Source organism: Osmia lignaria, chromosome 5, assembly GCF_051020975.1.
Source record: "Osmia lignaria lignaria isolate PbOS001 chromosome 5, iyOsmLign1, whole genome shotgun sequence".
NCBI lineage: Eukaryota > Metazoa > Arthropoda > Insecta > Hymenoptera > Megachilidae > Osmia > Osmia lignaria.
The window spans coordinates 3,053,131-3,121,526 of NC_135036.1; the positions used below are offsets into that span (position 1 = coordinate 3,053,131).

At 37.6% G+C, this 68,396-nt stretch overlaps 10 protein-coding genes and 3 long non-coding RNA genes across 17 annotated transcripts; 4 read left to right on the top strand and 9 right to left on the bottom strand.

Moving 5' to 3' along the window:
• Window positions 1-5,302: 5,302 nt before the first annotated feature.
• On the bottom strand, window positions 5,303-6,811 carry Sod1 (superoxide dismutase 1). Of its 3 annotated transcripts, none has more exons than XM_034336644.2 (5): window positions 6,732-6,811; window positions 6,501-6,636; window positions 6,318-6,414; window positions 5,680-5,867; window positions 5,303-5,591 (listed from the first exon to the last, which is right to left on the bottom strand). In XM_034336644.2, exons 2-5 carry the CDS (start codon window positions 6,561-6,563, stop codon window positions 5,481-5,483), a joined length of 459 nt encoding a protein of 152 aa, XP_034192535.1. In that variant the 5' UTR covers window positions 6,564-6,636; window positions 6,732-6,811; the 3' UTR covers window positions 5,303-5,480. The 3 variants fall into 3 exon arrangements, with proteins under 3 accessions (XP_034192535.1, XP_034192533.1, XP_034192532.1); XM_034336642.2 differs by having other exon boundaries at window positions 6,501-6,642; XM_034336641.2 differs by lacking the exon at window positions 6,732-6,811 and having other exon boundaries at window positions 6,501-6,716.
• A 236-nt stretch (window positions 6,812-7,047) lies between these two features.
• Window positions 7,048-8,076, top strand: LOC117609891 (NADH dehydrogenase [ubiquinone] 1 alpha subcomplex subunit 7). Its single transcript, XM_034336645.2, has 3 exons — window positions 7,048-7,313; window positions 7,638-7,816; window positions 7,892-8,076. The coding sequence occupies exons 1-3, from the start codon at window positions 7,245-7,247 to the stop codon at window positions 7,953-7,955; spliced, it is 312 nt and encodes a 103-aa protein (XP_034192536.1). The 5' UTR covers window positions 7,048-7,244; the 3' UTR covers window positions 7,956-8,076.
• Window positions 8,077-8,157: 81 nt separating this feature from the next.
• Window positions 8,158-18,327, bottom strand: Pi4KIIIalpha (phosphatidylinositol 4-kinase III alpha). Of its 2 annotated transcripts, XM_034336634.2 has the most exons (23): window positions 17,627-18,327; window positions 16,491-16,884; window positions 15,906-16,420; window positions 15,515-15,830; window positions 15,316-15,378; window positions 14,698-14,922; window positions 14,439-14,625; window positions 14,125-14,335; window positions 13,773-14,021; window positions 13,341-13,693; window positions 12,840-13,272; window positions 12,671-12,778; window positions 12,394-12,600; window positions 12,045-12,321; window positions 11,302-11,794; window positions 11,096-11,231; window positions 10,680-11,012; window positions 10,325-10,612; window positions 10,025-10,252; window positions 9,589-9,935; window positions 9,250-9,526; window positions 8,762-9,168; window positions 8,158-8,649 (listed from the first exon to the last, which is right to left on the bottom strand). In XM_034336634.2, exons 1-23 carry the CDS (start codon window positions 17,714-17,716, stop codon window positions 8,424-8,426), a joined length of 6,363 nt encoding a protein of 2,120 aa, XP_034192525.1. In that variant the 5' UTR covers window positions 17,717-18,327; the 3' UTR covers window positions 8,158-8,423. The 2 variants fall into 2 exon arrangements, with proteins under 2 accessions (XP_034192525.1, XP_034192526.1); XM_034336635.2 differs by lacking the exon at window positions 15,316-15,378 and having other exon boundaries at window positions 12,840-13,260.
• A 147-nt stretch (window positions 18,328-18,474) lies between these two features.
• On the bottom strand, window positions 18,475-20,031 carry LOC117609887 (zinc finger HIT domain-containing protein 2). The gene is made up of 5 exons (XM_034336638.2): window positions 19,891-20,031; window positions 19,511-19,805; window positions 19,169-19,429; window positions 18,890-19,093; window positions 18,475-18,813 (listed from the first exon to the last, which is right to left on the bottom strand). Exons 1-5 carry the CDS (start codon window positions 19,938-19,940, stop codon window positions 18,490-18,492), a joined length of 1,134 nt encoding a protein of 377 aa, XP_034192529.2. The 5' UTR covers window positions 19,941-20,031; the 3' UTR covers window positions 18,475-18,489.
• Window positions 19,828-21,189, bottom strand: LOC117609889 (uncharacterized). Its single transcript, XM_034336640.2, has 3 exons — window positions 20,815-21,189; window positions 20,589-20,718; window positions 19,828-20,515 (listed from the first exon to the last, which is right to left on the bottom strand). Exons 1-3 carry the CDS (start codon window positions 20,993-20,995, stop codon window positions 20,209-20,211), a joined length of 618 nt encoding a protein of 205 aa, XP_034192531.2. The 5' UTR covers window positions 20,996-21,189; the 3' UTR covers window positions 19,828-20,208.
• Window positions 21,190-26,004: 4,815 nt separating this feature from the next.
• On the top strand, window positions 26,005-26,422 carry LOC117609793 (uncharacterized). Its single transcript, XR_013062213.1, has 2 exons — window positions 26,005-26,161; window positions 26,284-26,422. It is a non-coding gene; the product is annotated as an uncharacterized LOC117609793 (long non-coding RNA).
• Window positions 26,423-28,792: 2,370 nt separating this feature from the next.
• LOC117609792 (uncharacterized) lies at window positions 28,793-29,530 on the bottom strand. Its single transcript, XM_034336470.1, has one exon. It carries the CDS (start codon window positions 29,528-29,530, stop codon window positions 28,793-28,795), a length of 738 nt encoding a protein of 245 aa, XP_034192361.1.
• A 2,737-nt stretch (window positions 29,531-32,267) lies between these two features.
• LOC117609886 (uncharacterized) lies at window positions 32,268-34,075 on the bottom strand. The gene is made up of 2 exons (XM_034336637.2): window positions 33,938-34,075; window positions 32,268-33,744 (listed from the first exon to the last, which is right to left on the bottom strand). The coding sequence occupies exon 2, from the start codon at window positions 33,738-33,740 to the stop codon at window positions 32,268-32,270; it is 1,473 nt and encodes a 490-aa protein (XP_034192528.1). The 5' UTR covers window positions 33,741-33,744; window positions 33,938-34,075.
• Window positions 34,076-41,806: 7,731 nt separating this feature from the next.
• On the bottom strand, window positions 41,807-44,555 carry LOC117609805 (TNF receptor-associated factor 6). 2 transcript variants are annotated; one of them, XM_034336484.2, is made up of 6 exons: window positions 44,215-44,552; window positions 44,032-44,088; window positions 43,711-43,841; window positions 43,308-43,617; window positions 43,086-43,234; window positions 41,808-43,013 (listed from the first exon to the last, which is right to left on the bottom strand). In XM_034336484.2, exons 2-6 carry the CDS (start codon window positions 44,083-44,085, stop codon window positions 42,410-42,412), a joined length of 1,248 nt encoding a protein of 415 aa, XP_034192375.2. In that variant the 5' UTR covers window positions 44,086-44,088; window positions 44,215-44,552; the 3' UTR covers window positions 41,808-42,409. The 2 variants fall into 2 exon arrangements, with proteins under 2 accessions (XP_034192376.2, XP_034192375.2); XM_034336485.2 differs by lacking the exon at window positions 43,711-43,841 and having other exon boundaries at window positions 41,807-43,013; window positions 44,215-44,555.
• A 10,073-nt stretch (window positions 44,556-54,628) lies between these two features.
• LOC143305306 (uncharacterized) lies at window positions 54,629-55,527 on the bottom strand. Its single transcript, XR_013062177.1, has 2 exons — window positions 55,425-55,527; window positions 54,629-55,366 (listed from the first exon to the last, which is right to left on the bottom strand). It is a non-coding gene; the product is annotated as an uncharacterized LOC143305306 (long non-coding RNA).
• A 352-nt stretch (window positions 55,528-55,879) lies between these two features.
• Window positions 55,880-59,135, top strand: Cog8 (conserved oligomeric Golgi complex subunit 8). Its single transcript, XM_034336566.2, has 10 exons — window positions 55,880-56,539; window positions 56,680-56,751; window positions 56,817-56,941; window positions 57,018-57,293; window positions 57,361-57,574; window positions 57,646-57,806; window positions 57,878-58,153; window positions 58,238-58,426; window positions 58,505-58,660; window positions 58,740-59,135. The coding sequence occupies exons 1-10, from the start codon at window positions 56,485-56,487 to the stop codon at window positions 59,085-59,087; spliced, it is 1,872 nt and encodes a 623-aa protein (XP_034192457.1). The 5' UTR covers window positions 55,880-56,484; the 3' UTR covers window positions 59,088-59,135.
• Window positions 59,136-63,905: 4,770 nt separating this feature from the next.
• LOC117609884 (uncharacterized) lies at window positions 63,906-68,228 on the bottom strand. The gene is made up of 3 exons (XR_013062201.1): window positions 68,034-68,228; window positions 64,859-67,954; window positions 63,906-64,373 (listed from the first exon to the last, which is right to left on the bottom strand). It is a non-coding gene; the product is annotated as an uncharacterized LOC117609884 (long non-coding RNA).
• On the top strand, window positions 65,275-67,396 carry LOC117609867 (chymotrypsinogen A). The gene is made up of 6 exons (XM_076688336.1): window positions 65,275-65,404; window positions 65,628-65,874; window positions 66,341-66,486; window positions 66,574-66,845; window positions 67,025-67,239; window positions 67,311-67,396. The coding sequence occupies exons 1-5, from the start codon at window positions 65,314-65,316 to the stop codon at window positions 67,220-67,222; spliced, it is 954 nt and encodes a 317-aa protein (XP_076544451.1). The 5' UTR covers window positions 65,275-65,313; the 3' UTR covers window positions 67,223-67,239; window positions 67,311-67,396.
• Window positions 68,229-68,396: the final 168 nt, after the last annotated feature.

The following is a 68,396-nucleotide window of genomic DNA, read 5'->3' on the forward strand; positions in this document are numbered from 1 at the left end:
AAGTAAATACGAAGTCTAAATCTCCCAATACACGACTGAGGAATCTCTGAAATGTCTGACCAACTCACCGAGTTGAAGGCGTTCCTGACGACGAGCGTGGCTACGAGGACGACACGCCAGCTGTGCCGGTTGCCGGACTCCGCCTTATCGGCAGCATCCAGGACCACCCGTACGGCGTCGACTGTGGACCTTTCGCGTCTAAAGCCGTATTGCCGATCCGATAGATCGCCCGCCTCCCGGAAAGCTTCTAGGAGGCGGGGGCTTAATCATTTTCTCCAGCAGCTTACCGGCCGTATCCAGCATACATATAGGGCGGTATGCGGACGGACCGGTAAGCTGCCCCTTGCCCTTGCTGATCAGCGCAAGGCGCTGCACTTTCCATCGGGTCGGCCAAAGGCCGGACCCCAGACATGCGTTTAGCATTTCCAGCATCGGTCCTGGTTGAAGCTGAACTGCCAGTTTCACGACCTCTGCTGGGATGCCGTCTGGGCCCGGGGCTTTCCTGTTGCGGAAGGACTGGGCTGCATCCTGCATCTCCTGCATGGTGAAAGGGGGAAACTCCTCCACCTGCAGCCCCGTTGGCTGTCGCGCTCTTGCCGGGTGGTCCGGAAAGAGGGCGTCCACGATCGCCGATGCCTCGTCTGCGGGTAACGCCGCGGGGCCGTTTTGGGCACCAATCTTGCGACGCACAATACGGTACCCTAGACCCCACGGATCACGGTTGACCTCTTCGCGGAGGTCCTCCCAGCAGCGCCGCTGGTTCACGCGAATAGCGTGGTGGAGCTCGCGGCGCTTGGCCCTGTAGGATTCCCACAGGGCCTCTCCATCGGTGGTGCGCTTCGCGCGCTGGGATGCTCTCCGCAGACGATGGCAGTCCCTCTGGAGGTCGGCGATATGGAGCTCGTCTGGCACTGCGTGGCTTTCCGCGGCTCATCGACGCGTCGCACGCCTTATGGATGGCGTCCATGGTTGCGTCGACGAACCGCTCCAGCGATAGCCGGGTCCACGGTCCTCCGTCGGGCTGCGAAATGTTCTGCATCCCGACTTGGAGGGCCTCTTCGAAGACCTCCTTCTTGAGCGTTTGGAGGTTCCACCCTCGAACAGGGGGTGGAACCTTGCTCCGACTTCTTCTCCTGGCTATACGGAAAACCACATACTGGTGGTCACTCCCCGTGTAGTCCTCAATGACTCTCCACTCATCGACACGGGGGGCGACATCCTCAGAAGCCATCGTGATGTCGATGATGGTCTCCTGATAACCAAACCTCCGGAAGGTCGTGGACGACCCTCGGTTGAGGATCTCCAGGTTCCGGCGGGCCGCCAGTTCGACGACCAGCCTTCCCCTGGTGTCCGGTCTGGGCATTCCCCACTCGATCGCCTTCGCGTTGAAGTCCCTTCCGACAACACATCCGCCCTCCATTCCCAGGATGGTGTCTTCGAGGGCTTCAATCTTCTCGCGGAAATCCGCGATGCGGTCGTTAGGGGAGAGGTACACGCTTACCAGCGTCACCCCCTCTCCCTTTACCCAGACAAATCCGGCGCCTGCCCCGTGCGTCTGTACCCGGAATTTGGAAAGATCCGGGATCCAGATCGCAGCAGTTCCCAACGTGTCGGCGAACCACGTTGGTCCTTCTCGAGCGCGGTACGGTTCACTGAGCAGGAGAATATCGATCTCCTGTTCTCACCGCAGCTGCTCGAGAAGGGCGTCCGCGACTCGGCTCCGGTTAAGGTTGCCCTGGAGCATCTTAGCCATTACGTTTCTTGGCTTCGGCTAAAGCGTCGCGGTACGCCTTGCAGACGCCGGACCCTAAAACGTGCTGCAGGTCTGCGCCTTTGAGACCGTGGTCAGCACAGACCGCACACCTCGGGGTCTTCTGACAGCCATTAGCCGCATGCCCCTTATCCCCGCATCGGTAGCAGTTATTCTGCCGATCGGGGCCCCTACAGCCACGTGCCAGGTGCCCGTAGCCCAGGCACCTGAAGCACCTCATGACCGTGGTCCTCTTTCTGGGTCGGGATATGACCATACCGACCCTTAGACGACCGCAGTCCAGGAGTCTGGCCGCCGCCCGCTCCTCGAGCTCAATTATCGCGAGCTTTTGGCCCCGAGCGTTCTCCTTCGTTACGTGTACCCGCATGACTACGGCGGAGTCGCCCAATTCCACCAGCTGTGGTGAGGCAGTCGAGGTCCCTCAGCTCGATTGTCAACTATTACATTCTATTGTGGCGGCACTTCCTTTGATCACCCTATATGTCTAGAAGGGACGGTCGAGGCACGGCAGTTCAAAGGATGCCGCGAGTGAAAAAAGTGAACATGCAATAACGAGAATTTCACTATTAGTAATTTTCAACTTATTTTTATGAAAATTATACCATTGGATTATTGAGATCGTTCTGATTAAAATGAGTCCAAACACGACGTAAATCGGATCATATTTACGTTATCTAATAAATACATAAATCATAATGAATCATGTAGAGTAAATACAGTTCAAATTATATCGTGTTTGGACTGATTTTAATCGGAAAAATGTCAGCTATCCATTGGTGCTACAATTATAAAGGTAAGACGAAAATGACTGAAAATAAAATTTTCTTTACTGCATGTTTACTTTTTCCAGTCGCAGCATCCATTTGATGTACGTCTGTCTTCTTTCTTTTTATTGAATTCATTTTCTGCCCATCTCTACTGAGATTAGGTTTCACTGAACTGAGCTGAACTCGCTGCACTGAGGCATACTAGAAGTTAGCTCCCCACTTGTAAAATTATTAAGATTTGACAATTGTGCTGACTTGTGCTAGGTTTATGCTACATTGTGCTCGAATATTAAAATCGTAATATGAAAAATACGATGGAAAAAAGAAAAAACGATTTTTTAGGTCAGCCCTCCACTTTCCATGTATTTCAATTTTTCCAATTGTGCTAAGTTGTGCTAAAACACCGCTCTTAAAAAATGACTAAAAAAAATCTTACGATAAAAGAGACATTTCTAGTAATATGGAACATATTTAATATTATTATCCGTATGCTTTGTCTGACAAACACAATATTGTATATTTGAGTTGTACTAGATTAGCACAACTTAGCGCAACTTTCGATTCCTCCAGAACATCGATATAAATGGCACTTTACTCTTGTTCCCGATGCGTTGCGCTACAGTTTTCCATCCAAAACATACATTAGCAACCATCTGAGAGACATAATATTGTATATTTGAATTGTACTAGGTTAGCACAACTTACATTCGATTTCTCCAGAACATCGATATAAATGGCACTTCACTCTTGTTCGCGATTCGTCGCGCTACAATTATCCCAAAGCCCATATCTGTTTCCTTTTAAAATGGTATAAATGTACTTTGGCGACAGATTTTTCCCAGTTACAACCCAGTTTTCAACAACATTACTAAATTTTTCATATATACTTCTGAACTTGGTGCAATAGATTGTCCGGAAGAATCCGAAAGAATCTTATATTCCCCTACTAAAATTATATTTAACAGTTTCAACGCGTGTTGAGCCATAGTAGTGAAGCACTAAAATATATATTGAAAAACAATATATTAGAAAAAGTAAAAACTTTCGCAACTGAAACAACTATTTGCAGCGTTACGCTCGTAGGTACGTATTTACATAGAGCATTAGCTGAAAACGAAAGAACAAGGCGAAAGATTCGTGCATCGACGCATCGCGAACAAGAGTAAAGTGACGTTTATATCGATGTTCCGGAGGAATCGAAAGTTGTGCTAATGTAGCACAACTCAAACATACAATATTGTGTTTGTCAAACAAAGCATACGGATAATAATATTAAATATATTCCATATTATTATACTAGAAATATCTTTTTTATCGTAAGATTTTTTTAGTCATTTTTTGAGAGAGATGTTTTAGCACAATGTTAGCACAACTTAGCACAACTTAGCAGAATTGGAAAAATTGAAATACAGTAAAAGCTGGATATATGCAACAAAAGTTTGGCTGGATATATGCAACATCGCTATCCCCTCCACTTGGGGGGATTCCCCTAAGCCGAACCGAGCCTCTCGGCGAGGAAACCGTGTAATATGATCCGACCGTAATATCGGTGTGACTAATACTAATTGAACGATAAAACTTTTTTATTTTTAACTTTTTCTTAATGAAACATTTACTAACGCATTTGTGAGATTTTTCTGATTAAAATGGTACCAAACACGATATGATTTGAATTATATTTATTTATTAAAATAATAATAAAACTGTACATATGTATAAGGCAGGCCGTACACCAAAGATACAAAGATGCAACATGCAACATGCAACACGTCGCATGTTGTGTACGAACGTAGAATAGGTATCGCGGCACAGTACAAACGATTTGTACGAACGTAGAATAGGTATCGCAGCACGGTACAAACGATTTGTACGGACGCAGAATCGACACCAAGACTGGATATATGCAACGTCTGAGTCCCAATGTTTGTTGCATATATCCAGCTTTTACTGTACATGGAAAATGTGGGGCTGGCCTAAAAATCGTGTTTTTCCTTCCTCCATCGTATTTTTCATATTGCGATTTTAATATTCGAGCACAATGTAGCACAAATCTAGCACAAGTCAGCACAATTGCTAACTTCTAGTAGGGGGCTAACTTCTAGTAGGTTGTGCTGAGTGGTAGTGGAAGAGTGTGGCTGCGTTGTGGAAATTCAACCGAGCATTACTGTATGTATAAACAGGGTGTTCGACAACAGGTGGGTAAAATTTTAAGGGGTGATTCTAGGGATCAAAATAAGACGAAAATCAAGAATAACGGAATAGCGTTTGCGACTTTGTTTTTCAGTAATTAACTTTTAAATATTCGAGTAAACAGTGCCTGAAACCTGCAATCCGCCCAGCATCGACGACTGAACGTCAGGTCAGTAGGGGAAGGTACAGTCATAACCAAGAATACCTCGTGCTATTCTGTTTCTCGGTACTGCAGCATTCGGCTTCGATTTTTGGTTATGACTGTACCGACCCCTGCTGACCTGACATTCAGATGTCAGTGCTGGGCGGATTGCAGATTTCAGGCGCTTTTTACTCGAATGTTTAAACGTTAATTACTAGAAAACAAAGCCGCAAACGCTATTTCGTTATTCATGATTTTCGTCTTATTTTGATCCCTAGAATCACCCCTTAAAATTTTGCCCACCTGTTGTCGAACACCCTGTATATTTCTAACCATGCCTCATTAACCGTCATTTTCCTAGTCCGTTCAAATATTTATTCTCCTTACATGTTAATAGGTACTGGGTTACTTTCTGTAATTAATTTATGGGCATACTATAGTACTCAGTTTATTGAAAATTCAATATTGTACCATAGATTACATAGGTAAAATATCCGCGCTATAAGAAATTAGGAATGATATTTAAACTCATATTCTAACATTATATTAATAGTAATAACATGTATTATTCTTTATGTAGTATTAGAATATACATTTAGAATATATATATTTAAAGTTTTGCAATGCCAACAACTCCACAGGCAAGACGAGCTCCAGCATTTCCTGTGGTTTTTGATAACTCATGTCCACCTTTACCAAGATCATCTGGATCAGCATGAACCTGTTATTACATAAAATAAAAACAAGCTATGTTTATATACATGTATATATATACATGTAACATAAAATTTATTAGTTGTATAGTTTACCACAAGAGTTCTGCCAATTATGTTGTTTGGTCCTTGAAGCTGAATAATTTTATCAGTTATATTAACACTAGCAACTCCATCTGCACCTACTTCAATGTTTCCTAAATCTCCAACATGACGTACATCTGAATCAGGACCACCGTGATCTTTTCCTAACGGATTGAAGTGTGGACCAGCACTTGTACATCCTATCAAATTTAACATATATTGTATCAAATATTCAGTCAAATATACAGATAAGAATTATTTGGATTGAAAAAATCAAGCTAAGGTTTATCAATACAATACGATTGGAGTTGACACACAGGTCAACCTTTGATAAAACACAGGTATTAAAGGTCAAATATTAATGTTATATGAAGTTTCTTCTTATTTAAATGACATAAGAAAAATTGTAAACATTTATTGACTATTATTGATAATGTATACATTTTGTCTTCTCAATGAACAAAAATATTTACATATTTACTAATCGACCTCTAAAATTTATTTTTAAATATCATTAAATATCACCTTTATTAAATATCATCAATATATCTACCTAAGACTTATGAAATGTAAATTGTATTTCTGAACTATTTAAAGAAGTTTAATAGAAAATTACTTAGAATAATATACTCTAAAAATATCATACATACCATTAGTGTTATCGCCAAATTCGTGAATATGAAAACCATGCAATCCTTGCTTCAAACCGCATACCTGACCCGTGACCTTCACAGCAGGGCTATTGTCCTATTTAGTAATTAAATTACAAATAATATTAATGAAATAGTATTATAGAATATTACACGAAAACAATTATGGTAAAAGTCGGTTACCGGTTGTTCGAAGTACAGAGTGCCTTTGGCATCTCCTTGAAGAACGCACACGGCTTTAACCATTTTCGAAAACTTCGTATAGTCGAAACGACAGTCGCTACTAAAGTACAGCTCCACAGCAACAACTACCGCTAACCTACAACTTGTAATTATCGTTTTGCTGAATCACGAACGCAAATAAGCTGACGTATTGTACCTCTGGTACTTCAACCGATAAAATGATGACCTTACCGTTCAGATGAAATAATGGCGTATCACCGTATTACAAAAAATTGCGTTGAATGGGCATTGAAGATCATAAACGATGAATGGCAACCTCACCTAGGATTTTATGAAAATAAAAAGAACATTATATGTATATAAATAACTTTTTAATTTAATTTCCATGCTTCACATGTTATTACTACTTTACTTTTTATTAACTGTTTGGTACTTTTTGACAAACTTACATAGTAACATCATTTTAGGAAGTATTAATATTATTATTTTATAAATGATTTTCAATAGACTTATAATATAAAAATTCAGCAAATAATGTTACAATATGGTATATTTAATTTTAATTAAAATAAAAATCATAACTTTGAAAAAATATCCGATTCGTTCTATCGATAATCTTCAATGTATATCGAAAATTCGAGTGTAAGATGACAACTAACAGTAACAGTATTCAAGTTTAGTAGAGAAATTTGGTTATATTGTGACTTACACCGGGGGTGTTTTATTTATAATTAAATATTAAAAATGCCAGGGAAAATAGAGCATCGTTCGGTAACTCCTCTGTTAGCAGCATTTCGAAACATATTACGAGGTGTAAGTAATATTTCAACAATTTACTTAACCATTTCATATTACTTATTTTTTAGAAATTACATAATTTTTTGATTTCTGAAAAAATTGTATTCAAAACGTTTATTATACGTGCCATTAGCAATGCTCATTTAAATGAAGTTACGATTCTGTATGTTGAGTAGTGTACGAAAGCTACTGTGTTATTGATTAACTAAGTGTTAAATATTGTTATTTTAAGTTTTATACAAAACTATAATAGAATAAAGTGTATATATATACGAAAATATAAACATGAATAAAGGAACAGAATAACACATATTATCTGAGAAAAAATGCATATTGTAGAGACCTATTATAGAAGCACTAAGATTTGCGGATTGTCTTGCTGCACGTACTCAACCACCTCCGAATATACCTGGAGGGCCATATCATAAAACTTCAAAGGTGTATTATTTCACACGTGATGCTAGACGTCTTGTTCAACCACCTATAGAAGTGCTTGCACGTAAACAAATAGGAGCAGGGTAATTATATTTGATATTCTGTGTAATCTGTTACTATTATAGTCTAATGTGTAATACTTGTTATATTTATTTCAGGAAAGATGTTTCTACTGAAATGAAACACTGTACACCAGGTAAAATTTATATACCTGATAAATAAAATGTGATAAGATTATTGTGAACTTTGACTGTAGTACATAATAAATATCATAAGATAGATAAGAATTATGTGAATAATAATGTTTTTAAGATATATGTAAATTAATAAAGCGAAGGTTATTTAATTACTTTTCCTTTTAATGTTTAACCGATAACAGTACATACATAATAAATAGAGGAATGTTCTTCATGTACATGTTTTCTGCTCAATAGCAGATATACAGAACAATTTTTTAATTTATAATACATTATCATTACATACATACAAAGCATAATGCTTTCATAAAATTTATGTAAATCTAAGAATAACATTGACACTGAGGAATTTGTACAGATGGCAGATTTTACACTGCTGTATCTAACAATATAGTACACGATGTATGTACTTATTTAACAATCTTTGCAGAAATAACGAATTTCTCTGTTATGAACTAACAATTATAAACAGAAATTAATTGGAAACATTAATTTAATAAGGAATTTGATTTTGATAATACTGTATCATGTCATAAGTTTTCGTACGGAAATTGAGGTAGCTGTTACGTATTACATTGAGCATATAGGCCGCTGCTTCACGATCGGTAGCTGTCGGCACGAATCTACCGCGTAGAAGCTTTATTGTTTGTCCACGGAAACAAGGCAATCCGGTATCAAGCATAAGAGAAACCAGAGAAATAATTGCCTCTTGGTAGGGTCTATAAAACAACATTATAATTTGATTAAAACTTCTGTATAGAATATTAATATAAGAGAAATACATAAATTAGTTAATAGAATATCTCCAAAATTCTATCATGATATATTTACCTTACTGCAAGGAAAGCCTGTACACATAGTTCCATGAACCAACGAAAAGGTGCAGCCTCCATTTTACCGCCCATAACGAGCACCATCTCATCAGTCAGCTTAATATCCGGTTCAAAACCTAAATTACCTCCTGGCGAACTTTCAAACATGAATCCAAAATCGATATGTATAATGTGGCCTTCGGTATCTAACATAATGTTACCATTATGACGATCTTTTATTTGTAAAAGATACGTGATCACACTGTAAGCAGCCATGGATTTCACGAAATTTCGGCGTACGTTCTGAAATTCCTTTGTTGTTTCATCTCCGTAACGTGTTATGAAATACTGGTGCATATCAATATCAGTGGTTCGACCAAGTTGATCACGCGATGTTGCGTTTGGTACGCATTCTATAACACCACACTGAAATAACGGTTCATAGTTTAAAATTCAGTTCAGAGAAAATTGTATACTAAACTTTTTTTCAAAATTAAAATTATTTACCCCCGGTGCTGTAGCTACTACTCTATAGGGGAACAAAAATAAGTTTAAGCCAGCTTTTTCAAATATATTCTTGAAAATACTGATTACTTGTAGTGCCAACATATCTTGTCTAACATCGTCACCAACTTTAAAAATAGCAGCCTGCCACGTTTCTTTATCTGGTTCCCTTTTAATGTCAACTTTCCCATTAGCCGACACCGCTAATGCAATATTTTCTAATTCATTAATTCCATATTTTTGCACTTTAAAACGCGCCAAAAATGGAGCTTTCGCGGCACTGTAAATGATAATTATGTATTAAGTATCAAGATATCAAAACGTATAATAAATAAATAATACCTCTGCATAGGAGTTCCACTATTATAATCAATATCAACAACCATAGCTTCAGGATTAGATGGTAAATAGCAACCAGGTTGTACTTTGATTTGAGATAAAGCTTTCAAGCACGCTGCTTTACGTTCAGGACCTTTAGGAAATTGCCTTATATAACCAGAAATATTTGTAATCTTTTCGAAAAATTCGAATTCCCTTTCATAGAATTGCTTCGCTGGACCAGATAATGATCCTAAAATACTTTTCACTAACGAGTCCAATACATCATACAGAACAAGATCTTTTATTTGTTTATCTTCATCCATGTACATATTTGTATGCATATTCCAAATTAACTGATGTGCCACTACCTGTATAAAATAAATAATAACAATCATATTTTATAACAAGATACTAACTAATAGAGTAGCATTTACAAAATACTATTTTTAGTACTTACTTGAGAACGTTTAGCAATTTTTTTTATAAATTCTATCACATAACCCATAGTATCATGACGTACAGCTTGTACAAGTTGTGGTATATAGAATAGCACGGCATCTGCTGGATAACTACTTAGCACCTCTACTGCATACTGAGCAGAAATTGGATGATGAGGAAACTGACGAGAGAAATAAGCCAATGCTTGAATGGGCGATACTCTCTCCCACGTAAGCATATATACCAACTGAAATACATTGGATTAATAAATTAGGATCTTTTAATTGTACAAAACTGTTAATATTAAAACGTATCTTACTTCAGGTACGTCATTAAGTAATGTTTCTGTTGTAACAAGGTATTGTAAAGCTTCAGGAATATGCATAACCGGTACTGGTTTACTGCGAACGAGTCCACATACTTCTTTGATAATTATATCAGAATTTTTTAGTCGTACTGGTAAAAATACAGCAAAAACAGGACTAATCTCCCACGCGAGACGTGTATATTCACGCCACCGATCATTCATACCTTTAGCACGCCATTCTGCTATACTCGATTCACCTGAAAGTGCAAGCTCCTGTCTTCCACTAGGATTCCTCCATACCTGCAATTGAATCATAATTAACAAGAAATTTTACAGTAAAAATATCAAACATAGGAATTGAACGTACCAATAACATTTCTATTTCAACCGCCAACAGTTCAAGAATTAAATTTCTTTTCTTTATGTAATCTTTTACAAATACATTGGCGTTCATAACTCGTTTACTACGATTACTACGTTTACCCAATGTATTACTACTGGTCGACATTGGGACTGTATTAATCCATACACTTGAAGCTGTTTTGGAATATTCACTATTTGTTGTGTTTAAGGCTGTACTTAAGGAACCAATCGTTTCGCTAGGTCCAAAACCACCAGTCGGGCAGGACTGAGGAGTTGGCATTTCAAATTCACTTTCGTTACCAGTCATCACTAAATATTTTTTATCGCTATGCATAACCTATGATACAAAGGAGAAACTATAAGATGCCAAGGAAAAGTATTCGATTAAAGAGTATCCTTCATTGTGTTTATTCTATTCACCTGCCAGAAACGTATAAGCGTAACTAAATCCTCGCGTAATTGTTCAAGTTCTTGCGTCGGTACTTGACGATCTCTACAGAAATAATCCAAACAATTGCAATACACGCGTTCTCGTAGCACATTTTTGCTCAATGTCCTGAAAATCAAATTCATTGCCTATCCCTTTATTCATTAAGATATAGTGAGTGTTTCATCCTATACGAAACCTTGGTAAGATATCCCCTTGAAGAAGAAGTAGTCCGCAAGAGAGCAATTTAAATCGTACACCAACTGCAGCAACGTGACGACTCATTCCTGGCTCTTCACGAGAAGCACCGACAGTCATGGGTAGCGATCGATGCAGCAGGGTGACAATCATGTCGACTGTTTCTTGGCAACAATATTTAGCAGTTTCAATCAATTCCACGATAAAAGTAACCCAGATATCATGAGGTTTTACTTGTGGAGGATTTGGACCAAGCTTACAGCCCTCGTATACAGCCAATGGACTAACTTCCTCTTCGTCTGGAGCAAACAGACCCATTCTCTTATCAACGGTGTACTGCCATGCAACAAGCATTTCCTGCAAGAAACGTAGCTTGAGATCTGGCCGTACAGTGAGTATCCATTGCCAACATTCAACTGTCGTGGTCATAGCTGCTGGGGTAAATAATTCAATTTGTGAGGAAGCTACTGTGTGAAGCAAACGCCTGTGGATTCCTAAAAACACGAATTATAAATCATATAAATTATTAAAAAAATGGAGAGAATACATACAATATAATCTGCAAGATAAAATGAATCATTCGCAGGTCAAAGTGATTAACCCTATTTTTTGAATTTGTTAAAATTTTAGTACCATAGCACTCAATTGATGTTTAATTTTTTGTATTTTATCAATTTCTTTACATTTTGATTTTTTGAAGTTAATCGATTTGGCTAGTGAACGGTGCACATGATTATTAATTACCAGGCATAGAGATTAACAATGCAGTAGCACGCCAAAGAGCACTACGATGAGCAACGTCGTTTCGAGAACGACAAGCCATCCATACAGCATCGATTAATAGATCAACAACTTTGTTTCTACTTTCTTCAAAAGATATTTCAGAAGTGGAAGATTCAGTTTGCGCTAGTGACAACATTCCTGCTATTTCACCAGCGTATCGTGCTCGTGTCGACATCATCGATAGTAGCCACGAGCTGACTCCTTTTGGACCACGTGGACGTTTGTCTAATGAATTAGTCTAAAATAAATATTTCATTACGTTAATAATTAAAACACTTTAAGAGTTACATATTAGAAGAAATCATGTTACATTAGGTATAACTGAGGTGGGAACAGCTAAATCCACAAATTCAAGCACAGAGTCTGTAGACAAACATAAACCAGAATGATGCTTTAATCCAGAAGAGAGAATCTGATTTACATATTCTTGTAAATGTGATCTGGTGGCTTGGGGTGCCCACTTCATAGCTTCCTGTACTATGCCTTTACATCTTGCAGTGAAATCTTTAACTATGATCTGTATTACAAAATTGAATTTTAATTTCTGAAGGACTTACACTTTCTTTTTAAGTTACAAGTGATTATACCTCTCGTGCCTCAAGTGTGTCCATAAGTTCAATACTGTATAATGTCCCAGGTATTCGCAGAATTGGTGTTTCCTCGTTTGGATCAATTTGTAAGGAGAATGATAAAATCTATAAAAGTTGTTTCATGAAATACATTGATGTATACAGGTAGGATAAATAAAATTCGTACCTGTAATATGTCCAACATACTCCAAAGTACTTTGCAATTCCACAAAAGATGTGGAAAGGCATCTACCAACGCGCTAAGGTATTTATCTGCTATTCGTCTGATCTGCTTATGTACATGATTGAAATGCACCAGAAGAAATTGCGCATGATTTTCGAGTTCCTTCTCGCGTCTCTCATCTTTCGGCTTGCGCTGCATTACATCTTTGAATTTTACAAACACGGAATCAGCGACACAGCATATGCATTGCCACATTCCGCTCTTTTCCTTTTGCAAATCGGTATCGCATAAATATTCCATTATCGGTTGCAAACTTGGCTCAGGACTATTTGCCACTCTTAATGTCTCTAACCAATACACTGATAACAAATAGGTGCATTGGGCAAATTGTAATTTTGTCACGTACTGCGATATGTCGTTGGTCCTATGAAAAAAACTACATCGACTATTGTTCTTTAATGGGAATTTATAAAATAAAAAAGTAAAGGCAACAGTGGTATTTACCGAGTATTCAACTTTAACACTTGACTCCTTAATTCCTGTAATTCGTTTAAAGAAACGCTGTCGTTGCGCACGGCTGAAGTGTATTGCAATTCTCTCATCTCGAGTCGTGCACTGGTTTGAGATATCAGATACGGTGATTTAACAGCGATTTCTTTAACGCCTTCGTACCATTCTGCAGGCCATAATCTGGATGCTTGATCTCCAGCAAAACCCATCACGACACAATAAAGCCAAAAGTCTTTGAAAAGCTTCAAAAGTCTCTTCTGTGGATGCCTGATCGGTGGAAGTCGTCTTACTAATATAGCGATTACAGGAATGAGTACACCCAAATTTCCTGCACTGGTTGCCGCCTTCTAAAATACAATGAATCAATTTAAATCAAGTTCTATAAGATATTACATAATTATTATTCAAACTGTTCATTTTGATTACCGTAACCGTGACATTTGCTTTATCGCTGGCACGTTTACCCTCTAATCCAAGTTGAACAAAAAGTTCGAGCAAGTGAAGCAGTAAATCGTTTAATTCTGTTTCACCTTGTAAATTTGCAGCTATGTTAGCAAGAGCGTTCGTGACTGCTTTAGCTACGTGACAGTACTGTTTACGATCATCGTTCGACGCGTATGTTGCAGTACTCGAACCCAAAGACATAGAGAACATCTGCATGATGCCTTCGTAAATCTGAAAAATTTCAATAATTTCAAAACCCTATTCTTTTGTACAACATGCGAAAATCTTCGCAATTGATTCAGTAATACTGAATCTAATTAATTTTAAACTCAACCTTTGACTCGCATTTTGCGATGATCATGCATCCTAACTGATCGACGATTAGAAAATCAAGATCGCTCGGGGTACGGCAAAATAATTGCTGAAAAAATGGAAATATTGTGCGCATAGTCTTTGGGGTGTCTTTCAATGCAACGGCAACGTGTCCCAACATGATTACTATGTTTTTTGAAATTAATTCGCTATTTGATCTGTCATCAGATTCACTAAAATTATTGAAACAAATAATTCAGCCATGGTAAAAGCTAAGATATAAAATTAAAGAAACTGATTAAGACTGGTATAAATTGTGAAAACTTGTGACAATACCCGTCGCATATATCAGCAGCAAATAATCTATTCGAGACACTAGCGACCAGTGCCGGCACACAATCGGGGTTAACAGAATGGGCTGCTTCTAAAGCAATGCAAAGATTTCCAATAGCTGCATCTCGTAATTTTTCAAAGGCTGTGTGTATCGATGACGTAGTTTGTTTTGGATCATGCAGATCTTTTCCTATAAAAACAAATTTATTTCATTAATTACATGTGATGCAAGATCTTACATTAACTAATCATTTTATATTACCTTTATCAGTTCGTTGACGGTGTAATTTAAGAAGTATAGGTGAGGGTACAACAAGGAAATCTCTGAGATAATATATAGAAGTACTTGCTATGTTGGGAAACTTCTGTGCTAGTTTTCCTAATCCTTCAAGGCAAACCATTAGCAAAGGCATATGCGCCAGCACCAGTTTTGGTCCATGATTAGAGTTAATTTTTTCAACTAAACGACTGCATAAACTATCAGCACCTGCAAGAAATTTCAATTACATAAACATTGTCCACAAATATAAATTAATAATCATAGATGGGTTGAGAAACTCTTGTTAATTCTAAAAAATCCTGCCAGGTAGTGAAGAAATTCGTATGAAAATTAATGTTATACTTCGAAACGTTGTGAAAATGATTTTGCCTACATAAGTAAAAACTCATTGATTGTTCTTTTTTTTTCTTCTTGCAAACAGTTAGAACAAGGTACAAAGATTATACGTTTAGTGGAATAATATTAGACCAACAAGGTTAACGGGAGATCCGCGTTAACTCACTGTTAGGTCATAAGGCGTATTCGTTAGTTAAAACTATTGAAAGTTATCATAGATATAGGATAATCAATCGAAATGCAATATTAGCTAAATTCGAATACCATCGCCAATCAGCATGGAACCGATATCTGCAAATAGCGCAGATATATCATACTGGTTTCTCACTGTAAAAATAACGCAATGATAGATAATCCTACCAATATAGATTTTCATTTAATTTATCATTTTCCTATTCTAATATATTCTATTGCTTTTCGAAAATGTATATAGGCGTTGTTCGACAATTTTAATTTTGCTTACCGGTTTCATCGCCAATCGCCCAAACAAGGAGATCAACGCAAGCAGAATTAGCCATAACATTTACTTTAAATCTATTTACAGTTCGAAAATTAGTATCCATGTCTTCGCGCTCGCTCGCGTCATGTTGACGTGATTGTAATTCCGTCTGGCCGGATAAAAAGAGGCCCTTTACAAATTCTTGCACATCCTTTGTGAAAGGCGCTGGCAAATCCCGTTGATTTTGCAACAATTCTCTTAAAAGGGCAACCATTACTAAATTCATTGTCTCGTTAAATGTTCTATAAGGAAATATCTGCACCTGTCCAGAGTTATAAACCTAAAAAGATTGTAAATAATTAGATAAATATAGTAACAGAATAGTAAGATTTTATCATATAATAGTGAAACTGACTTGTTGAGCTTCTTCGTCAAGAAACATTAAAATCTCTTTAGTAAGTAATTTCTTTGCTAAAGCCAGTACACTTTGCAAATGAACTACACTGAAATGCATCCCAGCTCTCCTTTCAGGACTTTCGTTGCACCTCATTTGAGGGAACTGATTAAAACTTGATCCGTATCTGCTAAAAAAATATGTGACTGGATCGTAAGGTACCGATGTGTATGAATTTAACGATGGTCGTTTGTCACAGGGGTTATCGTGATCTCCGATTAATAGGCTCGGTGCGTTATCGATATTTGGATGAGGATTTAAATTGCCACTTAAAGAGCGTGGAATAATTGGACGAAAGTTTGAAAAACTATATTGTTTCTTATCTGACGTTGCACGTGTTTCTGTGTTTGGTATTGTTAGAGGTGGCGTTGGTTTTGGAAAAATACGACAAAGAAGAGGTGGGTCTGTAGAGGCAAAACGACCCATTGATCGAGCTAGACCGATTAAAACTGGAACTATACATTTGCATAATGACACTGAAAGAAGTAAAAACAAAATTAATATTGTATGGAATCAAATAAAGGAATAATAAGACAAAGTACTTACATTTTGCTTGCATTCCTCTACTCCCATTCTGATCTTTGTATCCCCTTATAAGATTTGTTAACACTGCCAATATTTCTACTTGAGTAGAAATGATTTCTTCGCGCACAGCCTCACATCTGGCTGCCACATCACTAAGCAACGTGTTCAAGCAAAAGCTAAAACGTTCAGCAACAGGGATACGCTCACTGGGTGAACATTTGACCTCGTCCAGCCAAACAGCTTTTGGAAGGCCACGCAGTAAGCGCAGAAGATAAGGCAATATCCGATCTCGATGTTGTAAACCAGATTCCAAAAAATATATTCCCAGGGCAATGGTTGCATCTTGACCTCTTTGATCCAGCCGATATATACCTTGAGCAGATTCTTGTGGGCATAACTTGAATAGTTGCATCACCTATATTAATCAAAATCATATTTAATATTTATTAAAACAAGATTATTTTGTTCTCAATAATTATACAACAATAATAATAACAGAAGTTTAAAAAAAGTTTCTAACTATTTAACTATTATGTTTAATTTAATAATAATTTTGTAGATATGTTTATATCATATTAAAAAGGTATATTAAATATTCACATAATGTATTTTGTAACAAGAATTGTTACTTTATTTAAATTAAATATACATAAAAACAATAATACAAAATAATACATTATTAAAATTAAAAATAAATTGCTATGTTAGTCAATTAATTAGAAAAATCATTTTTCCCAATTTGCATGCATATATGTATGGGTTTGAAATTAAAATCAAATACTATAAATTAAACATAAGAAGAACATTTACCCGACAATTTATTCATGTACAGAAATATAAACGTTTTATGAATTTCAAAAACAGTTCCATAAACTGAGAGTTATGTATAAGACATGTGTCAAAATGCATTTATTTACAAATGTAGTGACATTAATTATTAATTGGAAACGTCTTATTAGTGTATAAGTGAACCAGTAAATTGTCCTTCGAATTATATCATAAGATGACATATCAGGATCAGCTGATACGTCCTTACGATTAACCTAATCCTGATTAAGCAAATGTCAAACGTTGAGCAACGTGTGAATGTGATAAAAATATTCTATTAATATACAATTAGTAATCAGTCTGCTTTAAGTTAGTAAACGTCGACGTACCTTTTCCCATGGGGTAGGTTTGATTGCCGCCAGACATCTAGCTAAATGTTGAACGGCTTTCGAGAAAAACAACCTCTCGTCTGCCACCATTTTCCCCACTGACCACTGTATGTACCAAAGAGTAGATACTTAAGAGTTATTCTTTGACTGTACTTGTACATACATATCCATGTACCCTTCCCGTAAATCGGATCTCCTCTCTTTATTTGAGATATCGATTTCTCGAAGTTCAAGTTCAAATTGGTAGCGCTTTTTTTGTATAATAACCCCGTTAGCTGAACTTTACTTTAGCGGACACAAAATTATCCACTTTTTTCTCCTCAATCTAATAGTTTTCGATGCGTAGAATCCAAAAATGCCGGTTTTAACTGTCGAAATGCAGCGGTTTAAAACTTATGAGCGTGTAAAGTTTGACACTTTTAGTGCATTTGCTACGTTACTGCAACGCCATATTGGTTTCTTGTCCAATGAACGGTGTTGCTAGCTGCAGGCAGCAGGTGCCGACCATTTTAGTAGGTTTAGTCGTTTAGTCAAACCGAAAATTTGATGTTGTCCGAGTTAGTTAGGTTTATATTTATCTTAGAGAGAGAGAGTATAGCCCATACATTTGCTTATTACTTCTACTGTATCAATTTTATGAGTAATTTAAATACAGCTAGTAATGGAATCCGTACCCAACAAAATTTACTGTCCCCTAAAGTTTAACCGTGCCGTTTGGTATTGAAGAGAACTGTAAATCATTTAAATCAACGAAATCAAAAACTCGTTTTTGACACTTGACCGGTCATTTTATAATTTTCAATGAATTTTCGACATAGAATTTTTATTTATCAAAATTTATATTTATTTCAACTATAAACTATTCATGTGCACATCTTTAAATGGCAACTTTTAGTCCATGACAAGTAGTATTCTAATTTTTTACAGTATAAAAGCAAAACTTTCTTTGACAAATTTACATTATTTATATTATATCTTTGCGCAAATTTTATTGAAAATTCTTTGTTCTCATTTTTATTTGTATGTTTGGATATTGATTCTTTAGTTGCTGTAAATAATCTGTATAACTCAGAAAGGGCAACAGCAATATAGAGATATTTGTTTTTCTGATCTGGTCCTTGCATTATTAAATTCCCAGCTTCTTGAACGGCCGATAAAGTTCGTTCATCATGTGGTAACCAATCACACTAAAACAATAATGTTTTTAATGTTTTTAATCTTTAATCAATACATATCGAAAATTTTAACTACCAGATTACTTACACTGATGATATTGTGAACAATAGAAGCTATTGCTGACTCTGCTGTTTCATAAACTGTATTCAGTTTCATGTTATTACAAAGGTCAAGAAAGACAATTGTAGCTTCTATTGGACAACTTAAATAATCCCCATTATAATAATTTGCTATGTATGCATATGTATATATTACGTTCATTATGTTATAATTAATTTTTGAAGAAGCTTTCTACAATAGATGAAACATTATTTCCATTATTTATGATGAAATTATTCTATTTGAAAAACTCATTTTGTATATTACCTGTAATTCATTAAATATTGGAACATCTACTATGGAAGGACGTTGCTTTGTTTGCTCATCATCTTGCTGATCTATATCTTGAACAAGTTTCCTTTTAACATGGTATGTCCACCATGGAATCCACTGAGGCAATAATTTCTCGATTTCACCATTTTTTACTAAAGCTTCAAATTCTTGTCTCTCAGCATCAGTTAATGCAGACCATACTTCATCCGCATTATCCAAATTTACTTCATGTAATCTTTTTCCTAAATCTGGTACCTGGAAACAACCAATAGAGTATATTAAACAGAATTTAGGAAAGAAATATTTGATTAGCATAAATATAGTTTTTTTTTCTACGTCTTCATCATCTGAATCCAGCTGTTCATTTAGCTCTTCTCCTTCTTCTTCTTCTTCTTCATCACCTGCTAAGAAATTAGTGTTTCTTAAATCCTGCTCGTGTACCCTTTTAAGAATTTCAAGCATTTTCTTTCTACTTTCTGGATCGTTTTCTTGAGATTTTAATTCTTCTTGTATACACTGTTTATAAAAACTCTCTGAACATTCTAAATGAGTTTCTGATTTATAACAATCAGTACTACAATATCCTATTTCACATCTTGGACAAGTATATAAACGAGGACGAGTGTTACACCTAAAATTAGAGTAAAATACTATTTGATATTTAATTCTGGACTGTTTATTAACACAAATTTTGAGGTTAGGATCATAAAACGTACAATTTACAAACGTTATCCGGATTCGTTGCACTTGTTCCTGGCTTGTTCATTATTCTGCTATAAATGTATTTAAAATTTTAAACATAAAAACCATTAATATTTATTTATGTATCAGTATAACAGATTTCAAACAGAGTACGTTTTTTACGTCGGATTCTTCGTAACAGTACGATGTATAATAATTTTCAATCTGATTATAAATTCATATATAGAAAAAAAATATTATACTTTAAAATTTCGGGTCTTATGTACAAAATCATTTATTTTTATGCTTTACAAGTAGGTTTGAAATGAATAAATGCAAAACCTAATCTAGAACTAAGATTTTTCCACTAAAATACCACTCTTCAGTCTCTTATATTGGAATTCAGGTTCTTTTCGTTTACTTGTCCAAGCTTTAGTTTCTACTTTTGATAATATCCATTCAGGATCTACAGCAACCTCCTTGCATTTTATATAATTTTCTTCATCATCTATGGTGGTTTCGATTTTCCTTTTTTGAGATTTTTCAACTTCTTTTTCAGTTACTACACATGTAATGGAGGAATTAAGCAATTTAATACCCAAATCATTTCCTTTCTCATTTATAATATCATCTTCAACTTTGTTGTTGTCATCAACAGAGCTAAAAAAAGAGATTGTTATTATACAAATTATGAGTATTCAATATAAACATAATATTATTGAAAATAATGTACTTCTGTAGTATTTCATTCAGTTTCTTTGCAACATAATTTTGAAATGTTGGAGTCACACCAAAATTTGAAAATTCATTCTGTTTTTCCTCCACATTTTTTCTTAGGCTTTTAGCAGGATGTTTACTTTGTTCTATTTTATTTATGAATAAAAGATATTAATTAAATTATATAATAAAGAGTAAAAAGCTATACATACAGTAAGTAAAAGTAAGGTTATAACACTTACTTTGCCCATAAGTGGTTTTAGAAGTTTCAGACTTCTTTGTAGAAAAACTAGTATTTTCAAACAATTTATGATCTGTCGCTTCTTTTAATGCATTTTGTAATTCTTCATCTTCAGAACTACTAAAATCATTCCTGTTTTTTTTCACCGTCATTTTAAATAATTTGATACTGTATATATACATATATGTATGTACTGATATGTACTCTGACGAGGGGAACTACCCAAGTGTTACGCTCACTTATTAATGAAACTTTGCCACCTTGTAGAGCTCGTCGCCCTGAACACGCCTATACCCCCTTTTGGGGGCAGACGGCTAATTGTTTAAAAGATATTAACAATTAAAGTTAGTTACTACTTACATTGAGAAGCATGACAAACTAACACACATAAATGCTTAGCTCCGCGGTAAAACGCTTGACTCACAATCTAACTGTCCACGGTTCAAGTCCATGGTTCCGAACTTTTTTTTTCTTTTTCTTTTTAATGATAATTTGTCTCTTTTTGAATAACTATTACAACTGTGCTATAATCATTGCATTTATTAATAGGTAATTAATTACATGTGCTGAAATTTTTATAGAATTTAAGTTATCTTTTCTATCCAATGCGTACATTAACACCCTTACCGCATTCAAAATTTACTAGCGTTTATTTGTTATTATACACACACAATTAATTTCCATAAAATACGAATATAATTTCTGTCCTATTGTTTTGGATTCTTCACTAATGTCTTCTGCGTCTTCTTCTAATGTTGTAAATATAAATTATAAATTTGCACAGTAGTATAAATGAATGTAACTAAATAAATATAATTAAATAAATTGAACTTGTAAAAACAAATAATAACAAATAAACGCGTGTAAATTCTGAATCCGGTAAGGGTGTTAATGTACGTATTGGATAGAAAAGATAACTTAAATTCTATAAAAATTTCAGCACATGTAATTAATTACCTATTAATAAATGCAATGATTATAGCACAGTTGTAATAGTTATTCAAAAAGAGACAAATTATCATTAAAAAGAAAAAGAAAAAAATAGTTCGGAACCATGGACTTGAACCGTGGTCAGTGAGATTGTGAGTCAAGCGTTTTACCGCGGAGCTAAGCATTTATATGTGTTAGTTTGTCATGCTTCTCAATGTAAGTAGTAACTAACTTTAATTGTTAATATCTTTTAAACAATTAGCCGTCTGCCCCCAAAAGGGGGTATAGGCGTGTTCAGGGCGACGAGCTCTACAAGGTGGCAAAGTTTCATTAATAAGTGAGCGTAACACTTGGGTAGTTCCCCTCGTGAGTTGCATTGAACTTGTCGCAGTGAAGTTGGCTACAAATTTACTAACACATTCACGCCGCGTCGGTTAGTCGATCTCGTCCATCGTCTCACCAACGCAGCGTGGATGTGTTAGTGAATTTGTAGCCAACTTCATTGCGACAAGTTCAATGCAACTCAGTGTACATATGTACATGTATACTGTATAGTATGCATCATAGTGTCCATTCATCTAGTGAAAAAGCATTAAAGGGGAAAGTGCCCCTACCACCGGGTCACGCGCGAGCGTAGAGCCATTATGCCTCGTTCGTATGAGAAATACCTTTGTATTTCAGGAGAAAAGAAATTTTTTCATATAAATGCTTAGTCGGAGACGCGAGGCAGTTCATTCCTCAACGAGTAAAATATATAACCAGCACGATTAGAAACTCGGTTGTCGAAATAATTAATCGCGTCGAGCCTCAGACGCCGAAACTGGCTCCCTTCGCCCTGTAGGATGGTGCACGAAACTGCGAACGTATACTGTGATTCCGTACCGAACCGGAAGCTGCATAAGAGCCTCTCTCTCGCACTATAACTTCCGTCCTTGTTTCACCCCATTTCACTCTGACTCTACGAAATATAAGGGTACGGTCCGTTTTTATTCTGTTGTTTGCAGATGGTAACTGATATAAAAAGGTTTTTGGGACAATTATTGTTGTTCTTAATCCCATTTATCGTTTTCTTTAATCAAAAGCTCATATTTATTAATCCGATTAAATGTTATTATAAACAATTATTTTTTACATTATATTCTTTTAACATTTGTATCTAAAATAGTAATTCACGTTAATTAAGATTGATTACTATTGAATACAAATGATTTTAAAAATTATCTGTTACCTACATGTAGAAAAAGTGGAGAGGAACGAGGGGAATTGGGTATTGAATTGAAGATTTTTATTATAGAGCTGCACCCACGTTTAAGATTTTGGTGGCTCTGAAAAGAGCCGTTTGTTTGGTAGTTTCGTAACTCGCGAATCAGCAATACTTCGCGAGGGAGAGTTACGCAAGTAAACGAGCGAGCATTCATAACAACCTGTTGATCATGCCTACGCTTCGATTTCATTCGCTTTTATCAGATCGGTGTAACAACAAATTATCCGACGGTGATGGGAAACGTTTTTCATCTGTCACGAATGATTTACACTCCTTTCCTTTTTCTGCTTTTGCTTGTGTGTCTAATAAAAAATTTCCTACGTTTGAAACCTCCAATTAATATATACTGTAAGATATTAATAACTTCCAAAACACAATTAATATGCAATGGAACGATTAGAACAGGCCTGGCCAACTCAAATGGTTTCACGGGCCACTTTGATGATGCATAACGTTACAGTGGGCCGTATTTTAGGTAAACATGTTTTTAAAAAATGTAATAAAACGGAACCGAGCGTGTGCGTAGTGGTTTTTTGGTGTTCGCGCAGCAAAGAATAACGAACTGTTGTTTCCGAGAACTCCTAATTCGCTGTTCACGGAGACAAAAGAATTCATTCGTTCATAACTGCATTCAAATGACAGATGAACGTTATCGATGGTTGCCTAATGAAACAGATTCTTTCAGTAACATTTGACGTTCGTGTATATCAAATATAAAACTGGAGTTCGTAGTTGTACTTGCGCATTATAACAGTGACACATGAAAATTTTCATTTATTTAATATTTTTTGTATACATACAATGAGAAACAAAAGTTTCAATAGAAATGTAAAATCGCCCGGCGGGCTGCACAATTTAACGTGGCGGGCCGCGTGTTGGCCAGGCCTGGACTAGAACCTAGTACAACAGTGTCGAACAAACAAAACATGATAACAGAAGCAAAATCGTTCGAGATGCTTCGTGCTTGCACGTGTCGCTCTTTTGACGACCAATAAATGCATAACTACGTCGCATAAAAACAGTAAAACGCAGAAAATGCGCGCGTGCCATTGGCTCGCGAGAATTCTGTTTGTTGGGAAGAACCGTTCCCTCCAATCGCCCCCTCCATCCCCGAAAACAGAAGCTATATTAACGGGTGATTGCACATTAATCAATCAGTCGACCTGTCGAATTTGGGTGAAAGAATTTCGTATACACAACGCATAAGAATAGCAACCTTATACTCGGACACGGGATGAACTACTCAGCAAATAGCTGAGAGGGTGGGGTGTAGCTTCACAACTGTGCGTCGGTGGATTAGGAGATGGCAGCAAGGGGGAGAAGAAGGGCTTAAAAGTCGTTATGGACCACGACAGGTGTCGAAGAAGACTACCGCCGAATAGGACACGGCACTCGCCGGCCAAATTGTTGAAGATCCCTTTCTTCCGGCGACACAAGTCAGGAATCATCTTGATTTGCCGATTTCCGCGTCGACCGCTAGACGCCGCCTCTACAAAGCAGGTTTAAGGTGTTATCGGTCGGCGCGGAAGCCCGTGTGGGCTTCACGTTGCAAGAGCTGACGACGTCGCCGCAAGAATGGAATCGTACAATATCAATCATAGTGTCCGTTCGTCTAGTGAAAAAGCACTGACTTTGGAGTCCAAGTTTAACCGCAGCAAATATCATAAATCTAATTATTTAATAAAAGCGTTAAAGTAATTAACATAATCATCTGATAAAAGCTTTCGAGTATTCAATAATTTAGAATTTCAAGAATTTATTTGAAATTACAAAATACACTAGATGAACGGACACTATGATTGATATTGTATAATTTGGACCGATGAGAAGGTGTTCTCCTCGGCAACCCGATCGTCGAGTCCAGGCATGGCGACCGCCAAGACCGCGGCTTGATCCGGAGTATGTCGTCCATAGCGATCGATAGGAATGGAGAATGTTTAGAAAAGGCAAGCGGTCCGACGCCGTATTGCTAAAAATGTGGACTTTGTTCCTGAAGGATCTGGCCACGGAGTGGGGAAGGCATTGCCTTTTGGTAAGAGGACTGTGATGAACCCCACGGCACTTACCCCAGAACCGTCAATACGATAGGACACTGTGATTTTTAACATATAACAATTGTGAAAACCATAACCGGTCTCCCCTACAAGTTTTAATAAACAATGGCTAGTAAGAAACATTACACAGAAGTAGATAAGAATACATTTTTGGCGATAGTTCTACGTTAAGAAATAAAGAAGACGCATGGCAGGAGATCACAGAACAGTATAACATGTCCGCTGTGATTTATCCAAGGTTTGTAGAATAAAGAATATTATTACGTGAAACTGAGAATGCTTATCGCTATTTGGAATTTGGCACGTTACCTTCCCTGAACCCGCGCGCTACGTGCGCTCGTTTTGGTCAGCGTTTTTGCTTAACAATTTCAAAACGAAGCGACTTACACTCATTCTGGGACACCCTGTAATATAAATTTTATTTTTCAGAGGAATGTTGCCCAACTGAGAAAAATGTGGAGCAACATGAAATCTGCTCAACGAAGTGCGATTATGAAAGAAAAACAATTTCGATTGGCAACAGGGGGAGGTCCTGCAGAATCTGGAGCAGAAATAAATCCAGAAATAGCAGAGATCGTGCCATTCTTGATGAAAAATGCGCCGACTGTTTTGTCATCTAATTTCACAGAGGAAGAGTTGGCGAACAAACGTGATGCCATATTCCATGACGAATACATCTTTGACGATACGATCGAAGTGGATGATAACAATCATAATAGTATAAACACCACTGAGGAAGTTAGTTATATTAAAACCGAAATTAATGATGATGGTCATGAAGAAGATCATTGTGATATTGTTAATCGTTTCCTACAATTGAGAAATGATGAAATTGATGAAATCGTGGAGAGTACGCTGCAGCGTACACAAGACAGCCATTTCCGCCCCTCCAAAAATGGATTACGGTGAGAGGAGATTGAAATTAGAACGCATCAGAAGAACCATGAAAAATGAGGAAGAATTAGCTGATTTAAAACTACGGCACGAAAAATTTAAAAACAAATTAGAAACAGAATTTCTAAAAGCAAAATATGCGTTAGAAATCCGTACTGCATCCGCAACAGCAGAGAAAGCGGAATTAGAATTAAAACAACTGGAAGGTAATAAACATTAAGAACAATGTTCATGAATAATAAAAAATATTTTGTAGGTATGAAAAATTATCTTTTTAATAATTTATTCATATAAAATTTTCTAATTTTATAATACGTTCTAATTTCAGCCTCCTCTCGTCATAATCCATCTTTGGAGCGGCAGAAATGATTGGTCTTCGTCGCTGCGATCCACGATTTCATCAATTTCATCCTTTTGGCATTCTGGGGAATGATTATTAATGGCATAATGACCTTCTTCATGGCCCTCATCATTAATTGCGGTTTCAAAAATTTCGAAAACAGTTTGTTTCCATGGCGTAGTCGAGGTCACCTTAGGTTACATAAATAGGACCATACATTTTTTTTTATTTACCATATTTAGAGAACATCGAGAAGAATTTAAAACACATATTACATAATATTTTTACTAACATATTACTTGATTTACAGAAGTGGCAATGTGAAATATTTAGCTCGATGTCCTCTAAATATGGTAAACAAAAAAGATATATGGTCCTATTTGTAAAACCCAAGGTGACCACGACTTCGCCATGAAAACAAACTGTTTTCGAAATTTTTTTTACTGATATCTATTGTGTACTTCATACCCTGCAGCTCTTGGTTTAAACTATTTTTTGTCAGATGGCTGCAAATGGGTGAAAAATCGTGAGTAACGTTACAGGTAACACCGTGCATACAAATTATGATCAATATCCTCGATATCATCGATAGATATCCTCGATATTCGCAAAGTCCAACTTCATTTTGTACTTTTTTAAAAATAATTTACCATAATTAATCAAACTAAATTGTTCAACACTGCACAATACCACCTTCAAACGTTTGCTTAAGTCTTGAATATCGTCGACTCAAAAACATAACCTCAATGAAGCCAAATAAGAACTCGTTTTCTACAAATAAGGCGGACTTATTCGACTATGAATTCACAAGAACTTAAGACTTTCTTAAGAATCGACTGTGAATCTACAGCGATAAGCATTTACTTTCCTAAGCAAATGCTTAAGCTGATGCTTAAGGCGTTGCTTATTCGGCGACTGTGAATCTGACGGATATCTTAAGCTTATCCTTAAGACCAGCTTAGAAATAAGTTGCGACTGTGAATACCGCCCTATGATTGATACTCTACATATATACAGGGTCTACCATTTATCTCGGAACCTGTGCGCGCGCGAACTCATGAATGTGGCAACAGCGCTAAAATTCGATAGATGCAGCCTCTGCAAACCATTACTGTATGTATGTATGTATTTTATTTTCTTGGGCTCTGCCCAAGATGGCGCTTCAGGGGGCAAGCGCCCCCTATATTGCCTAGTTACATTAAAGCACTAAATACAAACTTATAATCTATATTACAATTTTTACCATACGCCTCTACTTACACACAACACCTTACCTCCTCACCATTCTTTATATAGATACACACATTCGAATCATAACGTTACTGCCCCTCCTGTGCGTTGCTCCATTTCCATTCATACACTTCTTTTAAATGACTTTCCCCAGTTTGTCTAGGAACCTGGAGATGCGTTTAAGGACCCCCAAGTTTCCTCCCATCAACATTTCCTGAACATCCGCCCCTTCATTATATCCCTTTGCAATTAAGAAATTATTAAGCTCTTCTCTGCTTTCTATGAATCTATCACATTCCCACACTACGTGCTTAATAGACTCTAATTCCGCCCCACAGATACAACCTTTCTCTTTTACCAAATTTTTTCTAAATAGCGATTCCCCCAGGTTAAAATGGTTCGCTCTAATTCTGCTCAATCTCACTAAATCTCCCCTATTCATTCCTTTTATGCTATCGAACCATGGTTTCCTTGCCCCCGCATTATTATTCTCAATTGAGAAATATTTTGCCCCTTTAACTTCACCCTTTCTTTTGGCCCTCTCATGGTTTCTGATCCATGCACCCTCCATTATATATCTCAACACATCCCTTTCCACCACCCCATATTCAAACACCTCCTCCCCATTTGTCGCCTCTCCCGCTTTCATATCCGCCCTTTCATTACCCTCGATACCCACATGGCTGGGAATCCAAGCGAATCCTAGTCTGTTACCTGGTGATCTACTCTCCTGCCCAACCCCTTCGTTTCCTTTATATTCTTCTTCCAAAATCATAATTTCTTCTATAATTTCTTGGATCCAGGGATTGTCCCCCGTCCTTCTAGCAAAGCCTTCCAGTTTTTTAAGGGCGCTCGCCGAGTCCGTCAAAATGAGAACTCTTTCCCTTCCCCAATTTAGCCTCGCCTTCTTAACCGCCTGTAATAAAGCAAAAGTTTCCGCCGAAAAAACCGACGTGACTTTATTTAACGACCACGATTCCTCCGACCATTCCCCCGATATTCCCGTAGTTACCACTCCCGCGCCTACCACCTCTGTCAAACCCCTTTTAGACCCATCTGTATAAATTTCTATTACCCCCTTATTATCGCACCTCGGCCAGATTTTGTCCTTGATTTCCTTGATCAATTGCTCGTCTGGGTAATCTTCCTCCTTTCTGCGCTTACCCACTTCCCACTCCACTGTTATTCCACCCCCCTCTATAAAATCGCGCCTTTTATTTAATACTTCCCTTCCAGTATTATTATTCATAACTCTTTCTACTACCCCCTATGTTTTACGCCATGCCCTCACCCACGGATCCCACTCCTCCGAAGGCTCTTCCTCTCTCACCACTAGGGTTCTCGCCAAAGCCTCGTAAACCACCCCCCTACCTTTAATTCTATGTTTCATCACAAATCTTTCTAGCAATACCTCCGCTCTGGATTCCAGGTCCATTATCCCAGCTTCCGTGTTCATTACATTTATAGGGGTGGTTATTCTATACCCCATAGCTGTACGAACCCCCGCATTATGTAACCTCATAATCTTATTCAATGCTCTTTCATTTTCCCAAAAGAAAAGAAACAGGTCATACTCAATCACTGATCTAATCAACCCTTTAAAAAAGATCAGCATTGTACTTGGTTTGACACCCTTCTTAATTCCCGCAATGAACCTCAGAATGTCCAATTTTTTTCTAACTTTATTCGAGACCAATTCTATATGTTTACTGAAACTGAGGGCCCTGTCCAGGGTAATTCCCAAAAAAACGGCCTGCGCTTCCCCCTCCAAGCGTTCTTCTCGTATTCTAAACTCTCCGAACCCCCTATTTCTATCTCTTGCCTTGGAGAAGACTACCACCTTGGATTTGCCTTCTGCCAAACCTAGCCCCAGCTCCTTAAGATTCTCCAACAACGCCCCCACCGCCCCCTCTAGCTTTTCCCTTAATTCGTCTATGTCCTCTCCCGTGATATAGACCACAATATCATCCGCATATAGCAGAACCCTCACCCCCCACCTCTCCATCCCTTTACAAATTTCCGCCGTGTATATATTGTATAACAGTGGGCTTAGGACCGAGCCCTGTGGGAGCCCCCTCTTAATTAGGCCATTAACCCCTTCTAGGAATTTTCGAACACAAGTCGCAGATCTATCCTTCAGCCAATTTACAATAAAGCCCGCCACCCTTTCCGGGCAGTTCCTCTCCTTTAGGAGTGCTTACAATTTATTGTAGTTAACTAAATCATATGCCGATTTTACATCCATAAATGCTGCCACGGTTTCTTTTCTGGCTTCGAAACCTGCCTTAATATCTGTGACCAAGGCCACCAGGTTATCCATAGTGGACCGTCCTTTCATGAAACCACTCTGCCGGTGGTCTACTATCCCCTCTTTATCTACCCATTCACACAATCTTTCTTTTACCAATCTTTCTAAAATTTTACTCATGCAGTTAATCAGGGAGATAGGTCTCAAGGCCTTTTTCCCGGGCTTTTCCAAGAATTTTATAATTACTCTTTTCCACATTTGTGGGATACAGCTATTCTCCCAGATCCAGTTATAAAGTTTCAATAGGCACTTCTTCATTCCGCTATCTAACTTTCTTAGCAGGAGGTATGAAATTCCGTCTTCCCCTGGAGCGAAGGATACCCTAACTGAATCCAGAACCCCCTGCAAATCCCTTTCTTCAAAGCCATCCTGTATACCAACTTGTCCCTGGCTAACATACTCCCTCCCTCGAATCTGACCAGGGGTTTCCAACTCCCCCTGCCCCTCTTTGTCTTGGGTCCCCTCTAAGTCATAGGCAAAGACTTTTCCTATCTCTCGTTCCTCCAGCGAATTTATTTCTTTTTCATTAAGACTGGCGCACCCTGTTTTTCCAATGCCATTCTTAATTTGCTTAATCTTTTGCCAGGCCTCCCTGGAACTAGTGTAACAATCGATTGAAGATGCAAAATCATCCCAAGCTTTAGATTTCTTTTCCTCTATAAGTTTTTTCATTCTTTTTCCTACCTCCCTCAAATTAATCCAATTAGCCTGACTCGGCGTTCTAATAAAGAGTTTTACTGCTTTTCTTCTATCTTTCTTAGCTTCATTGCAATCGTTGTCCCACCACGTCTGCCCCTTAACATTTTTTTGTTTCGCTTTCCCTCTTACATCTTTTCTATTATAACCCTCACCTGTTATAGAGCCACCCGCTTTCCTAATAATATTAATTATTGCCTCCGTGAGGTCCCTACATCTATCGTCTATATTAAAGTTCTCCCATCCCTCTGCATTCCAGTTTTCCATTAAAACCCTCGCTTCTTCCCCTGATACTGTTACGAACGAATCCCAATTTATTTTATCTACCTTAAACTTTCTAGTCGACCCCATCATTTCGTTGGATCTATTTACTTCCTCATCTCCGAACAATAATCCTAACACCTGATGGTCTGACCCCATGGTCTCATTTTCTTCCGTCACCGTTGCCTTTTCCATCGCATAATGCGAACCTATAAAAAGGTCGATATTCGATGGCGGCCTACCCCCAGTTCCTAACCTTGAACTAGTGTTTGTATTGATAACGAACATATCATAGTCCCTAATCACCTCTTCCAACAAGGTGCCCTTTTTGCTATCAACATAACAGTTCCATGTTTTACTTCTAGCATTAAAATCGCCCATTAAGACTGTTTCGACATTGTGTCTTTTATTTTTAAATAATTTGACCCAATCTTCCCTTTCCCACTTCTCTCCTGGCCTTCTATAGACCAGTAGGATATCCCATATACCCTTTTTAGTTTCTACCGAAATCCCTAAAACTTCCCTTCCCGTACCCCTCCAGGTTATATCCTTTCTTATTGTAAACTTTACACTCTCTTCCACTACGAACGCCAAACCCCCACCCTGCCTATCCTCTTTCAAGTCTCCTCTAACTATATTATACCCCGGTATCACGAATCTATCCTTCTTTTTTAGCCATGTTTCTGTTATCCCTAGGATATCAAAATTTTTTATGTTCTCCTTGATCTCACTTAATTTCCCTCTAACACTCCTAGCATTCCAGGTTCCCAGACAAAACTTACCCTTGAGCGTTGAAGTAGCCATTTGGCACAGTTTCAACCCCTCTCTTCCTTTTCTTATAAACTACCCTTCCAAGTTTTGCCTTTCTTCTTTCGCACTTTATCCAACATTCCCTCCCAGCTTTGCGACAGGGGGGCAGTAACAAATCAGACACCTACAAGAAAATACACTTTTAATCTTTATGTTACTCAAGCCAAAATCACATAGTCTACTCTTAAAGTGGGGTTTCCCCTCAACAGATCTCCGCCCCTTAAAGGGGTCCCATGTACACATATCCATAAAATCAATTAAATTGTACAAACTAGTAATACCTTTCCATATCGTTTCTATGTGATCAAGCAGCGATACTATCCGAGGCAAGCCCTCGTCTTCACACAGCCTGCTTTTTCTACAATACTTAACCCATTCTTGGCCTTTTTCCATACTTAAGCTTCTTTCACCTGTAAACGCAACAATAGTCAAAAGACTCAAACCATATGACCACTCATCCCAACGGAACACAAAAATTGGCTCGTATGCTCTCGAAAACAGCCAATCGCAATACCATGTGGAAAAATATCTTTTACAAAAGATAGCTAATATAACCAAAACTATACTAATTATTAATAACATAACTAGACCTACAAATAAACCTAAGCCCCGCATGGCTTTCACATAAAAACCTAACATACGTCCACAAACCACACTCAACCATTCCTTATTGTCCATAACTTTGATCGTCATTAGAGTCCTCTTTGTTTCCACATATTCTCCCCTCGATCCTTCTCATAAGGTCTTCTAACCTTCCTCTTCTATAATCATCTTCTTGGTTTGCCCTTTCTTTTGTCCATCCATACTGCTGGTGGGCTCGAACCGCTATGTCCTCCAGTGCTTGCTCCTGCGCCTCCTTTGCCGCTTTCTGAGCTTCGTATCTCTCCTTTCTCCTTCTCAGCTTTTCCCTCGTCTTCTCCGGGATGGGAACATCCCAATTGGGCCTATGCCTGGTGGTATTCCAATACGCGTATTCCTCTTCCTCTGTCATCTGATCTTCTCTTTTATTATCGTTCAACATTTTTTCAACTTCCTGTTCGTACCCCTTTTCCTTTATCAACTTCATCAGGTCTGACAAGAACTCTTCGTCCCTTTTCTTTTCCAATTGCCCGATGATCCTTTTTTGGGCACGCTGTTCCATCTTACTCATTTTCTTGATGGCGCGTTCCACCGGGAGCCCTTCCCCAAACACGTACTCCGCTTCCTCCGGTGCAGTCCCATCTTCTTCTTGTTGTAGGGGGTCAAACATGTTTGACACATTCATTGTTACACCATGGGCACGGGGCAGCCTATCCTCTACGGCATACTCTTCCTGTCTCAGCCTTCCCCTGCCCCTGCTCCTTCCTCCTGCCTGGCTCCTTCTCACGTTCTCGGAGAAGCTTTCCCATCTTCTTATTCCCACTCTTCCTCCTTCCACCTTCTTCTTAGCCTCCCTCAGCAATTCCAGCTCGTTCTCCATGGGCACTTCCTTTACCTCCCACCACTCGGTTCTTCTCGTTGGCAGCATGGGGTAATCTCTGCTGCCTCCGTCCCTTCCAATGTCTTCCTCGTCCCAATTTTCCCCCAACTGACTTGCTACTATACTCTTAGCTGTTGCGTAAGCAACATTCTTATAAGCCATAACCTTTCTAATTAACTTCTCCCTCTGATGAACCCAACAAGTCTTAGACAGGGATGTATGGTTGCCCCCACAGTTCAGACATACTGGGGTCTTATCACACGTACCATGCTCCCTTCCCAAGCACACAAGGCACTTTTTCAAACTTCTGCATTGCATTTGCACATGGCCGTAAGCAAAATACTTGTAACATTGTTTTACCTGCTCTACATATGGGAAAATACGTAGGGCTACATGGCCCGCGCCAATTTTCAAATCCGTTGGCAGACGGTCCCCTTTCACTGTAACTAATATCGCCACCCCCTCAGTCCAAGCACTTTTACCATCCTTAACTACTTTTTTTTTCATTCTTTCAAATTTAAATTCGCCTTGCCCTGGCATTACGAAATCTTCCAAGTCTTCTATCGAGTCTTCCCATTCGGTGATTACGCCTTTCCTCATTTTCTTCCGTTCTGGGAGAAAAGCCTCGAATCCTGCACCATCCTGCTCCGCCATTTTGAGGATGGCGTTTGCGGCCGCCATATCGCTAAAAGTAAGTTCCGCTTTATTAAAACCCACCATTTTGAGTCCCCGAAGAAAGCGAGACCGCGATCCAAGCATTTTATAGATTTTAACTATATTGTTTCTTTTAAATTTGCTTGTACTCTCCTTCCCAAGTATCATTGTAATCATGTATTCCTTACTTCTCAGCTCTTCTACGTAAAATTGTTTGTTCTCACCTCGCACTCTTCTTCTATTTATTTTTCCTCCTAAGGGTATAGAGTCTTTTTCTGCTATGCCTTCAGTATTCTCACCTTCCGTCGTGCCTTCCGATGATGCCACAGCTTACCGAACCGGTGTGGTCGCTCGTTTTGCACCTACGGGGGGAGTATTATCTACTGCGAGATCTTCACTTTCTTTTCTGTCTCTTTTTGTACCTTCTTCGTTATTCCCCGTCTCTTCCTCTGCCGCCCTTTTCCTTACTTTTCTGAGTTCTTCCAATCCAATCCTTACATTCACCGTACTCTTCAAAGAATGAGCTGTAGGCTCCTTCTTCTTGTTCCCCTTCTTTTTCCCAGGGGTACCACTTTTCTCCTGATCCATCGCCTCCTCACTAGGGGGGGCTGCAAATTCCCTACTCTCCTCTTTACCTTCTTCCACGATCATGCTGGGGTCCCCAGCATCTTCATCCTTACGGTTGGTATCTTTCAACGGTTTTCTACTTCTGTTAAGGATTTCAAAAAATTCCCTAGCCTCGGGATCCTCCTCTAAATATTCAACCTCGAATTCAACCATACTTAGATTGAGTTCTTCCGTCTTTTTTTCTAATTTTCCAGTTCTTTCCCCTTCACTCTTGCTCCTTTTCTTCTTCTCTACACTTTCCTTCTTTATTTTCCTAACGATCCTTATCCCAACATCTCCTCCCTGCGACACTGTCTTGTCGCAGGGAGAAACCGCACCCTCCTTATTCACTTTTCTCTCTTGGGCTCGCCTTCCCAGGAATGAGCGACCCCAAGAGGAAACACTTTTGTACAGGAAAAACCCCCTAAAAAAGTACTAATGAAAACTCAAGTTCCCAGACCAATCCCTCCTTAAAAACTTCCTAATCACGCGTGTCACTTCTCCGTACATCCGTTGTCTACCCAAACCATTACTGAAAGTATAATGTCATGTAGAGAGCTGTAGGGAACGATGTAAAAATCCCTGAAGTTAAGTTGGTAATCGACCGAACTCTGGTCTAAAATTCGATTGGAAATACGAGTATGCACGACGAGCAGTAGAACTTCGAGTCGGCTCGGTTTGGCTCGGCAAAACTCGGGCGCGATCGGCAGAGAGACAAACATACCCGTTTAGGGGCCGCGCGAGATACGTTTGCGCGGGCACCACGGCCACGTCATGGGATTAATAGTACAGTAATGCTCGGTTAAATTTCACTATGTTCGGGAGTCAGCAGTGAAATTATCGCGAGCAGGGTAGCGTTTGTATTCCAAGAATTGACTCGAGCAGAACTTGACAGAGTAAGAGAATAGATACCATAGGAGGAAGCGAGATAGACATACTACGTCTAGCAGCGACGATCGAGGCACGGCACTTCAAAGAGATGCCGCGAGTGAAAAATGTGACCATGCAATAACGAGAATTTCACTATCAGTAATTTCCAACCTATTTTTATGAAAATTATACCACCGGATCATTGAGATTCTTCTGATTAAAATGAGTCCAAACACGACGTAAATCGGATCTTATTTATGTTATCTAATAAATACATAATGAATCACGTAAAGCAGGCCTGTCCAAGTAGGGGAAATTACTCCTAGAACACATGTTTTTGGTCCCCTTCCAACGCTGCTCCTTCAAGTAAGGTGGGACGGTTCCGACTACCGTCTCTCCGTCTTTCCTACCGTCTTTGGTAGTCGGAACCGTCCCATCTTACTTGAAGGAGCAGCGTTGGAAGGGGACCCAAAACATGTGTTCCAGGAGTGGATTCCCCTACTTGGACAGGCCTGACGTAGAGTAAATCATAATGGATCATGTAGAGTAAATATGGTTCAAATTACAGTAAAACCTGGAAAAATGCAACGAAAGAATTGCTTGGATAAGTGCAACATCGCTATCCCCTCCACTTGGGGGGATCTCCCTAGACGAACCGAGCCGCTCAACGAGAAAACCGTGTAATATGATCCGACCGTAATATCGGTGTGACTAATACTAATTGAACGATAAAACTTTTTTATTTTTAACTTTTTCTTAATGAAACTTTTACTAACGCATTTGTGAGATTTTTCTGATTAAAATGGTACCAAACACGATATGATTTGAATTATATTTATTTATTAAAATAATAATAAAACTGTACATATGTATAAGGCAGGCCGTACACCAATGATACATCAAACACGCAACATGCAACATGCAACACGTCGCATGTTGTGTACGAACGTAGAATAGGTATCGCGGCACGGTACAAACGATTTGTACGAACGTAAAATAGATATCGCGGCACGGTACAAATGATTTGTACGGACGCAGAATCGATACCAAGACTGGATATATGCAACGTTTAAATGCCCAGAATCAACACCTCGGATGGATATATGCAACGTCTGGGTCCCAATGTTTGTTGCATATATCCAGCTTTTACTGTACTACAATTTAGGCACTCAGGAAGTGACCTGTATCTGGTTTGAGAGTGCCCAAATTTGCCACAGTTCTTGCATGTTCTTACCCTTTCAATGTCAGGTTCTATGTTCTTGTTGAGAAGTCCATACAATTGTATTTTAGTTGGGAGAGTTGACCCCTCGAAAGTAATAAGGACTGTTTCGCTGGGAACCCAGGAAACCTCTTTGGTGGTAGAATCAACCTGTCTTCTGTCCATCCGCTTGGCCTGGATTATCTTGCATGGGGTTACTGCTAGATCCAGGAGGTCCTCGATTGGATATTCCAAGCTAAAGCCTTTCAGCAAACCTTTCCTTTCTACAGAGTGACGAGGCACAAAGGCCTCCAGACCATGCTCTTGTTACGTCCCGGCGGAAAATTTGAAATTTATCCGCCTTGCGTTCCTTATCAAGCCCTTTTGGGTTACGAGAATCTCTCATGTAAAGGGTGTACAAAGAAGAGTTTGAGCTTAATTCTTTTCAACAGTTTACGTGACCCTCCTTGAAACTATCGTCGCCAGCCATTGTAACATAAGACAGTAATACGCACAAAAACTCGGGTTAGCTCGAGAGAGAGAGAGAGAGAGCCGTAGCAATAACACCAGCGCTACGCAGTTAGCCAGTGCTTCGCATTCCGGGAATTTCCCTTGCTAACTGCGTAGAAACGGAAAAATCGTAATAATTCTTTTGTTGGAAAACCCTTTCTCTCTCTATTGCACAAAACGTCAGCCGGTCCAACAAGGATCATCATTACCTGATTGTAATGATAGTATAAGAGAGTGGATGGATGAAACCGAATTTAAACAATGAAAGTAAGAATTGAGAACCCTTACGAAAGCGAACGTCGCGAACGTTCGACCGCCGTTCGAAAATTAAGGGTCGTTCGAAGCAATAAACACTATTGTATCGAAATTCTAAGAACTGCCTAGCGATAATGGCAAATTTTGAACAAAGGAACGTTCTCGAAGGAACGTTCGCCAGATTTAGAATTGTTTAAAATTCACAGAATGCGAAATGCCGAATTTATCAAGGCGATAGTTTAATGTGCGATAGATTGTTGTAAAATGCATAATTCGCCACGGCATCACAACCACCGTAAGCACATTGTCCGCTTTTAAACATATTAAATCAGGCTATCTTTATTGCAAATCAGGAAAATGTATAATTTTGATCATCATATACGGATGACGGTTTCCTTTATCATAACCTGTATATTTCAAATTCAAATCTTATTCTACAATTAACCAAATCAATAGTTATATCTCAATTAAATGCAATTATACATGTAAAGAGAAATACTGCGTAGTTTCTGAAAACCGTTGAAACTATCATGGCGACGAACAAGAAAAGGAAGGAACACCAAAGAAAGGGGATGAAAGATCTTCGTCTAGCTCGCGCGTCTTAGCCAATCACCGGGCACGCGACACTTCCGAAAACGGGCTACGATTCGCCAAACCGTCCCCTCCAAGGACGATGTTCGCGCGACGGGCCCTTCGGCCATCGATCGCGCACGAAATTTGTTACTCTTGATCGATCAATCGTAAGTACGTGATCGGGAGCCCGTGTGTCCGAGAGACAGAGTTGTTCGGAATTTCGTGATAGATTTCCTCTGCGGTAAAGTCCTCCGCGTAGCGAGGCAGAGTGCCGTGGTAGTTGAAATAATCCGATTCTTAACAAGGACACACAGACGCGCACGTTAAATCTTCCCTCTACCTATCATTTCTTTCTTTTTTTTTTAAACCGTTTGCTCGCGCGTATTCTCGTATTAACTTCACTCCGCGTAAATTATATATATTGATCGTTTCCGTAATAAATCGTAGTTCATAATTCGTTATTCGTTTGTCTCTCGTCGACGTACTCGTCCGTAATAATCCGTTTCCGCCGCGACAAGTGCAGTGATCGACATCTTACCGTTTCTTTGGTGTTCCAGATCATCAAGCTAATACACAGGATCTAGCAAGCGAAAATTATAATCTTGTATTGTATTAAACAGCGTAACGGTAAGTCGTTTCAACTACATTTTTCGATCACGACGTTTATCAATTGGCAAAACGGGCGATCTGGTCCAGCCCTTCGGGGTTACGAGAATTTCTCAGGTCAGATCGTTCCACCGTATCAGGTATCAACTGATTTCAGTATTAATTTTTTTTGTTTATTACAATCTCGAAATTCCAATTTCTCTTTCCCGTCATCAAAAGGGCACCTTAGTCCAGCTCTTTCGAGAGTTACGAGAATTTCTCAGGCTGGGGTGTACCGCGGGCGGAAACCGCCAATTTTATAGTTAAATTTGGAGAGCGAAATTGTGATGATCATTTTTACGTGTCCGGTAATATACTCGTCGGTTTCAGTTGTGATATTAGAGCGCCTTATACAGTCATATTTGGTTAATTAATTTTAAGCATCTTTACATTTGTTCACAATTTTTGCAAAACTGGTATCTTCTCTACTAACAGAATTTCTAAGTTATTACACTCTCAATTTTGGCATTTCACGGTTACCAAATCATCTGATTTTCATTCACAATTAAACCAGTTTCATTTAGTTGAACAGTTTCAATTTATTTCAAACACACCTCACACATTTCAGCCAAACACGCCTACCAACTCACACAGGTTCAAGGAGGGACCCGTACGGGACCAAGCGTTGAACGAACCCAACGAAAGGCTAATAATTATAACTTCTTAACATCTTATCAATTCGTCTTTCGTCTTTTAATTTGTCGAGAGCGTTAACACGCTCGAGACTGGTGGCAGCGATACCAACCATCGCGCTAAAATAGGAAAGCAGGAATTACGGGTTGAATTCCAACCGATTAACTGAAATTTAACCACCTATATCCTCCAATTTTTATCCTTTCCCTTTTACGTTGCGGCATCGCACGCGCAACGTAACACTCTCCTACCTTTGGAGATAAGATCAGCCTGTTTGCCTCCATACCGTTGTTGAACATGGCTTCTGCTTTGTTGAAGCCTCTGGGACGCAGTTGATGAGCTCCTGCCTTCATTGAATGTAGCGCTTTAGCAATTGCTACCATGTTGTGACTCCTACTTTTCTTACAATGCGTTTCAGCTAGGCGAATTTCAACCAAGGCTGGGCCACTGTGAGCCTCAGGGTATATTCTTACAGTAGGAATATTTTGTATGTTATTAGTATTTTTCTTTTTCATATTTTCTTTCTCGTCCCCTACTGGGGAAGGGCACTTTCTTTTGAGCGGTTCCAAAAGGATGCTGTTACCAGGTTTCTTTTTTCTGGGATTAACCACAGTCCACACCACTTCTGCTTCCGTCTCCATTGTGATGCTCTGAACCTCTCCCGGTCCCGCAGGGCCAGGGAGAGGAGAATGCGGGTGTACTCGCAACAGGTTAGCGTGGGTAAGCTAACCTCAAAATTCTGCGAGGACAAATTGCCGTGTGTATTACTTTCTCCAACCCGAAGGGTTCCTTTTTCCTCTTCGCAAAAGCACTTCTTGAGACTCTCCAATTGCCTTTCTTGCGCCAATACTGCGTTTCAGTTAAAAATTTCAAAATCACTCGGATTCACCATTCACCACCCAATGTTCATCGATAGATTTTCCGAGATCTAAAAGATACATTTGTGGCGCCCTCAAACCTCGCGCCATCTAGCGGTCACAGAAGGGAGCAAACCTTCCAACCGCGCCCTCTTTTCTAGGGTGCTTGGGGCCTGACGCCCTCGCTTCAACGCACCCCTATTTTTCCCTTTACTCACTCTGTACTTTTCCGGCAACGCGATCGGAAGTAAAAGACACGCGTCTTTCCTACTTCCATCGCCATCTTCGATATCGCGAGTCTTTGTTAATAAAAAGTATCACAACGTAATCATTTCATCTTGTGTTTTATTTATTCATTGACATTAGTGTGGTGCCCGCGCAATCGCATCTCGCGTGGCCCCTAAACATTCTTATACAATATAAATTATATTATTATTACACTCATATATATTGAGTATAGTAAAACTTGTTTATGACATTATTATACTTAGATTGTATTATTTCTAAAATAGATAAGGAATCAGAATTTTTCGGGATTTTGGATAATTCTGAAATGTTTGTATGTACCATTTGTGGGTCAATCCTGCAGTAGATGTCTAAAAGAAAAAATATAAATTATTAATATACAATATATATTGTATTTTTAAGAATTGATGAGTTTTTATATATTTTGAAAATGTACATACCTGATTTACCAAGACCCAAATTGTAATGTAATGAAATGTAAAACTTTCCCATAGAATTATAGACATTGTTATATAAATAATTATCTCTGTAATTTGTAATGCACCTGATACATATTCAAAAAGGCCACCATGTGGTATTTTATATATCGTGGAATTAATTCCATTATCTTTATTCTTTCGTAAATTTCGAAGAATAAAGTTAGTCTTAAGTTGAGTATATGAGAACAGTATAAAAATCATTCCACACACTAGTTGCAGATACGTTATTCTTTTCCAAGAAAAGTTTCCACTTGAACCTAAATGAAAAATTCAATATCTTAGTAGTATCTGAGAGAAATTTAATCGAACATTGTATCGCTACCTTCAACAAATCCTTTAGATTCACCAATAATGCATATCAAGCTTCCTACATAATGATAAAGTCCAACTATATAATGGGAGATATTCATCATTTTATTACTAAAAATATTTACACATTGTGTTTCATACAATCGTTTCCAACAATGCAAGGTGAAAAGTACAGCAGCTACAAATGTATTTTCTGCTGGTACTAAAAAAAATAGTAGTTAAATAAAGACCTGATTTGTTGAAATAATATTTATAATGACTGTTGAGTATTTGATTTACCTAATGGTTTTCTCAGTTGTCCTAAACACATGTTTAGCATCCATATCACATGTCTAGGGACGTCAGTGTTCCAGAAGTATTTGCAAATAATTAAATACAATACGTAACTGGAAGCTGGTGCAGCAAAAATGTAGAAATGTTTGAACCATCTAAAGTTTCATTGATGTAGTCCATTGAAGTAAATACATTGGTAAATTGTTCATTTGTATTCAGTTGTTGTTAATTAACATAGATCATTGTTAATAAATGTGCTCACCTCTTAGGTACTTCTACTTGTGCAACCATTGGTTGATACTCCTTTGCCGAAAATTTACCGTAGCGGTAAGTACGAGTTATTAAAGTAGGTAGATGCTTCTCCACATAATTCAATAGTAATCCAATAATACCAGTAAGTGTAAAAACCAGGATAAATATAACACGTATAAAATTTATCTGCATTTTATATTTAATTTTGTTCAAATTGTGAAAATATAATATGTTTACACTTAGAACAGTCTTGTACAGTTTATCTGTACCACACAACAGTAATTCTGTCCCACTTTTACATAAACCGGGTTACTGTAACAGTTGAAACATACAGATTATACGTAACTGAATTATGTTCTAATTAATTCTGAAGATTTCAAAGGAACTTCTAAAAATGATACATATACTGGACAATCTCAGAAGTTTTATTTGAGTTACATAAATATTTACACTTGTAGTAGTGAAATTAACTACAATTGTAGTAAAAAATTAATTATCATAGTTTGTAAAAATGGATGGAATTGTTTAACCCCTTGGCCTATGTTTTTCTCGATAGTTGTAGATAGTTTTCAGACACAGCTAACTATTAATTACTTCAATAAAGAAAACTAAAATATCATGCATACATAGCATTCAACGATCCATGACTGAGCAAATTAGAATTAGAATTCAATTCAAAATTCAATCATACTAAAAAATACCAAACAAAAACACATTTGAACTGTAAATTGCGTCATGAGTATGTCACGATATTGTAGGGCAAGGGGTTAATTGGTGTATAGATTTATAAGAAATTAATTCACAATTCTATTATATCAAACTTTAAGTATTATGTACTATAATACTTTTAAAAATGCATGATACATAAATAATTAAAACAATTAAATATTACAATGTCTCAAAATATATCACATTTTAACTTTAATTATAAATAAAATAAGTAACTGCATTGTAACTTATTAATTCGTCTGAATATACACGAACATAGTGTTATATTATATTTGGTGTTTGAAATCTATCATCAACACGAACTTCTATCCTAAAAATTAAGCAATCATTTTGTAAGAAATCGGGTAAATCTCGTATTCGTACGAATTCAGTGTAACCAAAACTACGTTTATTTAATTCACACACTGGTTTTCTAAATGCTTCAAGATCAGGCCTAGATGAAGTTATTTCTCGTATATCCTTCTCTGAATCGTGTGGATTTACCAAAATAAAACACATTGTTCCATTGAATGGCCAATCTAAACCATCATCACTTTCTGATTTCATTATATGTAAAAGCAGTGATAAAAATTCTGGATCTTTAGAAGAAACGTTAATTCTAGCACAAATTTTATAACCGTTAAGACTAGTATAAAAACCAGGACTATAAAACATTTTTAGCGAATCATTCATCATACTACGAAGCTTTTCTTGGAAAGAATGTAATCTCCAAATATAAACACCATTACAACTACGTAAGAACAATTCCTCTTGATTAAATCGTAACGAAGTTTGTAAAGTTGTAAGTTGAGTTTTCTGATTAGAAATCGTTATAGACAATTCTCGGTTTTGCTGTTCCAGTAGTACTATCCGTTCATACAAATTTCTGGAAAAACAAATTAACTTTAAAATAGTTTATAATGATAGAAATATTTCATTCGATGCATATAGAATTTACTTCAACAATTGTTGCCATTCTAATGATGGTTCTGGTTTTTCTAAAGAATTTGCACTTTTAGATGGTGGATCCCATAGTTTAGATTCAGCAACCATTGCGCTAACGTTATTCTGTGAAGTAGATACCTGTGGTAATGCCTTTAACACCATCTACAAAATAAACGAAAACCAAATTGTTAATACCATAATTAATCGCGATTATATAAAATAATAATAAACTAACAGTTAAATGATGGTTTATATTTCTTTCTAAATGTGTATGTAAATTTTCCTCTGTATAAAAAGTCTCTGAGCACCCAACATTTTTAAAGTGACAATGCATAATTTGTGAATCTGGAAGACTTCTTTTATACATGCACTGATTTATGTGTGCTTCCATATCCACCGGAGATAACTTAACTTCGCAACCAAATTGTTGATATGGACACCAAGTACGCTGTTGAGATATTTCTCTACTCGTATACAGATCTCTGAATAAATCACTTTCAGATTTCAATGGTTTACTATCAACTGGACAACAAGCTCCCTCCTTTCTATAAAGTAGAACTTAAATTAATGAATGTAAATTACAGATGTCATGAGTTATATATGGTTTTGTTAATTTGTTACAGTGAAATATAACTTACTGAAGCCAAGTATATATACATTGCGAACAGAATTTATGACCACAAGATGTTAAAACTGGATCACGTAGCCAAGTTAAACAAATAGGACACTCGAATCTAGGCTCAAGGTATTCTTTCACACCATCACCACACTGCACGTAACAGTTAAATCACCAATGCAAAATGAAAAATAAATGCGTTAACACAAAATGGTAAGCAAAACTTTGGAAAATATATTGTAAACACAACGCAATAAAATTCATTTAAATAAAAGTGATATAACTACAATATCGCTGACAACATTTGCTATTGCAAATTTAATACAGTAGTAGATATACGTACGAGAACATTTTCTTCGGCAACTTTATGTTTTGTAAGATCGTCGGAATTTGCCATTATCTGTAAGAATATACATCAATTTAATTTAAACAATTCATCAGTTTTATGTCAAAACTGATGACTGAAATGAAAAAGCCAGAGATGAAGATGTATCAGTAATTTTAAGTTGCAAAATCTGTAACTTACTTGTAATTATAAATAATTAGTATTCATATGGAACCTTTATTTATTTCAAGCTTGAATATTATTTAAAGTTGCATGTAAATTCCTGTATAAAAGAAACATGTATTTTTATTATTGGATTAAAAGATAACGTTATCACACGTTGGTGCCTTTGCTGACAATATAAGCGAGAAAGAAACCAAAAGAAACCAAAAGAAACATTCCTTTCTTCTTCAGCTTTGTTGGGAACCTCGCCTGTATGTATATATGTACATACATATGAGTGCAGTGTCGTGTGAATTTAGCTGTAAACCTGTAATTGCATGTGTAACGTGAAACGTTATCACGTGAAATGTTTAGAGTGGTGTGGCGACACTGCCATGGGAATATTTATCGATAATCTATTGTATGTACTGTTGCGTGTCCGACGCGGAAAATAGGGATATTCGGAGATTTAGGTGCAGGTGTGACAGTCCGTGGAGCGCAGAGGCGCTCCGCTCTCAAGGCGCGGATATACAAAATAGTAAACTGTAATTTTGTTTAGAGTACTTTAATACTTTGTATTTCAATTTAAATCGGAACTTTAAACTTTGCGTTATTAAGGCTTAGACCCTTCTGAGTGAGAACGACTTGTTCGTAACGAGTGACAAAATCATTCTAACAATTCTGCGCTTGGCGGAGGAGATCTTCGCGCGTTGTCGGTCGATGCCCCATCCTTGGTGGATCCTGGATCCTCCCTCAGGATCATCCCTCGTCCAATGGTGGAGGAGTCCACCCCGTCTCGTGTGGGCCCCTTCTCCTGGCTGTGGTCCACCCTCAAGCGCGTGGAAGTGGAGGCGCTCCGCCAAGACGCTAGAATGTTGCAGCGCACATGTGCTACGAGAAAGCGTGGGACCCAGAGAAATTAGGAAACGACAAGACCTTGTACCAGAGTTGCCAAAGCAACTCTCGAGGAAATTTACGACCCTCTCAGAGTGCATGAATAGACAGGATATCGAAAAAGACTTCGTAGCTTTTAAGGACCGTTCGTGACTTGGTCGAAAACAACGAATTGGCTATGGTCTATCATAAATTAGTTTTTTAGGAATTTTCAAAGTGAAACTATTCCATTCTCTGGACTTCCGGCCTTCTCTCAGCTCTATCACCCACGTCGAGGGGTTTACAATTTACTCTTTGTCTATTTATATAAGGGTACGCATAGACGATGTTCGAATTTCGCTCTTAATTTCGCTCTTAATTTATGACCATCGATACAAAGGTCCTCAAAGAACATTCAAGACATATCGATACAATAGACTATCGATAAATATTCCCATGGCAGTGTCGCCACACCACTCTAAACATATTCACGTGATAACGTTTCACGTTACAGTACATATTGTTGCGTGTGGATTTAATGTTCTAGGGATTTTCTTTATAAAAGGCCGAACGTGGGTAAGGTGCCCGTGAAGCGCTGAAGAGCTTTGCTCGTGGCACGGCCTTTAATAAATGAAAACACTTTGCGTTTAAAAGATATTTTTGGTAAATACTTTATTATTTGCTTTTCAAAATCTAGTCGGGTTGAAGCTTTGAATCGTTCTGAGCTTGGCGGTGAAGATCTTCGATCGATGTTGGCTGCCATCCCCTCCTCGCTGGATCCTGAATCCTCCCTCAGGATCATCCCTGGCCCAATGGTGGAGGAGTTCATCCTTGTCCGGAGGCGGTCCCTCTCCCTGGCTTCGGTCCACCCTCAGGCGAGTGGAAGATGGTGGTGCTCCGCCAAGACTCGAGAACGATTCCATGCACACGTGCTAAGAGAAAGCGTGGGATCCAGAGAGAACGAAAGATAAAAAGGTCTCGCGCTAGCGAGCCAAGGCAACCCTTAAGAAAATTTACGACCCTCTGTAAATAAGCAGGATGTCGAAGTGACTTCGACAGTTTCAAGAATCAACATGATTTTCGTTAAGAGTAATGAATTAGATACGGCCCGCAATATATTAGTTTCTTAGAAACTTCAAGTGTGACAGTCTTATTTCTCTGGTTTTCCAACTCTCTCCCAGCACGACCACCCGCGCTGAACGATTTACAATGTCCTTTCCTTTGTTTGTTTATTACTTTGAATTTTGGCTCCTAATTTATGAGCATTGATATAACAATGCAGACATGCTGCAACCATACTCTTATGGCATCGTCGCCATATTACATTTCATTCAATGCTTGTGATTACAAGCTTGCAGCTAAATTCACACGATATTGCACACATACATACAGGCGAGGTTCGCAACAGTATCGATATGTCTTGAATGTTCTTCGAGGACCTTTGTATCGATGGTCATAAATTAAGAGCGAAATTCGAACATCGTCTGTGCGTACGTTTATATAAATAGACAAAGAGTAAATTGTAAACCCCTCGACGTGAGTGATCGAGCTGAGAGAAGGCCGGAAATCCAGAGAATGGAGTAGTTTCACTTCGAAAGTTCTTAAAAGACTATTCTAAAAAAACCATAGCCAATTCGTTGTTTTCGACCAAGTCACGAACGGTCCTTAAAAGCTACGAAGTCTTTTTCGATATCCTGTCTATTCATGCACTCTGAGAGGGTCGTAAATTTCCTCGAGAGTTGCTTTGGCAACTCTGGTACAAGGTCTTGTCGTTTCCTAATTTCTCTGGGTCCCACGCTTTCTCGTAGCACATGTGCGCTGCAACATTCTAGCGTCTTGGCGGAGCGCCTCCACTTCCACGCGCTTGAGGGTGGACCACAGCCAGGAGAAGGGGCCCACACGAGACGGGGTGGACTCCTCCACCATTGGACGAGGGATGATCCTGAGGGAGGATCCAGGATCCACCAAGGAAGGGGCATCGACCAACAACGCGCGAAGATCTCCTCCGCCAAGCGCAAAATCGTTAGAATGATTTTGTCGCTCGTTACAGACAAGTTGTTCTCAAACAGCATTTTTCAAAGGGTTACAATTTCAAAGTTAAAAGGGCAGTTTAAATAAAACTTTTAAAGCATTAAAGCTTAGTAAAGCGAAATAATAGTTTTATTTCCGCGCCTTGCGAGCGGAGCGCCTCCGCGCTCCACGGAGTGTCACACCTGCACCTAAAATCCCTAAACATCCCTATTTTCCGCGACACACGTGTTGCGTGTCCGTTCGCGGACAATAGGGATTTCTGGGGATTTAAGGCGTAGGTCAGGCCACAGCCGAATATGAGCCGACTCTAGTATTGTAAGCGTCTACTAAGTTGAGACTCGAGGTGTGAAACGCTCCGCCTAATCCTCACCTCGAACCCTCGTCTAGTAGTAGTAGTAGTAGTAGTAGTAGTAGTTTCTACTAGTAGTTGTAACCTAGAGAGCGAATAGCGAGAATGCGTGTGGGTCAACTGTATAAGTGTGCGTGTCTAAGTCTGGCCCATCTAGTTCCGACCAATCAGACCCAATTCCACAGCCGACTCTAGTACTAGCCGTGCTGAAGTAAAAATGGCAACACCGCGAGAGTCCGGTCTGAATATATCAACACCTACCCTACTCTATCTGCCTCCCGGACTCCCAGACTCTCAGCCAATCAACGTCGTCAGACTCCCGACACTCTCTGGACTTCACATAACCTCTTTGGTTTCGATCCAATCATTTCGCTTGTTTCAAGGTTTTTATTAACTTATATACACGTTTATCAATTCTTAAATGTTTCAATTTGATCCAAAGATGGTTTCATTTTGCTTCATACCTAAATTTTCTTGAAACCACTGTAAATATTTCAAATATCATGCTTCACAACACCAAACTACTGTGAGAGTACACAAAATATATATCACATTTATAACAATTTTATACTACCACATCACTTCTATTTGCCATAGTTGCAACGTTTATATATTGTTTATACATAATTAACACAAAATAGTGTATATTACTACAGCTTTTAATTAAAAAGGACGTTAATTACAATTCCGAGCACAGGACTCTGTTTTTGAAAATAGGACTCCCGATTGTCACGTGAGCGGTGTTGCCACGTTGTTCAGCATGGCTAGTACTAGAGTCGGCTGTGCCAATTCCTTAGGAGTCTCAACTTAGCAGACGCGTACAGTACTAGCCGTGCTGAAGTAAAAATGGCAACACCGCGGGAGTCCGGTCTGAATATATCAACACCTACCCTACTCTATCTGCCTCCCGGACTCCCAGACTCTCAGCCAATCAACGTCGTCAGACTCCCGACTACTCTCTGGACTTTACATAACCTCTTTGGTTTCGTTCCAATAATTTCGCTTGTTTCAAGGTTTTTATTAACTTATATACACGTTCATCAATTCTTAAATGTTTCAATTTGATTCAAAGATGGTTTCATTTTGCTTCATACCTTTTTCTTGAAACCACTGTAAATATTTCAAATATCATGCTTCACAACACCAAACTACTTCGAGAGTACACAAAATATATATCACATTTATAACAATTTTATACTACCACATCATTTCTACTTGCCATAGTTGCAACGTTTATGTATTGTTTATACATAATTAACACAAAATAGTGTATATTACTACAGCTTTTAATTAAAAGAGACGTTAATTACAATTCCGAGCACAGGACTCTGTTTTTGAAAATAGGACTCCCGATTGTCACGTGGGCGGTGTTGCCACGTTGTTCAGCATGGCTAGTACTAGAGTCGGCTGTGGTCAGGCCTGTCCAAGTAGGAGAAATTACTCCTGGAACACATGTTTTTGGTCCCCTTCCAATGCTGCTCCTTCAAGTAAGGTGGGACGGTTCCGACTACTGTCTCTCCGTCTTTCCTACCGTCTTTGGTAGTCGGAACCGTCCCATCTTACTTGAAGGAGCAGCGTTGGAAGGGGACCCAAAACATGTGTTCCAGGAGTGGATTCCCCTACTTGGACAGGCCTGCCCTAGGCGAACCGAGACGCTCCACCAGGAAGCCGTGTAATATGATCCGAATCGTAATATCGGTGTGACTAATAGTAATTCAACGATAAAACATTTTTATTTTTAACTTTATTCCATGTTTGATTGTGAGTCGAGCAACACACGGTGCGATTGATAGCAAAAATTGTAAAAGTAACTAAGTCGCGGTATTTTCAGTGTTAGATTTGTATACCACGAAAAAATAAATATCTAAAATTACCACAATAGTACATACAAATTTGTCCACTGCTTGACACAGTCTGCGACCTTTCAGAATATTCGGGGTCTGTTTTCTGTTATAAAGTCTTGCCATAAAACTTTGAAAAAGAAAGGACAGTCAATGATGGGTCATGATGGGGTATGTGCGGGCAATGACGCATTCAGAATTTGTTCTTGGAGGGAGCTAAGCTGAACGAATAAAACTATTTTTAATACAAAAAACAGTGTTATTAATATGTGACATAAACAGTAACACTAATTTAATTAGGAACAGATTTTGGAAAATTTTCTGTTGTTCTCCTTCCTTTTTCTTTGGGGGATGCTAGAGCCCCTTAGCTCCCCCTTGAGTGCGCCAGTGTCAGCGCGGGGTATGCAAGGACGCGAACTTACAAACGTTTGGGACGTTCGACTCTGTTCACCACATGGCAGAATAAGGGAATATATTAAGCGCTTAGTATGTCATTCTCTGTTAAAAATGCCCACTTCCGCTACCTGTGAAAAAGGTAAAAATGCCCACCTGTTAACAGTATGCTAAGAGACGAATCTCTGTTAACAGTTAAATGATATTTTTGGTTTAAGAACCATTATTTTATAAATATAACAATAATTTTCGAATTATTTTTTATTCAATTCTTCTATTTTTTTCTCACAATGTTAGGGACCAAATATTCTTATTTTTCATATATTTATTTAATATCGATTATTACAATAATTGTATTATTGTATTATAATAAAAATGTAATCCAATTATAAGGTAAAATATAATTGTTTTCCAAGCAGCACCGACGATATCATTATTGTACTGTGACAAAGCCAAATCATCTCGTTGGTGGTACAACAGTTTTTTTCGGCGGTACAATGGGTAATATCACTATTCTACATTATCCATCATTCCTATTTACCGATCGCACCCCAGGCCCACTGGGCCCATTTGGCGTGCCGCACTTTAACACAGGGGTTGGCAGTCTTTAACAGTATCTCGTCGGTGGTGTGGTCCGGGCACCGGTTTACCTGTGGCAAACGGGGCTCTGGCTGTGGACGTTAAGCGCCTGGTGCGTGTAACTGGGACCACTCAGGTTAGCTTGATAAAGTAAATGCGTCCTAGAGCAAAACTCCTTAAGCCGAGTATCCACCTGTATCCAACGCCCGTATCGTATCACCGTTCCGAACCCTTTTGAATAGGCAGGCGTTGCCCCGTTGCATGCAACGGCATGCTGTGGCTCGGACAACATTTCTTCGTTTCTTGATAAAAACGGTTAGGCAATAGGACTGGGCCACTACAGGCGAGGAGTTTCGTTTCGCTGTGTGCCGTTCCAAAGGAACGGAGGCAACGGACCCATCCGAAAAATTTCTTGGTTCTTTGCCGTTCCATCGAAGGAAAGGTTCATGCGTTTACACTTGACATAGCGTTTCGTGCCGTTACTTGGGTTTCAATTTATTTGAAATCTTGCGGTATTATTGGATTCATTTCAAAATCGATGAAATTATTTATGAACTTAATCTAATTTAATTTAGACAAATTTTATCGTTTAAATGTATTGAAACAGATCAATTATCTTCGGCGATACGCTGTTCATAAAACAGCAATGTTAATAATCAGCTGTGTCATTATTGAAAAAGGACAATGTTAATTTTGTAGAGATTTTTCCGTTGCCGAGTATCCGAAGTTCTATTGGGCTGTGATACGGAGGTGAAGGAACGGGCCGATCCGAAAATTGTCGGTTTTTTGCCGTTCAAAGGATAGGTTCGGAGACCACTTGAAACGTAAAAGCAACATACCCAGGCGAAGGCCCGAAATGCTATGTCAAGTGTAAACATGACTCTTGAGGCACGAGATCTGGAATCTGGAATCGGATATATCAGTGAGATAATACTAATGCAACGACTGAACTTTGTTATTTTTCATTTTTTTCTTATAAAACTGTTACCAAGATATTTGTGACGTTTTTCTGATTAAAATGATACCAAATACGATATGGTTTGGACAATTCTTATTTATAATAGTATTTCCTACAGTGTGATTCTCTTGCTACGCAAGACAAAAGCCGTGCCGCATAATGGAACCCCTGCTGTTTGGAAAATTGGAAATGATTTTTATTACATCTGAAAGTTAAAGGAGTAAATTTAGGAATCGGTTTATAACTTAGAAACATAAAATAGGGAAAAAATATGTTATTATGACAGGGTTTCGAGTTTACTTAATCCGTTTATTACTCGAAGAGGTCATCGTTTATTACCCTTGTTGCTTTCATTGGACTGGTACTACCTGTGTACCATGCAAATTCGGTACCTCCACGCGGACTAGGAGGTACCTTCGCGTTTGCAAAACGCAACCAATCAGAAAAATTACAAATTTACCCCCGACGACGAATTTTAACCAATACAGGAAGTGGAAGTTTCTACACCGAAACCCCCACCACGATTAGGAAGTTATATATTTCTCATCAATACGGAGAAAGATTAGTTGCCGTTTACACTGCAGTCACCATGGATTTTAGTAAGGCAGAAATTCTCACCTTAATTGAAGTGTACCGATCCAAGAGTGTGTTGTGGGACCCCAAAAACTGCGATTATTTTAATAAATTAAAAAAAGAAGATGCGTGGGAGGAATTAAGCGCAGAAATAGAAAAACCTAAAGCAATATGTAAAAAAAAAATAGAATACCTCCTCGCAGGTTTGAGGAGGGAAAAGTTGAAAATAAAAAGAAGTGTTGGCACCGGAAAGGGTAAGTACTTTTTATCACACATTCATGAATTGAAAGTTAGAAATATTTGGTACTTTATACAGTATTACACATCAGAAAACAGTGCGGCTCAATTTAACTTTCTATCGTTATTTTGTTTGTAGGAACACAAGAAGTATATAAAAGCCAATGGTTTGCATTCGAAAGTATGCAATTCCTATGGGATAAAAATAAATCTAGGAGGACATTAAGTACGGTACGCAAACCTTCAATTATTTTTTCATTTTTTCCACAATTCATAAAAGCATACTTTATTAGCAACAAATTAGAAACAATACTTGTTTTCAGATGGAAGATGAAGTACAAATCGTAAGTCCAGAGGCGGTAGAAGATGAGGTGACAGAGCAGTCATATATGGGGCAGAATGTAGAGATGCTTGGGGGAAGTTGTACAGTATTAATTTTATTTCTGTAAGTCATAAACCGATTCCCAAAATTCCTCTTTTAACTTGCAGATGTAATAAAAGTTGTACAGTACTAATTGTAAGCGACGGACTCCTATAGTAAAGAAACAGCATGCAGCAAATCGAAACTTCTCGCCTATAGGAGTTTCTTTCAAGAAACGAAGAACTATTGTCCGAGCCGTAGCCTGCCGTGGCATGGAACGAGGCAACGCCTGCCTATTCAAAAGGTTCGGAACGGTGATACGATACGGGCGTTGGATACAGGTGGATACTCGGCTTTACACGCCGACAAAAAGTCTAGCGTTGGGTCTTCCGTACCTGAATACGATGATTTGAAACACATGAGTTGACAGTTTTTCCACTCCCCGCCACCTGGGTGGTGATGGTTGCTGGGGAGTGGATAGTTAAGTGCATATACCCAAACGGGTGAGGTGGCATGTTCGCGCTTGTCCTCGGACGGCCGAATTTACATTAAACTGTTCGGTATGAATCCACTGTTGGTAATTGCGTGCTCTTCTTACCTTCACCTCACTTCACGCATATGATCGTACTTGACTAAATCGCAAAGATCTCGGAACAGATCAATGAATTAAAATCAAGCTTTTAGAGTTAATACAACACAATAATATTTAACAACAACAAGATCAACCAAAGATATTACAGCCGAAAAGGGGAAGGCGTACAAACGCGTAACACAACTAACTTGGAATTAAACAGTTTAAATGAAACACAAAACAGGTATAACTCAAAAGTTCATGTGAACACTAAACACACTTTAAAAGGAAACTCAACAAGAGAAAATACAGCAAGGGATGCGATTCGGAAATTCTCACGGCTCGGATTTTAAACGACGCGTTTCAATGCCAGAGGATGAAGGAGACAATTGCAAATCAGGACAACTGAATAAAAATTGCTTTTTTCCCTGTACTAACGCATTTGTGAGATTTTTCTGATTAAAATGGTACCAAACACGATATGATTTGAATTATATTTCTTTATTAAAATAATAATAAAACTGTACACCAAAGATACATCAAACACGCAACATGCAACATGCAACACGTCGCATGTTGTGTACGAACTTAGAATAGGTATCGCGGCTGAATACAAACGATGTGTACAGAATCGACACCTCGACTGGATATATGCAACGTTTAAATGCCCAGAATCGACACCTCGGCTAGATATATGAAACATTAAATGCCCAGAATCGACACCTCGGTTGGATATATGCAACGTTTAAATGCCCAGAATCGACACCTCGGCTGGATATATACAACGTTTGATACCCGAGCCGACACCGCAACCGGTTTTCATTTCCAATCCTCTTACTAATGCGTTAGTAAAAGTTTCAGTAAAAAAAAGTAAAAAATAAAAAAGTTTTATAGTTGAATTAGTATTAGTCACACCGATACGTTTCGGCTCTTTCCTTTGATCATCGGACCCCTCTCTTTACGCCACTGTCTGTCCTCTTCTATGTTCACGCTTGGCTGCTCGTCGCGTGTAACCCGAGATTCGACTGGATATATGCAACGTCTGGGTCCCAATGTTTGTTGCATATATCCAGCTTTTACTGTATGTAACTATCGTAGCATCCGTGTGTCATTTAGGTGTATGCGAAGAGTGATGTAGAATAGTACGCCGTTAGTTGGATGCGATAACTGAGGTGGCGCTGAAATCAGTTTCTGTTCGGCCTAATTTTCGACGAAACGTTGACTGTTTTACCAACGCGGAATTCGGAGTTCGGCCTCGACGCTATTTTTAGTTGGTAACCCTAGTTGGTAGAAGACGCGCTAAAAGGCGAAGGTGATTTCCCATTCCAAGAAGAAATGCCAAAGAAGTAAGACGTGATACACTCGTATAAATATTGTGGAATAAAGAGACAAGTTCTTGTGCAATCAGTGGAATAGTTTAATTATTGCTCCTCTCTTTCTTATTGACGAACTGAGCTCCCCACACGCCTTCGATTCTTGCGCCATCTATCGGTACCAAGAGGAAGCAAATTCTTCAACCGCGCCCTCTTTTCTAGGGTGCTCTGGGCCTGACGCCCTCGTCTCGATGCACCCCCATTCTACTCTGTTGTACGCGACCGGAAGTTTAAAAGGCACGCGTCCTTCACCTTCATCGCTATTTTTAACCGACTTCGAAAAGGAGGAGGTTACTCAATTCGATCAATATATGTTTTTTTTTTTTTATTTTTTTATTTTCTGTGTGTGTTCACCGATTACTCCGAGATGGATGGACCAATCGGAACGAAACCTTTTGCATCTTGTAGAATATGTCTTCCGGTTGGTCCCATTAAAAAAAAATTTTTCGTTTTTTCATTGTTATTGCAAAATACAGGAAGTTTTTAATCTCAAGATTGGACGATTTCAATGACCTAAAATATGTTGTTGGGGGCATGATTCTGAACAACTTTTTCATTATGCATAATAACGAAAAGTTTTAGTTTCCGAGATATTCGTGAAAAACTATTGTTGCTACTACATTGAATTCTACGTATTCCTACGTGTCTGTACCGGTGAATGAGTCAACATGCAATCGCCGATTCTCTACAGTTTCTATATACATATGTATATACTCTGCAAGGCATGTACCGATTGCGATGAAACCTTTCGCATTTAATAAAAGATATTTCCGCGATGATCCCACTTGCAAAAATGTATGGAACTTGTTATCGTTAAAAACTATCGTTATTGCAATTAACCAATAAGGACGGTAAACCACCTTACGACATCCTACAAATACTGCTCCATGACGTCGCTGTGATGCCCGCGCAACCGCATCTCGCGCGGCCCCCTAAATATTTAACGAGTGAAATCTAAAAATCTAAATTTTGAGACGTGGAATCCACCGAGTGTAAAACTGAGCGTTTTTAGCGTATTTTACAGGTTATTTCGACGCCATATTGACTTCTATCTGTAATATGATTGGTCTGTAGAAATGAGTATTAAAAATACTCTCGACTTCCGCTTACCTTATTTATAAAGCATAGTATCTTCTGATGACTTTTATCATTGATTCCATCAAATCAATTTCATTTTTACGGCAGAACCTACGCCACAGGTACAACAGTTCCTATCAAATCCGAGGGGATATTGTTTATAAAAAAAAAAAACTAACCTTAGGTATACCGGATGTGCTCTACAAGTCAATATGGCGTCGAAATGACTTGAATGAGCTAAAAACGCTCAGTTTTACACATGCATAACTTCTGAACTGGTGGATTCCGCGCCTTAAAACTTGGATTTTTACATTCCACTCGTTAAATACTTCAAGAAGATAACAAAAAGGCAGTAATTTTTGGGCCCCTGAAGAAAAGTTCAGCCTCAAGCTTTAATGTTTACATCCGATCTTAATTAGTTTTCAAGATATAACGTTTACTTACCGATTTTCAACGGAGACATCTCGGTCGAGTAGCAAGTAGTAAAGGCGGCAAGTGGTCTACTGCTCCGACCATTTGTGTATAATTGTTTACGCGGGATGATTTGAATTAACATTTACTTTGCTTTCGATACTTTTTAATTGTATACTCAATTTTATAATATTTAATAATTGAAAATTATATGATTTTGTTTCTAAATTATTTTTAATATCAATATTGTTAAAATTGGAATTTGGAGAATTTCTTCTTCTCCTACATCGCCCTTTTTCCTAGGGAAGCCTACTTTATTCGATACTGTGCATACATACATACATACATTGTATATAGTATATTAGTATTAGTGTTTCCAATATACTCTCGCAGAACAGAGTATTGCAAAGTATACTTGGTCGTTTCGTATGAATACAGATGTAATATTTTCAGAATACTTGATACATAAAATTATAATGATTTTATTTTGTACAAAAATCAATATTGCTAGGAATAATAATACGCATAAACAACCAACATTTGTACTATAATATATATGATACTCTATAGTAAATCAAGGTATTGTGGCAATTTTTGTACACGTATGTAAGTATGATATAAAATACGTGGAAACGATTTAAATATTACGAAAAACTACATAAATGTTTAATTTAATTAAAAAATGGACATTGAAACTGAGAATGTTATAAATCTCGTTTTTCCTGACGGTATACCAGGTAAGATGTTCAAATACTGTTATGATCAATATGACATTCCAATGTGTCAGTATTACTAAATATAATAAATTGTTTATTTCATCTAAGTTTTAAAATGATGTTTGATTACAATTATACATGTATATATTTATTTTCAATAGAATCATGGAAAGAAAGTCCAGATTTTTACCAATACTTATCAAAGCTTGGTGGTTATGACGTTGATCAACTCAGTAAGTCAGTTTATTATCCTTCAAGATTTTATTTCATTTAATAAATTAATATTTGCATTTTCTAGATAAAGAACCTGACCATTTGGAGGATGAAAAAACTTTAGTGTTACAAACTACACAAGAACTTGCATTTTCAAATTATAAAACCTTTATTCAAACTGCAGAAAGTTCCAGGGAAATATTTAAACAAGTAGTAACAAAATACATATCAATGATTTTAATAATCTCATTAGTCTATTTATTAATATAAAAATATATGTTTCAAGTTTAATGAGACTGAAAATCGACTTAATGGACTTGTACAAAAAATACCCAAATTCGTGGAGAGGTGCCAATCATTTTGTGATACTTCAAAAGATATAAATACACATAGAAGAATAAATAGTTTAACATTAACAAGAAATGCAGAGTTGCTTGAAGTGCTTGAAATGCCTCAATTAATGGAATCCTGTTTAAGAAGTAATCAGTACAATGAAGCATTGGAATTGTCTCAATATGCACGTCAATTAGGAACTAAGCATGGCGATATCCCAATCATATCGGTAGGATTTGCTATAAAACAAAATGTGCAGCATAAAATGTACTTCACTTTGTTTATTAACAATATAGTCCATAGTGGCAGAAATTGAAAACAGTTGGTCAGGCATGGTAGGACAAGTTGTTAGATCATTGAGAGAAGATTTACCACTTCCGAGATGTTTACAACTTGTAGGATTACTAAGATCAATGGATGCCTTTACGGAATCAGAATTAAGGATCAAATTTCTACAAGCACGTGATAGTTGGCTTCAAAATCTTTTAACTGCTATACCTAAAGATGATCGTAAGTTAATTTTACATTACACTAATCTGTTGTATGTACAAGTTATTAGTAGTTAATGGGATTTTTTTTAGCTAATCTTCATGTTACAAAAACAATAGAACTATCCAGGATACATTTGTTTAATACAATAACACAGTATAGAGCTATGTTTAATGATGATGAACTTATAATACCAGGAAGAGATCCAACAGTAAATGAATGTGCTATATTTTATCATTGGCTTGAAGAAAAGGTACGTGGAATATATAAACTTTCTAACATAATATACTTTTAAAAGAATAAAATATATTTATTCTTTTTTAGATATCTCAGTTTTTAATAACTTTAGAACAAGATTTACCTGGTGTGACATCTATAGATTCCATTTTGGGCCAATGTACATATTTTGGTTTATCATTTGGTAGAGTAGGTGCTGATTTTACTGGGCGAATGTCTGATATATTTGTACGTGTTATTGGAGAAAAATTCGAGTGTAATGTTCATAAAACAACCAAAAAATTTGAAAAAGATATGGAATCATTTACGTTAATTAATAAATCACAAAAGACTAATGTTAAAATGACTACTGCAATTAAATCAGTAAGTAAATGATTATATTGTACATTTTTGTTTTGTACGCGTATTTAAAAAAATTTATTTGAATAAAAATTGTTTTTTTTTCAGGAGAATCCACCAGAACAGTTGGTAGAATTCTATCCATTAGCTGAATATTGTAATGGTCTTATATTAGCTTTTAATGAAATACGACTTTGTCCACCAGTGGCACTTTCTGTTTTTTGTACAAATATTTTACAGGAGTCTTTACACACTGTGACAAAATCAATATTACTTTTTTATAAACAAGAACAGCAAGTAAGGTCCTTTTATATATCTTTTTTAATTTCTTTGATTAAATGGTTTCATACTTAATATAACATATGTACTTCATAGGCTTTTACAGCTTCGGAAAGAGAGAATATGCTTAGATTTACAGAAAGTTTAAGTGACCAACTAATTCCTTACGTACAGTATTGCATTCATGCTATTTTTCCACCAAGTCAAATTGCAGTTCACTTAGGCATTACAGAGAATTTATTACAAAAAGAGGTATACAAAACGTTTGATATACAATACATTATATATAAAAATAGTTATAATATATAGATATTACGTACATTTCTTACAGGGAATAACATATTTAAATAGTAAGAGTATATTAGAACCATTAGCTCCTTTATTACCAATTCCAAAAAATCTAAAAGATTCTTCGTCGGTCACTTCATCAGTTACCGTTTCTACTGTACAATCACTGATGTTACCAGAAAGTTCGAATGAAGTGTCATCGGCATCTGAAAATACAGAAACAAACGCAACTGCAATACAGTTAGAAAAAATGAAAATATCTGGATCACATTCGTCTGCAGGGCAAAACACTGAATCTCCTGATTCACAACAGGAAAACGTAGCATCAACTGAGGATACAAAGACGGATGCAAGTAGCTCAAGTAATAATACTTTAAATCAAAATAGATAATTATAAATTTTTATTTCTTTATGAGTTGTTACATACAAAAATATTGTAAATAAAGGAAAAAATAATTTTTTAAATTAAGTATATTTATTGAAGTGTATCTTTTCCTTTTATGATAACTTTATACCTGTCTTGTAACACCTCTGCCATCTAAAAAGACTGCCATCCTCTGACCGAAGTAAAGTTGGCGCGGAATATTAATATTTCTTAACAATTTATGTCTTAAAAAATTGCTCCCTTGGAATCTAAAATTGCTCCAGTCGCAAACATTATATTTAATGAGATATTCGCAAATAAAAAAGCAGAAATTTGTTATCTGCAAAATAGATAGTAAATGATCTTTTTACAAAGATATTATGGCACCAAAAAATTGCTCCCGATTTGTTTTATAAGATTCAATGGTCAGATATATCAATAACAATTTATTAACAAAGAGCAATTGAAAATAAATGTTGTTGCGTATCTGCCGGTAAATTATGTCATAAATGACCCTGAATGACCCTTGAGTATTTCCACCGAGTGAAAGTAAATGTCAGCAACATCTATCGCTTGTATGTAAGTAAGTACCTATAGGTGGAGCCAAACCCGACTGTCATGTATGACGTCATAGCCTACCTATACAATGTATGCAACAACATTATTTCAATTGCTCCTTGTTAATAATTTGCTATTAAAATATCTGACCATTGGATATTATAAAAGAAATCAGGAGCAATGTTATGATACCATAATATTTTTATGAAAAGATCATTTACTACCTATCTATGAAAAAATAAATCTTATATCGTTGATTTATGAATATCTAATCGAATATAAGATTTGCAATGGGAGCAATCTTAGATTCGGAAAGAGCAAATTAAAAGCAATTGTTTGTGCTAGAAATTATTAAGAAATGTTAATATTCCGTTTGAGCCTTAACGTTAAAAATTATATGTATGTATATTTAAGTATTTACATACTATCCACCGATGAACAAAAGTCTCGCGGGGGGCTCAGGGGCAAAGGGGGAACCTCGTTCGCTCCGCCAGTTCCCCACCATTTGACGCTTTCGCAACGTCAACGTTTGGGTTGTGACGTCGTACGCTTCATAGGCGCAGGATTTCTGTATTTACGAGGGTCGGGTTTTCTGACCTACCGTTATAACCTACCGTTAATCATTTCGTACTTTATTTAATATATTTAATATATCATTTCGTACTTAAAAAAAACCCAAGTGGTTTAGTTAAATTTCGAAAAAATTATTCTGTTTTAAAGCATATACCACTACTTTTCCGATTTACTGTATGTCTACGCTAATGCTCGCCTCGCAGTATTTCACTCAGTCTCGATATGTCTCATCGACTTTCTTCGTCATATGGTCTGAATTAGTGTGCGTGATCGTTTTACCAAAAATGTGTGTGAAATAAGGCGTCTCCCTTCCATTCTGACCAATCAGATTTGCGGCCTTCTCATGAGACTTTTGTTCATCGGTGCACAGATATACATAGCTTTGAAAATACATTTACATATTTAGAAATCATAATACAATACAGTGAGTATAATAAATATAATGTAATGTAATGTATTATATGATTGTTTTGGCCCGATCGCTGATTGGAAGCCGGAATGTCGGAACTACTCAGCGCAGAGTGCGGAACGTAAGTACAATAAAACCTGGATAAATGCAACGAAAGAATGCTTGGATAAGTGCAACATCGCTATCCCCTCCACTTGGGGGGATCCCCCTAGACGAACCGAGCCGCTCGACGAGAAAACCGTGTAATATGATCCGACCGTAATATCGGTGTGACTAATACTAATTGAACGATAAAACTTTTTTATTTTTAACTTTTTCTTAATGAAACTTTTACTAACGCATTTGTGAGATTTTTCTGATTAAAATGATACCAAACACGATATAGTTTGAATTATGTTTATAAACAATAGTAATAGAATAAACAACATAGAATTGACACCACGACTGAATATAAATGATGTCGGCTGAATATAAAAGATGTGTACGGACACAGAATCGACACCTCGCTTGGATAAATGCAACATTAAATGCCCAGAATCGCTACCTTGCCTGGATAAATGAAACCTTTGAAACCAGAGCCGACACCGCGACTGGTTTTGATTTCGATCTTTGTTGCTTTTCGCCAACCTTTAACATCAATTTTAGCAAGTAATTATAATTGAAACTATATCGTGTTTGGTACCATTTTAGTCAGAAAAATTTCACCAACGCGTTAGTAAAAGTTTCAGTAAAAAAAAGTCAAAAATAAAAAAGTTTTATAGTTGAATTAGTATTAGTCACACCGATACGTTTCGGCTCTTTCCTTTCATCATCGGACCTCTCTCTTTCCGCCACTGTCTGTCCCTTTCTACGTTCACGCTTGGCTGGTCGTCGTGTGTAATCCGAGATTCGACACCTCGCTTGGATAAATGCAACCACTGGGTCCCAATCTTAGTTGCATTTATCCAGGTTTTACTGTACTTTGCCGCGGATTCTGAGTTCCGGGCAAAGACGAGTTATGTTAGGTGAAAATAAATGATCTTTTTCACAAAACTTTGTTAATGTAAATTACACTTTATTTCACGAGACAAATAATGATGACGAAACAATACAGCGTACGAACAGGGACGCGAACGCGTTTAGATTTGCCACACGCGGCTAGAACTAGTAGCAGCGATACTACTACTACTACTACTACTACTACTACTACTACTACTAACATATAACATATTAAATAAAATTTCTATCTTTTCTAAGGATAAATTTTACGTTACGTCGTCGTATTGATGTGTAACAACGACGACGACGATGTAACGTAACAAAAGAATGCAAAACTGAACGCATCGAAAAATGTAAAATAAAAAATTTGTTAAAATGAAAATGTTGGTCAAATCAAAAATAATGAAAACATCTGCATATCTACAATATTATTTCCTTTTTTAAATATTTCAACGTTAAAAATTATATGTACATATGTATAAGCGACAGATGTCGCTGACATTTACTTTTACTCGGTGGATATATTCAACGGTCGTTTATGACGTCATAATTTACCAGCAGATAGACAGCAACATTTATTTTCAATGATATATCTGACCACTGAATCTTATAAAACAAATCAGGAGCAATTTTTTGGTGCCATAATATCTTTGTAATAAAATCATTTACTATCTATTTGGAAGATAACAAATTTCTGCTATTTTATTTGCGAATATCTCATTAAATATAATGTTTGCGACTGGAGCAATTTTAAATTCCGAGGGAGCAAATGGGGAGCAATTTTTTAACATATAAATTGTTAAGAAATATTAATATTCCGTGCCAACTTTACTTCGATAGATATAACTCCCATAAAGCCTTGTCTACACTCGTAGACAAAATCGTGCGACTGTCTATAGACAAATCGAGAACTTTGTCTATAGCACCGACGAGATAATTATTGTACTGTGGCAAAGCTAAATCATCTCATTGGTGGTATAACAGTTTTTTTTCGGCGGTACAATGGGTAATATCACTATTCTACATTATCCATCATTCCTATTTACCGATCGTACCTCAGGCCCACTGGGCCCACTTGGCGTACCGAACTTTAACACAGGGGTTGGCAGTCTTTAACAGTATCTCGTCGGTGGTATAAATAAACATAAGTTTGTTTAATTTTGTGATTGATCGCCTCTCTCTTCGATTTTCACAATTAAATTCAGTATAATATATATGTGTAAGTGCGTGAACTGCATAAACGGACTATAAAAAAGTTGCCTCATTAGCGCCTGATTTTTACAGTTTTTCTAAATTTACACGAGAATTCTGAATATTTCCAGAATAAAAAGAAGTCTAAATTATTACTCTATAAATTCTGAATCTGTCAATGAAAGTCTCGTTAAAATCGGTTTAGGACACGGGTAATGCAGCGAGGTGACATTACCGGCAAAAATGGGCCTAAAAAGGAGTCCGGGATTTTTCGCTTTTCGTCCTTATATGAGAATATTTGAGGCTGGGTGAGGGCTCATTCGAAAGAGAAAGGTTCAATGCAGCGCGCTCTGGTCATCGTTTGAATCACAAGACTCTTTTAGTGATCTAAAAATACTTGGATTCTGCAGGTGTATTTTATCGTATTTTTGCTAGTACTTTGGACACTCATATTATTAGATATTAACAAAATCTCGTTGAATCATGACTAGAGCGCGCTGCATTGAACCTTTCTCTTTCGAATGAGCCCTCACCGAGCCTCAAATATTCTCATATAAGGACGAAAAACAAAAAATCCCGGACCCCTTTTTAGGCCCATTTTTGTCGGTAATGTCACCTCGCTGCATTACCCGTGTCTATCCCCTTAAACAGACAGATAGACAGACAAAAATTTTGCAAAAACGTGTTTGGGTTTTAGCAAGGTGCGAAAAACCATATATGAGTTAAAAAAATCCATTATATCGAAATCACAGACAGACACTTCAATTTTATTTATATGTATATGTATAGATGAAAATAATAAGGGAGCTATGTATGTAGCCCTTGGATCATGAGACAAGAATTTACACTGCTTGTCTATCTTATACTTCAACGCCCACGGTTATAACAGTAACAATGGAGTAACATTTAAACCCAAAAAAAAAGAGACTTTGTTTTAATCAGTCACTAAAACTCAGCTTTCAACGTTTTTGATCAATAATTTTGTTCATTTATATTAAAAATAAACATTTATGTTTAGAAAAGGTTTACTCTCTTTCCTCCTGGCAATTAAAAAATTTATTTCAGTGCCATGATGAATAAAAAGAAGTGTATTGAACATATTAAACTTGACTATAATTATATCGACGATACCTTGCATTCCTCCTCACTTTCTTTGCGATGGAATGGCCTGGATAAGAGCAGTTGTACAAGACCTTTCAAAACACCAGTCCATAATTTCTTAGATTGCAATCCTTTAAATTCATATCTGTGAAAATATTTAAAAGAATAGATTATCCATGAAATAGTTTTTGAAACAGACTAATCGTCAGAAATGCAAGACTGTTTGCCGTTATTCTAAAGCTTTCTTATTTGAAAACCATTTACAACACTTTTCCTGAAGTATCCTATACACGTATATCGTTCATCATCACTGACATCCTAACGTAGCAGTGAAATTGACGACTTGTACGTACGTTTACATTTCTCAAAGAGGATCCGTATCTTCAGGGGACGATTAACGTTCCATGGTAATCAAACAGGTGTATCAAGTGATTCATGATCGACAAAAAAGTTCCATGTGTTCCTCTACTGCTCCAGTAATGCATAATTACGAGAAACTACGGCTAAATGATTCATAACGGATTATACATTTTGTTTTTATGCTTGTTTTTATTATGAATGCAATAAAACCATCATTTGTGAATATGTTTAATATGCAAACCGAATTTCTAAATCTTATGAATATTCTTTTATACAGTTTATGAAATATTTTAGTTAAAATTTGTAAAACTTACATCCCTTTGAATACTTTTGTACAATTTACTTTTCCCACTTTTTAGCCATTATAAAATTACAGAACAACTTAACAAAGGTAATTTGTAAAGAAATTCAAAACTTTCTTCTTTAACTTTCATCCACAGTGAGAGCCGTCCAAATTTCCGTCTCGATTTAAACAATAAAAAAATTTCTCTCGTTCACGAAATTAGTTCAACGTCGAGAGGTAAAAAATAGAGGCAAAAAGAATATACGAGTTAGTAATTGTCGGGACAATAAAAAGACGAACGTTTCTAATTGGCACGAAAGACGATCGAGTAAGGAAGAAACATACCCGATCGCCGAGAGTAACTTTCGTTAGTGAGAGCGATATTCATCTGTTTAAGAGCTGCCAGTTTCCATTCGTTCATTTGCGATCCTAACGATAAGTGTATTCCCCTTCTTCGATGGCAATCGTCAACGATCACTTTCTTCTGGGTTCCTTCGAAGGATTTACTCGGCTGATGCAGTGCGAGGATTACTCGTCAGCCTCCTCTTCGTCTTTTCTTCCATCGCATGAGATATTTTCTTGAAGAAGAAGAACGACGCATCCTTTCCTACGAAAAATTCTCCACTTTCTTTACAACAGTATGTGTGTATAGTTATTCATGTATAGTAATGAAGAATAGAAAAATCATTGGATTGATAGATGCTGAGACGTGTTTAACCTTGTTGAACATGAAGAGTGAGATATGGTGAAGTAAATGAAGTGCTGAGGGTTGTATACATGGTGTGTTTCGTTCAGTGGAAATGAATCTTCGTGCTGGACTGGCGATCGTTCTTTTCCTTCTTGCGGAGGTCGACAGTGCGATGCTGATGATCCCGAGGGAGAACCATTCTGGTAAGTTACCATTGTTCAAGGGTTAATCATTGCATGATGTTGTCTCAAGCTTTTCCCGCCTAAATAGTGACTTACTATCAAACGAATAAATTGACAGACTATTTATAAAATCGGTAGAATATTAGTTAATTTATAAAATCAACAGGTTATTCGATTATCCGTGAAAAAAACAAGTAGGTGGGAAACTTGAGTTTTTCAATAACAGCCTGCGGATGTCCAGCAGCATCGCACAGGCAACCACGGGCGGCCCTATTGGAAAGTAGCAGGGTCAATTCTACCCTCGATGGAAGAAAAATTGTCGCGACCACAACTGGTCGAATATTCAATGGTAAACCAAGTAAGAGAGGATCCTGGCCATGGCAGGTTTCTCTTCAGCTGCTCCATCCGAAGCTAGGATTTATCGGTCACTGGTGCGGTGGTGTTCTCATTGAACCTAGCTGGGTCGTCACGGCCGCTCATTGCATTCATAAGTGAGTTTCACTTTTCATTCAACATGTGTACGCTTCGTAATGAGACGAAGAGAAGCATTTAAAGGTGTTACCTGAAACGTACTGCAATTGACTAATTAATAAAAATAAAGAGAAGATAATAACTTGAAAACTTATATACAATTGCAATGAGTATTTGTTTCAACATACAAATAAACAGCAGCTGTAGTAGGTCACCTGAAATGTAGTGCAGTTGACTAATTAATCAAAATAAAGAGAGGACAATAACTTGAAAGCTTATATACAATTATAATTAGTATTTGTTTCAACTTATATCAATTGGTGCCTTATGAATAACAGTTGTAAGACAATGGAGGTCATCTGAAATATAGTGCAATTGATTAATTAATAAAAATAAAGAGAAGATGATAATTTGAAAGCTAATATACAATTATAATGAGCATTTGTCTCAACCTATTGATAAACATATTTAATATTGATGTCACAGTGAACTTTTCAACTTGCCAATTGGTGCTTTATGGACAGCAGTTGTAGGAGAATGGGAGTTGGATTCCGGTGGAAGAGGTTCGGCTAGATTACCTGTTGAACGAGTGATCCTCCACGAAAGATTTAATAATTATATGCACGATATTGGTACATAAATCTTCTTTTACCTTGCATCCATATTGACATTCCACTTATTGCTCATAACTAAAGATATTAAAGAAATATAATTTACAGCTTTGATGAAACTCGCTAGGCCAGCTCCTTTATCCAAGGTGGTGCGAACGATTTGCTTACCAGATCCAGAAGAAGAGCTTGCGAAAGGCCAGTGTATCGCTTCTGGTTGGGGTCGCTATGGACCCTCCCAATCACTTTCTACATCGCTTTTAGAAGCCTCGGTACCATTGCTCGATCTTGAGAAATGCACGCAAGCTTATGGGAAATCGGTACCACTTCGAAGCGGCCATCTTTGTGCTGGTCACACCGATGGCTCTTCCGGAAGTTGTGTAGTAAGTACCGAAAAAGACGTTTATACATTCGGTGGTCATCAGAATCCACTCAACTAGATTAGAACTTATACAATTTCTAGGTAATGGATTCTGGCTAACTATTGATGGGATTAGTTGAAGTGATCGATCCTTGTGCTAGAAAATCAACATAAAAATCATTTATTCCCTTGTTTTGTTAGGGTGATTCAGGAGGACCATTGCAGTGTCGTCGTGCAGACGGTGTCTGGCAATTGGCAGGCGTCACCTCCTTCGGATCAGGATGTGCCAGACCAGGCTTTCCTGACGTATACACTAGGATACAGTACTACGTGAAGTGGATAAGGAAGATCATGAAGAGTCATAGCAACGATGATGACGACGACGCGCAATTTTTATAATTCATCAAAATCCACCAGTTAGAAAATATATATATATAACTCCTGTCACCTAGAAGATTTCCAACAAATTATTTATTATCACTTCTAGATCAATACTGAAGAAGTGATCTTTAGTAAAGATATTTAAAAAAAGGCATTAGAAACGTGATACAAAACCTGTTGCATATCTCGACTAGAAAATAAAGAAAGTCTGGATATTGTAGTATACAGAAGAATATCCATCCGTTATAATAGAAATGGAGAATACAGAAGAAGTAACTTTGATGAAAAATATTATTTGCCAGAGGCTAAGGTATACATATATCTGGCTGGATATCTTCTTCCTGTTCTCGATACACGTGGAAATATCTGCATTTAAATGAGTCTCATGGTTGCAATCGTCGAAACTGCGTTTCGCGTCCTCTTTTTCTTCATCTACGTTACGCAACCCTCTTGCGATTGTGCGTAGCGATTGCATCTTCTCTAGAGGATGAAATTAGAAATATCGATTTACCAGGACACACATAGAACGTATTGTGGCAAGTAGTAGAGGCAGAGTACACAATTGATGCCTAGTAGCATCCATTAATTAGTTTAATACGAACCACTCAGCATACCGAAAGCATACTCTGATCGAGTTTCGTTTGCAGACATGTTTGCTAGCTCAACCGAATCTTTGTTACCTTGATCATGTTGTTTTCAGAGAATTGGTGAATCTTTAGTGCTGTTATTTAGCTAGTCAAGTTTTTGTACCTACAAAATGAAATTCAGTATCAATAAAGAAAATTTAATAGAAAAAATGGATTATTTTATTATGTTGAATAATAATTACCTTGAATTTATAGACAGAAGAAGAAGAAGGTTCGTATGAGAAGGTGGTGAATGACCACTGGACACCAATATGTTAGGCAAATTGGTGTATACTTTGGCGAGATGTTCCAGATGGACGAGGAAGAAACTTATCCATCAGCGACAGCACATTGGTAAACTTTGACAAGCAAACTTCAGCCTTTCAGAGACGAATTAAATTCGGTTACTGAATTTTCTGAAAATCAATTGAAATACAATTGAAATAGCGACAAATTCCATATTTATGTTTATAAACATTTTTTGTCCCTCAATTCTTCTATTCAATTATTTTCCACAAAATGAGTTAACTCTCACAATTATCCTACTCCACTTGATTAGCAGTTAA

Excerpts from the sequence above, each read along its gene's own strand:
- Sod1 (XM_034336644.2), bottom strand. The coding sequence starts at position 6,563 with ATGGTTAAAGCCGTGTGCGTTCTTCAAGGAGATGCCAAAGGCACTCTG. Across the intron at positions 6,415-6,500 it reads CTCTGTACTTCGAACAACCG|GACAATAGCCCTGCTGTGAA; the intron begins GTAACCGACTTT and ends ATTACTAAATAG. Across the intron at positions 5,592-5,679 it reads TAATTGGCAGAACTCTTGTG|GTTCATGCTGATCCAGATGA; the intron begins GTAAACTATACA and ends ATGTAATAACAG.
- LOC117609891 (XM_034336645.2), top strand. The coding sequence starts at position 7,245 with ATGCCAGGGAAAATAGAGCATCGTTCGGTAACTCCTCTGTTAGCAGCA. Across the intron at positions 7,314-7,637 it reads TTCGAAACATATTACGAGGT|AGACCTATTATAGAAGCACT; the intron begins GTAAGTAATATT and ends TGCATATTGTAG. Across the intron at positions 7,817-7,891 it reads CGTAAACAAATAGGAGCAGG|GAAAGATGTTTCTACTGAAA; the intron begins GTAATTATATTT and ends TATTTATTTCAG.
- Pi4KIIIalpha (XM_034336634.2), bottom strand. The coding sequence starts at position 17,716 with ATGGTGGCAGACGAGAGGTTGTTTTTCTCGAAAGCCGTTCAACATTTA. Across the intron at positions 16,885-17,626 it reads AACCTACCCCATGGGAAAAG|GTGATGCAACTATTCAAGTT; the intron begins GTACGTCGACGT and ends TGATTAATATAG. Across the intron at positions 11,232-11,301 it reads CAAGGGGATATCTTACCAAG|GACATTGAGCAAAAATGTGC; the intron begins GTTTCGTATAGG and ends TTTGATTTTCAG.
- LOC117609887 (XM_034336638.2), bottom strand. The coding sequence starts at position 19,940 with ATGAACAAGCCAGGAACAAGTGCAACGAATCCGGATAACGTTTGTAAA. Across the intron at positions 19,430-19,510 it reads TGGATTCAGATGATGAAGAC|GTACCAGATTTAGGAAAAAG; the intron begins GTAGAAAAAAAA and ends GGTTGTTTCCAG. Across the intron at positions 19,094-19,168 it reads CAATATTTAATGAATTACAG|AAAGCTTCTTCAAAAATTAA; the intron begins GTAATATACAAA and ends CATCTATTGTAG.
- LOC117609889 (XM_034336640.2), bottom strand. The coding sequence starts at position 20,995 with ATGTATATATACAGTATCAAATTATTTAAAATGACGGTGAAAAAAAAC. Across the intron at positions 20,719-20,814 it reads TAAAACCACTTATGGGCAAA|AACAAAGTAAACATCCTGCT; the intron begins GTAAGTGTTATA and ends TAAATAAAATAG. Across the intron at positions 20,516-20,588 it reads CTGAATGAAATACTACAGAA|CTCTGTTGATGACAACAACA; the intron begins GTACATTATTTT and ends CTCTTTTTTTAG.
- LOC117609792 (XM_034336470.1), bottom strand. The coding sequence starts at position 29,530 with ATGGAGAGGTGGGGGGTGAGGGTTCTGCTATATGCGGATGATATTGTG.
- LOC117609886 (XM_034336637.2), bottom strand. The coding sequence starts at position 33,740 with ATGGCGGCCGCAAACGCCATCCTCAAAATGGCGGAGCAGGATGGTGCA.
- LOC117609805 (XM_034336484.2), bottom strand. The coding sequence starts at position 44,085 with ATGGCAAATTCCGACGATCTTACAAAACATAAAGTTGCCGAAGAAAAT. Across the intron at positions 43,618-43,710 it reads TGTATATATACTTGGCTTCA|AAAGGAGGGAGCTTGTTGTC; the intron begins GTAAGTTATATT and ends TCTACTTTATAG. Across the intron at positions 43,235-43,307 it reads ATATAAACCATCATTTAACT|ATGGTGTTAAAGGCATTACC; the intron begins GTTAGTTTATTA and ends TTTATTTTGTAG.
- Cog8 (XM_034336566.2), top strand. The coding sequence starts at position 56,485 with ATGGACATTGAAACTGAGAATGTTATAAATCTCGTTTTTCCTGACGGT. Across the intron at positions 57,294-57,360 it reads GCGATATCCCAATCATATCG|TCCATAGTGGCAGAAATTGA; the intron begins GTAGGATTTGCT and ends TTAACAATATAG. Across the intron at positions 58,154-58,237 it reads TGACTACTGCAATTAAATCA|GAGAATCCACCAGAACAGTT; the intron begins GTAAGTAAATGA and ends TTTTTTTTTCAG.
- LOC117609867 (XM_076688336.1), top strand. The coding sequence starts at position 65,314 with ATGAATCTTCGTGCTGGACTGGCGATCGTTCTTTTCCTTCTTGCGGAG. Across the intron at positions 65,405-65,627 it reads CCCGAGGGAGAACCATTCTG|CATCGCACAGGCAACCACGG; the intron begins GTAAGTTACCAT and ends GATGTCCAGCAG. Across the intron at positions 66,846-67,024 it reads GCTCTTCCGGAAGTTGTGTA|GGTGATTCAGGAGGACCATT; the intron begins GTAAGTACCGAA and ends TTGTTTTGTTAG.